The following is a 72,089-nucleotide window of genomic DNA, read 5'->3' as shown; positions in this document are numbered from 1 at the left end:
GCCTTGATCTTGCCTCATGCTAATATATCCGTCTCATCTCTGGTTGCTTTCATACAGAGGCGCCGTCGATGTAACGTCACTTCAGGTGCACACTGTATTGTGGATCAGAATCGCTAGAATGGCATGCTGATTACAACACTAAAATTCTCTGCCGGATGTAGTAGACATCCGGGTATTTTTAAGCAAACTAAATCTGACCACAAGAATTGGGACATCCTAAATATTTTTTCTACCACACTAAAGAGCAGAAAATATGGGTATTGGAACGTAGCCATAATTAAATATTAGGGCCGGTCGAGAACGTTGTGTAATGTGGCTCCAGGCTTCACTCTCAATATGAGCAGCAGCGGCTGTGAACATTCACTTTGATCCAGTCCACTGAATACTTTTCATAGCCCGTAGCCATTTTCTAGATGTTTCAACTTATGCTGATCTACATAAATAGATAAATCCAAACTGATCAGGTTGTTAAATTGTTGATGTCAACTTCATTTTTTCCTGTATATCAAATGAATTAAAAAGTCAGGGCTGAAAGTCTTCATGAGCCTTGAAAAAAAAAACTTTTGCGAACACTGACGCTCTGGGCTATGCTGACTTACCTGTCTGAAAGGGGAGCAATGAATAATTTGATCACATTTTTCATTTCGCTCGAGTGCTGAACAAACAGGAATCTGTGATTAACAGTTTTAATTAGGTTTCTAACTTGACAAATTCTTACAGCCTCGCAACGTGTCTAAGATGAATAAATCACTGGCCCAGGTTCATCAAGCTGCCTCCTAAGTGAATGTGCCACGAGATTACTTTGTGGTTCCACAAAGTGTGAGCCAGCCAAGGCCGAGTGTGTTTAACTAATCCTCTTCCCACCACATGTCAGGTGGAGGGAGGTTTATGTCCACTCAATAAGCCAACCACCCCGCTCAGGTATTGGGCCTCATGCTCTTTCACTTGTTTCTTCTTTGACTCGTGAAAGCTGGATGTCAAAACTGAGCCGATGCCAGTAGTGGTTAGTCTCACAGCATGTCCAATGTCTGCATAGGTGAGTTATCAGGGCACGGTTAAAATAATGGCAACATTTGGGGAGTTTAATTTACAGTAGGCTACATTGGAAATAACTATCCAATCAACTCGAACTGATCAAATATTGATCAAGAAGCCCCGTTTATCCTCCAAAAAACAAGACGAAAAAGAACTACCTATGTTAATAATGTCCGACGGCACTGTAATTTAAAAAAAAAACACTACTCTCTGAAAGTGTGTCCCTCAATTTTAAAAGTTTCTCATCAAGATTAAGGTATTAAACTAGTTAAATGACTAACTGAACATCTCCAACAAAATGCTCCATGAATAACTTTATCTCCCTTGATCCCTAGTGTATCAACTGTAAATGTATTGCTTCAAAAAAGTATCGCTCTGTAATTTTGTTCTAGCAGTTTGGTTTGAGTTGTAAATGGAGATACGCATCATCCCTCAACCCGCCCTGATGCCAAATTTAAACATCAGTAATGTGCACTGGTGTCTGAAATTCCTTTGTGAAATGTGGAATTTTAAATCTTGATTATATGCATCATAACTATTGTAATCAGACAACCCCAGCTTCGCCTCGTTATTAATTGTCCAGAGCGTAATGATTTACCGTAGTCCTGCAGAATAATTATTAATTTTCTGCTTGATTATACCTGTGGGCGGCAACAACACTGTTCTGCATAGGAGCATCTGCTAAATGAAAAAGTAGTCTCCTCATGAAATGGTGTCCTTGGAGAAACAACAACTCATTTTTGCTTTAATCAAACATATGTTAAAGGGCTGTTGATTAAGGTTACTGTAGCATAAAATGTGCAATAACGTTACATTATCTGATGATTTTTATTTGTTCATACTCGTAATGGAATGGATGAAAAACCTCATTGTGCTTGCATTTACGTCCAAGTAACTGTTGTCTGCAATTCCTTTTGTAAGCTTTATCTTGGCAAAGGAATTCAGTGCTGAACCCCCTGAAACTGCACTCGCACTGCAACAGAAACGTGCAGCCCTTGTATATCACACCTGTGTGTGACACTGTGTGGTTTACATTCCAAAGGAACAGCGGAGAGTGACAGGAGTGTGTGTACAATACAATCTGCTCTCCGCCGGGCAAGTCTGGCTTCGTCTTTAGCCGCAAACAGCAGGCCAAGTTCAAACTCCACTTCAAGAGGGCGCGGGGATCTAAACACCGAGAGGAATGCACAGGTGCAGGCACTTCGGCAACAGACAATCCTGAGCCAACACTTGATCAATTTGACACTTTGCAGGGTAGATGCCAATGACAAGTTCCTGTGGTATTGTGATTGGGGCCCCATGCAACACAGAAACAAGACCACTGAGCTGTTGGTAGTTGTTTGGTTGTTTTTTTCCACCTCCGGTCTTGCAGTATCATGTCCAACTAAATCCCCCCCTACACTCTCCTGCTCATTTACAGCATCACATTTGATGATTGTGTAATAACACTCAGACTCTGATGAGCTTGGCATGGGTATCCGGTGGCATATTAATCTATCCATGTAAATTAATCAATGCTAGATCACATGCTGTTGCTCTTAACTGCAGGCTTTCTACTTACCTTCACTGATATAAGCTGACATGTTTTACCAGGGATCACCTTCCTGTAGCATATAGCAGATTGCATGTATGTTAACATTAGTAAATATACGTGTTGTTACCGTACGTTTGGAATACTCTGTGCTAAACAGTCTTCACTGATGGAGGTTGCAGCTGGATTAATCACAAGAGATGTCACTGTCACTTAAAAGGAAATTTCCCCAGGACTTTCATTTACTAAATTAGATTAAATATCCAATTAAATAGCTTCAATCATAAAATTAGAAAGGTAGGACGTGATGGAGTGTTTTAATGATACTGATTAGGGATGTTGCTTAACATCAAAGCGGTCTCATCCTAAATTACATGTGTGTTCATTTAGAATAGAAACGCATCTGACACACTGCAATGCTGAGGGGATGAAGACAGCGCCGTGTTTCACCCCATGTCCTCTCCGGCCACTAAGAGGGACAGGCAGATTCATTAACAGACCTTTGCGGCCGATGAAGACAGGTGGCAATAATCCTGACAAGAGACAGATCTGAAGCCTCTCATACAAAACCAATTCCAACCGCACTCCATTTTTCAAAAGCTCATCAGGGTGAAGAACGAGAGAGTTGAACCCGCGTGGCTGCGGAATTTGTTTCTCTCTGATTGCCCTGTCAGGATATCTTATCCGATGGCAGATGACCAAAACCCCGCCCTTCACAGACGGACTCTCTCTCTCTCTCTCTCTCTCTCTCTCTCTCTCTCTCACTCTCTCTCTCTCTCTCTCTCTCTCTCTCTCTCTCTCTCTCTCTCTCTGACTCACAGTTTCACACAATGCATTCTCTGTCTGTCCTTCCCCGCTCACACACACTCATGCAAACATCCTCTAACACTTGTCTTACACTTCCCCACAAGGATGCACGCAAATAAAATTGTCCTTTCACCAAGTTTTAGTTGGTACCACTGTCCAGTTTTCCATTCTCAGACCACACAAATGCAGTTCACAGTCACATGGACAGATTTACCTCTTGAATTTATATTTTCATTTAAAACAGAGTTGGGCAGGAGCAGGCTTCTCATTTCTCTCTTGTTGACATTTCATTTTGCAAGCTGAAATAACTAATATTGCTGAAAGCTAGCTGTAGCTAGCTAACATATTGAGTTATTTCAACAATTAGAATAAAGCTAAATTGACCCACACCAAAAAAACTAAGGGCACACTCACTAGGACCAGTTTACCCGCACCATGCCGAAGCACGACTGTCCCCATTCCCTATTCCCCACTGGCCTGCACTCACACTGCTCCAGGGCAAAACGGGCCTGAGCACTGTTACCTCTTATTATGTCCGTCGATGGGAGTGTTAGTCTTACAATGCACACAACTTAAACATATAGAGAAATCTAAGGATTTGCTAAGATTGCTACGATAGAGCAATCACTGTTTGGTAGAGGGGTAAAGAAAATGGTTAAAGCCATGAACTTTTTCCTTCTTTTATCTGCGATTTAAACTTATTTATACTGCACAGTTTTGCTGGTCTATACTTCATCAATATAGTGCTGCCTCAAAAACATTTCAATGAACTCCAACAATGTGCTGCAACACTAACTTAATTGTTTCCATGGAGGACATTGATTGTGACTGTTTATCTTGGTTATTGTCTTAGGTACAATGAGGTTATTTATCCCGACAGAATGGACCCCCCACTTGGTTTGCTGCGAAACAATCAGCAGCACATTAGAGTAACGCTGCTATCCATTGGCAATCAGTACATAATAATGCGCTGCACTTTGCATTAATGTGATTGAGCGTGTCTGCTTTAGGGGGATACACATGTAACATTCTTTTCCCCACTCCAGCTATAAGGCTCCTCCAGAGAGCCTCAGTGGTCGATGAGAGGTTCCAGCCTGACTGTCCAAACAGCGCTCCCTCAGGGACCTTCATTATCAAGCGGTCCCAAGACACAACGCTCACTGAGCATGGAGAGTAGGGAGTGAAGAAAAGTTTTCTCTCTTTTTTTAAAAGGGGGGGACGTATAATGGGAAATTAATTTCCTGGAGATTAATGTACATGGTAAATATTTTAGTGTGAGTACTTATCTGGCTAAAAAGTCAGAGGATGGACACCTCCTCACTCCCTTCCCCCTCTGTGTGTGTGTGTGTGTGTGTGTGTGTGTGTGTGTGTGTGTGTGTGTGTGTGTGTGTGTGTGTGTGTGTGTGTGTGTGTGTGTGTGTGTGTGTGTGTGTGTGTGTGTGTGTGTGTGTGTGTGTGTGTGTGTGTGTGTGTGTGTGTGTGTGTGTGTGTGTGTGTGTGTGTGTTGAAACAGTTTAGATGCATCAGGAGACTAATGAGAAGAGATTCCATGCTGCCTGGTGGCTCTCATCAATCACCTTTCTCCTTCAGAGGTGTGTGGCAGCCTGGGGAAGGGCCAGTGGGGTCGGAGTGGGGGAGGGGGGGAGCATCAGGCTTTTAATCTCAATAAGTTAATAGACTTTCTTGTCCGTTCCTGCTAAGTAGAACTTCATCCCTAGCTGTTAGCAAACAAGCAGCATGAGCCGCTTGGCATTTCAACGTTACACAGTTCATTTATGTTGCAACTGGATCAAAGACAACAACCTAAAGTGTGCTGATACACAGATTACAGCTAATTTAAGATTACTAAATACTAGTTCATGATAATAAAAAAAGGAGAGGCTTCATTTAAATGCTGGCCATGTATCGGTGGTGATGGCAACTTTTTCAGCTGTAGACAGAATCTTACGCTGCTTTACTTGGTCGAAGGCTTTTGGTGTTTCTTTCTAAGGTGATTTAACATCACGTCTGTGGACAAGTCAAGTGTTAAAGCTTTAAGATACATAACTTGCACTGCATTGTTTTTTCATCTAGTTTGAAAAAGAAAAAAGCTCCTGCAGCGCTCACAACCAGACGTGAACTCACAGACGCGGTTTCGTCTCTCATGTCCAATGAAAATAAAGACAACGGGAAAATTCATATTTTTAGAGTCAACTTGAGCATGAATTGAAATTTGGTTGTTGATTCGCCTTGATTGTTCACATGCGTAGCTTAGATATTTATCCTCAATGGTTAATTTCAGTGTTGCAGTAGTGATGATTTGCATCTATGACAAAAACACACACAATGAGATAATCAAGAAAGTGAAGCTACTAACGTTAGCATGCTTGGCTATCAATATTTCCTAGATGCATACTAGGCTCAGGCTCTGGATGATCCCACTGTCAAGCAGAGTACAAGAGTGATGGTACCAGCTTTGTCTTGTTCTTTAACAGATTCTGGGAAGTTTACCTGAAGGTTTGAAACTTTCATTCCCCATTCCAGCACTTAGTTAGCATCATATAATGTACTGTATTTAACTATCACAATAATGTTCAAACAAGCTGAAAACATCAATTAGGAAGCTAGTTACAGTTGATATAATCTACTACGGATGTATTTCCTGCTGGAAGACAGATGTGATTTCTGTTGGCAGAAGTGACGGCCACTCGCTAAAAATATGAGAAGCCTGCTCTTGTCTACTTCTGCCTGAAATCAATCAAACATTGTTTTCAAAATTATGCTTGATTCCAAGCTTGCTAGCCGTAGCCAAAGTAACAAAAGAATGACATTGAACGTTACAATAGCATTCATCTCACTGTGGCGTTCCGTATCATTCGTTTCCTCAGTGTTACATCTGAAAACATTTCACTGAAACTTTGATGTTGATATCCCTGTCTAATGATACAGAATATCAGAGATAATTTTTACATCTATTTCAATGGCAGGTCAAACATGTCTGACCGTGACTGTATAAAGATAATAATATTGTATCTGTGCCTTTGTCCCGTATGCTGTGCCAGTGTGACAGCTTTGGTTAATTCATTATCCCTGTGCTGGACAACGTGTTGTGGTTATACAGCAGGAGGGAGAGGGGGGGTTAATGTGGAAAATATCTAGAAAATGTATTTGGGTTGACTGTCCTGCTATTAATAATGATTGTGTTTGGATAAATAGTGCCCTACTTTCGGAATCTGCGGATCTAAATATTCCCAATAGGCTACCTCCCCCCTGTATTGATTGATTGGTATAGTGTTTAAAGGTCATAGTCATAAAACATCCCCATGTAATTAACCGACTGTGATTTTTAACCAGTGGTTAATGTATTGTGTGTTGACTGAATTCAGTTATAGATTGCTTCTCTCTCATCTAGTGTTTGTATGACCACGTGGTATTTGAATTTAAGATTATGTGCAGAGAAAAACAGTGAGACAGTGTTCCTCACCAGCTATCAAGGAAGAGATTTACTATTGTGTTTTGCTTTTCTTCTGAAGCCACCAATATACTAAAAAAACCTGCATACACCATCAGAAATAAGGGTACAGTAAGTCCTCCAAGGTAAAATCTACACTAATGTATGATTGGACCTAAATTCATCTTTTTGTATCAGCCAAAAAGGTACATATATTATTCTAGAGCAGTGAAAGGTTTATATTTGTAAACAGTATGTATAGAAGTATTTCTTCTCAAATGTACTCAAATATCTAAACTGTTTACAATTTTCTTCCATTAACATTTGAACCTGTGTTGAGTACCCTTGAAGTAAAAAAAAAGGTTTGGTAGTAGATGTGTGGATATGAAAGACAAGGGTACAAATAAGTACACCATACTGAGGGTGCTGCCTCAGTGGCAAACCGCTATACACCTCAAGATACAATAATGTGCTTTATTTTCGAAGAGTGTACAGTCCATGCAGAGTCAGATGGAGGCAAAACACGTCTCGATATTACTTTTTCCAGCTTCTTCACAGATAGTTAATTTGGTTGAAGGAATACAATAAACATATTGAGCTGCTTTTAATCTGAATCAAACTGGCTTGGCCTTGATATGACTAAAAGCTGAGGTCCCACTGATGGATGGGACGCTAAGAGCTGAGCTGCATGTATTTAAATGTGCCTTTTCAGTATTGTGACCAAAATGTGTTCAATTGATTTCAGTCGCCCAAACCATGGAGGGATAGTTCAGTATTTTTTGAAGTGGGGTTGTATGAGGTACTTATGCATAGTATGGCGATTATGCTCAGCCCAGTCATTTAATGAGTTTGGGCGAGATGTCGCTGTAGCAGAATTCAGCAGCAAACCGCTCAGTTGCCCAGTATATAGATGCTTACCTCAAAAATAAATATCTGTTAAATTGTACTCTAAATACAACCTCATACAACCACACTTCAAAAATACTGAATTATCCCTGACTAGGACTGATCAGCACCTTTTAGAAACCATTTTAATAGCTTGTGTTATTATGTTCCATTTCTTTATATCTAAACACAGCCTTCCCTTCCCTCTGTTGTTACCTTGGGAGTTGAGGCTATTCATATTTCCTCTCCGTTTAAAAACACATGTTTGGGTTTTTTGAAGATTTTTATCTGAATGTCATGTCTTTACAAGCTTACAATCTTCTCTCGGTCTTTCTCTGCACCAGCAGAGATAAAGAGGAAAGTGGTTATCATAATGAAACCAAAGGCAATTAGATGTTTCAATTCAACATAAGCTTCTTAAATGTGCTGAATGTAATAATGCATTTGACGAAATTCTAATTTCAAATGCAATCATTTCTGAATTATTAGTTGCCATGTTCCAAGTTAATTGAAAAAGATTTTTAGAATGTAATGAACTGACTTTGAACTTCATCTACTGCAGCTCTGGCTTGTGAAAAAGAAACGAGCCAGCATGTTTAAAACATTTGGGGGAGAAAACTGCTTTGCTGACTTGCATGGCTACAATTGCTCAAACCCACTTAAAGCCACTACGAGTAACATTTAAATATATTTTAAACAGCCTCATGTTTCCTCTGATAATCATGAATGACCTTTAACAACAAACGAGACCATCAGTGCAAAGAAAGACGTTTTTATATAGTTTTTATTACTGCATTTGGTCTGGTCGCACGCCCAGTCCGATTTTCGGTTTGCGCGTGCATGCTCTATGGTCACATATTTGTATTGGTCGCAGACTTCAGTGTAGCGCAGCAACGCGATTTGAGAAGCCTATCCTTCCAGGCGAGGGAAAAGGAGCGGGAGCCTTGTTTGAGACAGTTATTTGTCGTCATAATGACTGATAACGGGGCTGAACCATCAAAGAAAAAAAAGAAAATGCAATGAAGAAGAGCTTAAAGGGAGAGTGATAGACGGGCGGGAAGAGGGCGATGCCAAGCAACGTGTACACAATCTCACGGGAGCGAACTAGACTGCAGTGTTTACTCCTAAATGAATGAGCAGTAGCCTACTCAAACAAAGTTTACTTTGCTTCACCAGCATCAGATGAACATTATTCATCTGAAATAGTCATTATTTACAACAACATAAACACATTACCTCATCGTGATCCATACTAACTGCCGTCTCTCGTTCACTTTCGCTTTCTGTGAGGACACGGAATCTTTCAGCTCCGTGCGAGTTGTTAGTGAACCTGCATCAACTGATTGCAACCAGGTGTGTGTGGCACTGACTGGCATTAGTTGATGCAGAGTCACTAACCACTCTCACGGAGCCGAAAAGAGTCCGGTGGCCTCACGGACATGCACTATATTGCATTATAAAGGGGCCGTCAACAGACAAAGTTACTCGTAGTGGCTTTAATCAGGACGACAGGATGGAATGTGATGCTAACACAGGATTTACAAATGACTTATCTGACAATCCTTGCTTTGCGTTCATACAGAGAGGGTGTAATCTACACACTTAAAAAGGTGTTTGGTTTTCATTTGGCCGCAGCGCTGTGCCACCTTGAGAAGGAAGAAAATCGCCCACAAACGAACCCGATATGAGTGGAAACCACAAGCCAGTAATTCAATCAGAGCGACTCAAATCAAAGGAGGCAAAAGTTCAGGGTTTCTGAATGCAATGAAATGTATCAGTTCCTTTAGAACCCTATTGACATAGCTCACTTGGTGGAGGAGCAAGCCTAGACAGAAAGGGCTGAGTAATGAAGATGGATGCGTTCTGTTATCAGGCAGCCACTTACTGGGGGCCTGATGTAACCTTAAACATGGAGGATAGCTCGGTTGCACAAAGAATCTAATTAATGAATAGCAGCCATGAAAGAGGACAAGGCAAGTGTGCATTTGCAGATGAATTCCAGACTCTAATCAAAGTGTGTTTGGAGTGCTTTGGTTTTGTCTCCGGAGCGTGGCCATGTTTTGGCAAAGATTAAAGGCGACGTTTGCATGTTGGCTTGATGACTGCATGCATGTCTTAAGTGTTTTTATGCATGTTAGCCTGTGTCAGTATTTATGATGTTGTTGTTTCATATGTGTTTAAGTGTTTTATCCCGTTTTCTAAAGTGCCAAGCCAGAGGTGGTAAAAAAAAGAAAAAAAAAGAACTGGATGTATAGAACAGATGTGATTGCATTATTGAGTTCATTCCCAACAATAGTGTTTTGTTCACTCTCCATTATGGGGTTGTTTTGAAGCTGGAAACACACTACACGCAATATTGAACCCATGACCACTAGACTGGCAGGGAATTATTTAATATCGGAAAATCCATGTGATCCCTGTTTGTCGATTAGAACACATATTTAAGCACAGTGTGATATTCCTGTATAGTTGGCCCAGTAAGACATGTAACTATGCCAAATATTTTCATGGTAGGTAAAGATTTTTAGCAAGAACAAGAGTCTGATTACCTGCAGACCTGCAGATTGCTGTTCACATCTCCTTTTTCTTCAACGATTCAAATAGATCAGATGTGCTGCATTCGTTTCAGCCAGCCGGACATGCACTCAACCAGTCAGAGCTCTGTAGGTAGTACTAAGGATGGATCAGTCTCCTACTAAGTCTTCTACATAGCTACGTATAGCTACATCCATTGAAAGCAGCGTCAAAGTATCAGTACGCCAATCCAAGGTTAGATTAAGACACGCTCCTACTCACTTTTAAAATGTATTGATGAAGGGATAGGGCACAAAATGAACACAATGCTACATGCTATGCGTAGGTGAGCCTCTGGACGTGGCTGGTCATGACGGCAGCGTTGCTCCTGCTGGCTCTGGTGCCGTATAGTGGTTCACTGCCTGATGAGCGCCTTCATAGACCCTCCTCCTCCCTGCACCTTTAAAGTGGCCACGGCCTCTTTCGGTCTGCGCACAGAGAGTTCCTGCTCATCAAGTGAGTTTTTAGATTTTTTTTCTACAGTGTGTAATATAATATATGAAACCCCTCGTATTTTTTATTTATTTGCAGTGCCCTTGGTTTGCTGCCAAACACAGTATAAGAATATTAACGATTAAAATGATAATCACGGTCTCTCTCCACTCCTGCTTGTTTTTCTGGTCATAGAAGTGTCCCCCCCCCCCCCCCCCCCACACACACACACAACCCCTCTACCCCTCCCTCTCTTGTTTTCACTTAGTTCTCTTTTTCCCATTTTGATATTGCTAATTGGAAGGATGCCTGCGGTACTGTAAACCATTAGTAAATGAACAGTCTGTTTTTATCAACATCTAGCTTGTAAATAATGCATTAGATTTCTGGCATAAACAATATCCACTCTATGATTAGAAAGCAACATTTGGTTTGGACTGTAATCAGATTACAAATGCAGGTTATGTAATCTGCCATTGCCCCAAAGCAGGAACTCAAAATAACTCACTGGATCACTAAGAGACTATGTTTTTTTTTTTTAAAGGAGAACTCATAGTGGTAAAAGTATGTTTGAATATATCCACATGTTTACTGACTGGCTGTAATCAACTGAAGGCTGGGATTTAGACACACTCCCTCTGCTTAGTAGAATTCATTGTAAAATGTGATGTTGGTAGTAGAAGTGATGTAACTCTCTAATCACCCTCAACTGCTTTTCGTGCCAGTAGCTAAATTTAAAAAAAAAACTTTGTGTTCTACATCTGTCCCTCCTCCAGTGTTTGTCTTAACTAAAAGAAGAGAGGCTGTTTGTAATTATCTCAACAAGGCTCGTAACTTTCTTTTCCCCCCCCCTCCTGTAAAACTGCCTTTGCGAGGAATGTAGCCGGTGAACTTGTAATTAATAAATATAGCTGCGCTGTTAATGTGCTCCTGCATCATTATGTTGTTGAAGCCCTTATCCACGCTAGTAATGAGCAGTAATTTTACAACGGGAATTGGTTTTGTTTACAACACATTCAGCAGCCTCAGACGAGCTTGGTTTTGTTGGCCGATCTCGCGCTGCAGGTATTTTCTCATCGTTTGAGTTGAAAGAGGTTCGGATGTGTTGTGGTGCTAGCAGTTCTACTTTTTTATAAAAAAAATTTTTTAAATTTGTGGGCATCATTCAAAATAACTTATGCTCACAGATACATTGTTTTTAAGCTTCAATACCCAAATTGTTAAATAAATACATTTTTATTAACTACAATTTATCAGATTATAGGTACTGTATGTATGGAATAGAAATAGCTTCACATTTCTCAAAAAAGTTAATTGTTTTAATGTAAGTAATCAACTGGCAAAGATGATATCTATAGGTTGGGCTGCCCCCTAGTCGACCACATGTTAGTCCACCATAAAGGTCATTGGTCGGACCAGATTTCATTGATCGCTTTGTCGCAGGAAAAATAAATGAACAAAAACACTAATGGAGAAATTCCAAAAATACAAAAAAAATCAACTATAATGAACTGTGCCTTGTCAAAATAAAAACACAACCTATATGGCTCGACCATGTGGGAATGTAATTTGAAAGGACAGACACAGGAAGTGGCTGGCCACACTCAGCAACCATCCACTTGAGTTAAGCTTTGCGGACCGCACTCGCAAGGTTCTGATCAAAAACCTTACAGCTGATGATGATGATGATGATGATGCACGGCATGACAAGTCACGCACCACAGTCATTGTCTCTAGTTACAATATGTATTAAGCCTATTTATATCTATTTATTAATAACTGGTCCACCCTGAAGATCAGGTACGTTATAGGTTTCATACTCACTTCCCGGCACGTTTACGCCTGTGAGGAACAGCTGAGCTGAGGCACTGACTTTGTTAAAAAGACTAAAATACTAATATCTATAGTTTGTTATCCTGATCGCCCGCACCAACCCGCAAAACGTTGAAGAAAACCTGCGCCGCAAACAACTGTAACATGCCGGTCCCGCAGGCCTCCACATTATACGGGCAAGAAAAGAGAGAGTTAAAAAGAGAGAACACGCACACGCTGACAATACTAAGAACGATTTGTCTACTAATGGACCTAAATGACTACCACTGGTCCACCAGGAAAATTCTTAGTCTGGGGAAGCCCTATCTACAAGTAATTAATGTACCCTATTCACCTGGAGTGTCTGGCCTTAAAGCCACTACGAGTAACTTGGTCCCTTGGCGCCCCCTTTGGACAAAATCGGTAGTATTTTTACGACGCCAGCTGTCGTGAAGCTGTTTTCTAGCTCGTGCCGGGCGTGCAAGATTCAAATAATCAGGAAGCAATATGGTGCATGTCCGTGTGTTGAAAGTGTGAGGGCACCGGACTCTTTGCGGCTCCGTGAGAGTGGTTAGTGACACAGCATCAACTAATGCCAGTAAGTGCTACACACACCTGATTGCAATGAGTTGATGCAGTGTCACCGAAGTACTCTAACGGAGCTGAAAGAATCCGTGTCCTCACAGAAAGCGAATGAACGAGAGACGGCAGTTAGTATGGATCACGATGAGGTAATGTGTTTATGTTGTTGTAAATAATGACTATTTCAGATGAATAAGGGTCGACTCATCTGATGATGGTGAGGCAAAGTAAACTTTGTTTTAGTAGGCTACCGCTCATTCAGAGTAAACACTGCAGTTCGCTCCCGTGAAATTGTGTATACGTTGCTTGGCAACGCCCTCCCGCTCGTCTACCACTCTCCCTTTTAGCTTTTCTTCATTGCATTTTATTTTTTTTCTTTGATGGTTCAGCCCCGTTATCAGTCATTATGACGACAAATAACTGTCTCAAACAAGGCTCCCGCTCCCCTTCCCTCACCTGGAGGGATAGGCTTCTCAAATCGCGTTGTTGCGTCACACTGAAATCTGCGACCAATACGGATATGTGACCAAAGAGCCTGCACGAGCGAACCGAAAATCGGACTGGGTGTGTGACCAGACCAAACGCAGTAATACAAACTATATAAAAACGTCTTTCTTTGCACTGATGGTCTCGTTTGCTGTTAAAGGTAATTTATGATTATCAAAGGAAACATGAGGCTGTTTAAAAGATATTTAAATGTTACTCGGAGCTGCTTTAACATGCAACACTTGACGTAAGAGGTATTCCATTGCATCAAACAGGTTTTCTGTCAACTGATGCTTACATTAATACTGCTTCAATAGGAAGGTTGGTGGGTGCCCTCATTAGGATGAGAGGGTGTGGCAGACCCGTGGCCCATGGTGCTTGTACTGCCTGGGACATGCCAGTGTCCTGCTGCCCTCTGTCAGGGTGCATCAGTCACTCTTCACCCTGAGGGAGGGAGTCCTCTCACCCGTCACACAGCCTAGGATGGGCCTTCACAGGGATGGGACAAAGATAAGCAAGTTAACAGTTGGGACTGACCTTTTCTTGTGTTGGATCCATGCGGTGTCCTCCCCTGCTTATTTACACTGACTCTTGAGATGGTAACATGAAACGATGCCAGTTTATTGGCAGGGGGCTGCAGAATATTGCCACCCTTCCAGTGACTGAACCTCTGTGTCATTTTACCTGTCGTCAGTTGTCATGTCTGCAACACTTCAGACGAAAATTCAGTTTGCAAGGACAGCAATTAAATAATCACATTGTGTCAGTATTGGCCAGTTCTGAATGTATTTGATGAATTATATTGGTTGAGAAAGTGATGGTCATTTTGTCCACTAGTGCAATGGGTTTAAAAAAGAAAATGTATCTTTCTTTAAAAGATAAGATTAGCAATATTCTTTATCTTTTCTTATTGTCAAAAAATCTCATGCAGAGATGAAAATCAACAATGACTTGGTCCTAACAGTAAAAATTGTCTGTGTAGCCAATTACTCTTTGCCGTGGACTTCCATTGTTACAAAATTCCCAAAACTACTAAAAACATGAATGAGCCACGCTGTTGGACTGTTCCTTCATTACCATGAACACACACACACACTTTTTTTTTATTTAGTTTCGAACTCACATACATTGTGACCCATTTTAGGCAACTGACATTGTGCTCTGACGAGGGCTTCAGGTATTTTTTCAACATTAAGAAAAATATTGAATAATGTACAACTGTAGCATGAGTCTTCAGCCAAAGAAAAATCAGTAGTCCTGCAGAAATACGTGATCACAGCTGCTTTGGTTTCATGTAAAAGGAGACCCACTGAACATTATATGTCAAAGCTAAATGGGAAAAAGAACTGAGTGAAGACATCCCGGACGACATGTGGTTTAATATGTGGAAAATACACCAGACAACTACACAGTCTCATGGATGGAGAGAATTCACTTGGAAAAACCAAATCCGTTTCTTTATAACGCCCAAGATTTCTAGCAGACAAATGAACACTCAACAACCCTGCTGGAGACTGTGCAACAGTGTGGATCCAAACCATACACATGTGTTTTGGAGCTGCAGTAAAATTCAACCTTACTGGGATCATATCCATGCTGTGCTATGTGAGGTACTGGGATACAAAATCCCCCGAACTTGTCTTGTCCTATACCTTGGACATATAGAAGGATCGGTGCACAAAGGAGACCAATATTTGACTAAGATTCTTCTTGCTGCAGCAAAAAAGGCCATCACAAAGAACTGGCTCCAGCCTGTTGCACCCGTTTACAGACAATGGCTCAGCATTATCTGTGATATTCAAACAATGGAGAGACTAACATATAGATTAAAAACTAAGGAAGACTCATTTTCTAAAGGCTGGGATAAATGGTTGCTTTACATATCAAAAAATGAAGAAATGTAAAATATTGTTTGTATGTAATGTGAATTGCCCCCCAACAGGCACTGTTCCTCTTTAATTTCCCCACTTTATATCTTTCTCTCTAACTTTCTCTCTCTTTGACCATACTCTACATAAAACCAATAAAAGAAAGTTAAAAAAAAAAAAGGAGACCCACTGGAATTGTTTTGTGCTCAACACTGTATCATTTCATTCTTCTTCACAGAATACTTACGGAAGCCGTTTCAAAAATACCCTCCTCATTTAGTAAAATCCAAATCCATTACACACCGGCTTCCTTTCAAAAGAATTTCCAACCTCCAAAATGTCTGCATCTTCTTGCCCTCTTCCGTAAGCTGCAGGTCTCTTATTGGACACATTCACAAAGTCACATGACATTTGTCAGGCTTGAACTGCTCTTCACGAGGCTGTCATACAATATGCGCCATCTCCTTCCTTTACTGTCACGAGGCGAGAGTCGGGGGGGGGGGGGGGGGGGGGGGCTGCGACAGGGCCCTGACCACGCTGCTCTGCACACTGTGAATTCTTATACTGTATGCCATTGCCTGGAGGTTAGAAAACTCTCATTATGCCGTGTTAGATTTATTAAAATAGATTATGGAAATGTTAATTAAGTCATTAATTACATTATTTAAGCAGCATTGACAGATAAGGGTGTGTGTGTGTGTGTGTGTGTGTGTGTGTGTGTGTGTGTGTGTGTGTGTGTGTGTGTGTGTGTGTGTACGAGGGGGGGTGTCAAGCTCCCTGGGTGGTTTAAAAGGATGTGATTGGTGACAAGGGACACTGTGGAGATGTCGTCTAACCGCTAGCGCTGACATGATACAAAGTGGCCTACACTGCTCTCTCACCTCACGCTACTGTCTACAGCGCTTTGTAGAGCCGCCTGAGGATGAGCAACTCATCGTACTTTAGCAGATACAAGTGTACACAGGGGTTCTAATGTGCTTTTTATGGGCTGGAGCAGCGATACATAAGTCAAAGCCTCTGGAAACCTGCTTTAAAATAGTTTAAAAAAATATGATATCAAAGTTGAGTTTCTCAATAAGCTTCATCAATATTATAAAAAAAACAAAGTTTTATGACAGGAATTTGTGGGCGTGGCCGTATCAAACAAACAGTATCCATGGCAACAGTGGACTTGACTTATATATGGACTTGACTTATATAGCGCTTTCTAGCCGATTTTCTCAGCCCCAAAGCGCTTTACATATCTTACCACATTCACCCATTCACACACACACTCATACACCGATGGTAGAAGCTGCCATGCAAGGCGCTCTCTGAACCATCGGGAGCAATTTGGGGTTCAGTGTCTTGCTCAGGGACACTTCGACATGTGGCGGGGAGACGGGGGATCGAACCTCCGACCCTGCACTCCAGAGGCGATCTCCCTACCGACTTCGCCACTGCCGCCCAGTAATTTGTTTATAGAACGTTTGTGCAGAGAACTGCCGTGATTGGTTCAAAATACTTATTGTGTCATAAGAACCAAGGCATAGCCCACCTCCTCTAAACCCAAATTTCTGTATTAAAGTTGATGACAACTTAAAGCTTAAATGACAATATCTTTAATGTGGACTGATGGATATAACCCTTACCCTCTTTTCAGATGCTTGGTATCATGCAACTAACTCCCTAAATGACATAGGATTGTGTGGGTTCAGGTTAACAGGGGCATAAGGAGAATTTGTGAACATAACACAACATACACATTTCTTATTATTGGTTTACATTGTCCTTTGTAGGCCCAGGGATCAAGCTTTTTTCTGGGACATTTGAGCCGAGGCCTCAAACCATATTTCCAAGACGTTCTAAGAGGGAAACACAGCAGCAACAATTGTGAGATGAATTACCTAGGAGTCGATACTATGGACTCTCTTATCTGTTGACAGTTTAGTTACCACGAAGCACAAGAAATGTGTTTTCCAATTCTCTGAGAATTGAGCTTTTCGCCGTGCCATCAAAGCTATATTAAGGGAGGGAGAATTGCTCTGATCACACTTGATAAGACCAAATGATAGATGTGGTAAACAAGCAGAACGCTTCAATTCTGATCCGAGCCATTGATTTGCCTCAGCAGCCAATTACCGTGTGGACTGAGGTTATGCGTTCAGTCGATCTGCTTGGAGAGGGATTTCTTGTTTGCTGTTTAGTGTATTATTTGTAGCGAACAGTTCCTAAAAAAAATGTAAACGTGGTTGGATTAAAATGTTAACTGTTATAGTGGGGAAAGTACAGGTAATGAGCGACAGTCTTGATTCCTCCTCCGTCAGGTTGCCAGGCAGTAACAGAAGGCGTACGTCTTGAAATCAAGTGGCCACTGATTGTAGCAAATGATACGGTATGGGGATGTCCAAGCACCTCGGGGTCAAGCTATCATGATTAGCTCCTACCTCATGAAGCTAATGAACCAACTGATTGCTGTGGTGGTGAATATGCACAGACATGAAGTATCACATTATAGACTCAAATGTGCATATTATTTCCTGGAAGATTTCTAGTGTTGTGTCCTAGCATGTGTACGAGTCTCCTACATACTCTAAAGACTCTGTTAACAGGAGGGGAGGGATTTAACAATGAGATCAGGACTGTGTTATTATCCTTACAAAGTTTCTTTTTGAGTTTTGAGTCAAGTGTGCATGTAGCTAATGGGAAGAGTAGCTGAAGAGGACAGGGACCAGGTTTGAACATAGTCAAGTGGACCAACGCAAAGTCAATGTGATGAAGAGAATGGATGTGTCAGCTTTGTCTGAACCACATACTGAAAGATTATATAGAATACAGGCTGAGTGTACTAAATCCTCTGGGGGTGGTATGATATGTTTCAAACCCGCCATTGAAGACATCACATCAGTTTATACATCAGCGTGGGAATTATGAGATCTTTGCACTTTTGAAAACCTATTTTCCCAAGTGTCAGATATTCTTGTTTACCCCCTTTTACACTCTCACTTCATTCAGCGGGTATAGTAATAATAGTCTCACACGTTGTTGCAAATTGATCGTGGTGGATGCTAATGCACGCAGCCCGCATGAGATGTGTTCAGTGCTCAAGAGAGAGAGAGAGAGAGAGAGAGCGAGAAAGAGAAAGGCTGAAATCACTCTCTTTTCCTTAATGATGTCCACACACAGAGACAATGGGGCGCCGCTCTGATTAGTGTCACCTGTCCTTGTGCATCTCATCAGCTCCATTCTAAGGGCTCCAGCTCCCAGGGCTTCTGCTGGCTAATTGAACAGCCTGTGAAGTGGTGACGAGCACGGGGGCGAGAGCAGGCTGTCCCCGACGCTTGCTTTAGAAAATGAGACCCAAAGCTTTACCAGTGAGACGCCAATGTAGATTGATTAAAGCCTCACTGTAAAACCCCAATCCACATAATCCTATCTAACTATGTCATTTGGAGGGGGGAGTTAGTTGCATGATAGTAAAGCATCTGAAAAGAGTTAGGGCCGTATGTATCAATCCAAATGAAAGATATTGTCATTTGACTTCGATTAACTTTTTACAGAAATGAGGGGGGTTAGATGAGGCGGGGTTATATGGTCTTAGCACAAAGACATGGAAACGGGACGTAAATAGCAGTTTACAATGTTGGCCAGGCCTACTACTAGCACCTCTATAGGGTTCCCTCATTAACACTCGTTAGTTTACCATTGCCATAACCAGAGTGTGAAATCTGTTTTGTGGAGGGGGAGGGGATTAGGGGGCGAATACCTGTGAATATGAAACCGTTCCTTCAAGGTTAGGGAAGCTAGAACATTTGGAGTAAGGACAAGGCTGGCATTATTCTCAATTTGTTTTGTATTGTCAAAAAATCCCATGAAAGAGAAGATACTGCTGCTGTCATAGCCTATTCGTTTCCGGGGGTTAATATTTCCAAGAGCTAACCCTAACCCTAGATACATATGCTGTAGATATGATAAAGATGAAACTCATAAAACATAAGACAAGCACAGGAAGGCTTAACTGCACCAATGTTAAGGGCCAGTAAGAGTGTAGAATGGGATAGACTTTGCCGCATCATATTCCGAACCTCACATACAGTTTAGAAAGAGGAAGCGATATCTGTTAGTCACTCCAAAGTTAAGCCACTGGCCCGGACACACTTCAGGCACATGTCCTTGAAGACTGATCCCCCCCTTATTAAAAGGAATCTTAAGAAGGTTATTCCAGTACTTGTTGAACACGTGCCCAGTGCCTCAATCATGGAAACTCTCAATCATTAAGCCTGTGTTCAAAAGGCCAAAAGTGAGTGATTTCCGGCCGATAATCATCACTTTGGTCCTTTTTATTTTATTTGTTTAAACCTTGGAGAGACAGCCATCTGTGAAACTCTAGGAAATACAGTGAAAAAGACAAGATGGTGAAGTTCAGGATAGATCTATAGTATACAGTCCAATATACATGTAAAAAAGGTTGTGTGTGCAGTATGCAACACATCACAGTGCTAACGTGAACAATACATACCTCCACATACTCATGCCACAGCCGTTTGACCCTATCTGAATTCCGCACAAAAGTCACTGGATAAAGTTGTTTCATTTGAACCTGCTGTCTCTTCAGTCAGGATTCGTACCTGTGTCTACTGAGAGATCTGATGGACATTATTGAAAATAGTATGGTAATGTTGGCTTGAATTTCTCTGAGCATTGAGCCCGATAGCTAGCCTGGAAATCCAGACCCTGATATCTTGAACGATAGAGGGTCTGGCCACGATCAATAGTAATTTCCAACTCACTACTTGTGCATTTCAAATGCCACTGCACGCAGTTGGATAGCACTACAACCAATCAGAGCGATGCATAAGGTGACGTATTAAAGGTCACATATTATGCTAAATGCACTTTTTAAATGTGTTCTAACATATCCATGGGTCCACGGTGTGCCTAGAGACTGCCAAAATATTTAAAAAAATAACAATCTCTCCTTTTCTTACTCTCCCCCTTTCTGAAACCCCCACCCTTCCCCCCCAATATACTCCAGTCAGAATTCTCCTCGTTTCTGACCTCAAAAACTGGAAAGCCAGAAGCTTCCACTGTGCAGCCCACACCCCTATTTCTTATTGGTCCACGACCATATAATATGGTGTATAATAGAACCGAAAAGTGTATAATATGGGAGCTTTAAGCCCCGTTCGTTTAGCGAACAGCTGTTAAACTGTTAGATTAAACTTTTGCTGTGGTCGGTCGGCCAAACAGAACATTCCACTTACTTGCTAATGAAAGATTTGAGTGCTGTCTTCCAAATCGTAAAGGTTCGAGGCCAAAGCAGTCTGAAACTCACACAACATATCCGCAGCCATCTTTGATGTTTACTATCACGGCTTCCACGTCGCATGCACGTCACTGTCGTCATCCAGTTACGTCCGCCCCAGAGCACCATATAAAGGGCTCTGGTGCGCCCATATTAGATAGAACCAATTGAAACGTGAGTCGGGATTTCTCGACTTTTTGAAAAAGCTTCAATGGAGTGTCCAGACCAACAGGCGCAGCAAATTTAATTTGCCAGCGCCTAGTGGCAGGTCTGGGAATGCCAGGCTACCTGATAGCATTATTGGCCAAAACCATGTTTATGATATCTCTCTCTCGCTCTCTCTCTCCCCCACCTCTCTCTCTCTCTCTCTCTCTCTCTCTCTCCCTTGTTATTGCGTGAATACTGGTCCACTTCTTCCTAGTCATCCTGGACCATCAATTCTATGTAGAAAACAATACATGTAACCTACTGCAAGATGTCACTTTTTTTTTTACCTGTTTCCTTGTCGAAATGTCCCTATGACAGATGCCACTGTATACCTGCTAAGATTTGGCTAAACTCTTAGACGGACTACAGTAGACGTAACGGCCTTGCTCCGTGCAAGGCCGTTACGTCTACTGTAGAAACATGGCGGCCTCAGCGCCTAGCTCCTATGTAGATATACTGTAAAATGCTCATTTAGAGGTAAAACATTTTTTACTTTGATTTTCAAGCGATTATTCTTATTCTTTATTCTTCCGGACAATTACACATAATACATCATTTTCTCATTGCATATTCATACATATTACTTTGTGTTATCGCCCGAAGGGAAGCAGGAGAAGCCAAAGGCTTATCGGGTCCCGCCCCCACTGCCATAAGATTCAGATACACAGATAAACAGCTACTAATATACACTATACACTATACACTATATATACTAAAATACACTAATTAAACATACTTATACATTATATTACTACCAAGTCTGTTCTGGAAAAACGCCTATCAATTCTACACACTGTGACTTAAAATGCATGATGTGCACGAAATAAATGAACTGCTGTGAAAGTTATCCATAGGTAAAATAAACATTTTTGTATTGAATAATTGAGATGTGTTACTGTAAACAATTATTCAAAAAGTTTATATAGACAAACAAACAAACAAATAAAAGTCAACTGTGGGGCTGGCCTCTATCAGATGTTTACATTGAATCATTTTCAGGACTATTTGCATTCAACTGAAGGGAAATACAGTCTACCAAGTCAATGTTTCTTTAATTGAATGAACATTGCCAGCTGTAATGCAGGGCTGTGACTCTCGGCTGCTCAGGCCTTTTTCTATGGACAGAATAGAATAGAAAGAAGTGCAGCAGTACTATCTGCTAAATGCCACGACAACAGGACTGCACAAGGCTTCCCAGTGTCCCCGTGCCTATTATATGGTTCCAGGGGGCTTAATGTGTACGTGTGGGGGCCAGATGGACACTTTTCATTGGTGTATGAGTGTGGATTATTCTGCCAACTACATCTGGGGCTACCACATGGTACAGCAGACTGTGGTAAGAGAGGCAGGTGGGCGCGTGGGGAGGAGGGCACCCCTCTAGTGGGCTCTCTCTCTCTCTCTTACATCTACAGCAGGGCAGAGAAAGGGCAGAGCGAAAAGGTTACCAGCCAATCCTGCAAAACCAATTCTCTCCTCTGAATCCTTAGCAGACGTCACTGTGTCTGGAAAAAGCAATAGCTGACATGTTTCCAGGTGTCAGGTGTGAATATAGTGTTGTTTTACATATCTGCTTTTGTCGCAAACGTTTTTTTTCTCCCATATTCACACATTGGGAACAATTCACAGGGGAAGTGTCTTTGTAATGGGGACAAGAAGAGCCAGGGATTGGGGGCCACCACTCCTATGATTGATGTTTTTTCCACCTGAGCTACAGCTGCACATAATACGAATAGAGCACCATCATCTGCATAGTATCACATTATGTTCCGATCCTTTGTTGTCAGCGTTGATCAAAACGAAAATGGGTGAAACGATCAAATCATATGATAACATTAAGTAACACTGTATGGCATGAGAAAAACAATGGTGTTAAGAAAATGTATGTAAATTTATGTAGTCAATCAACAGAAATTCATGTATAGTAATAACTAATTTAATACTATAAGAGGATGGACATCTGACTGGGGTTTTTGACACAGATTTTAAGTAAGGTGGAGGTGGAGAAAGAGAGAGGGTTGTTTTTTCTCATACGTTGGAACTCTCTAGAAACACTGGGGACCCATATTAAAGTTGAAAAAACACGAGAAGTGACTTTTTTCGAATAATAGGTGACCTTTAAAGTGATCATCAGTTTATCATTGGAGTACACTGACCAACATTGCCTTCGAATGGATGAAAACCAAACTGAGAATACCTTTGAGGCAGAAATGAATATGCATCTATTACATTTCCGTTACATTTAAATTGATTTAGTACTGAGAAAACCATAGACTTACATGATTGTTTTCACAATGTCAGTAAGAGTTTTTATTTTTAAACGTATTAACGCCCTACACTCATTTAAGGTTGAACTCAAGCCAAGGCCTTTGTATAATCAAAGTCCACCTCATAACGAGTGTCCAGCTCCATCAGGAGAGATGATGCTCTTAGAACCAGTTGAACATAACCCGCGGCACTATAGACCACATGTGAAGATATTTGCTTTGAAGCACCAACACACGCATTTGAATCAGAGTGCCAAATGTCCTAGCTAGTGAGTGACAGGGGATCCGCTTTAGAGTTGGCTACCTGTTGAGGAGGATTAAACAAAATACAGATGGTGTGTTTACATATTAAACAAACAAAGGCCATCTCTGAGGACAAAAAAAGAATACTTTTGGCAGGAGGGGTTGCATTTAAAAAGAGCCGGTGTGTTAGAAGTCACCTATCACATTACCACTATCTGATTTTAAAGAGTAGCCTATTTAGCCTGTGTAAAGTATAATCAGGATAATTTACTAAAGTAACAGTGTTACTGTATTAATGTAGGAGTCAATTGTGCAGTTTTAGGTTTTATTTTGGAATATTTGGTTTATATTATTTTGGGTGTTGACATGCCACAAGGCCCCAGTATTGTGCTGGTTATGAGTACAATCACTGTAATCAGGTTAAATAGACACAGATGGGCACTTTTTGTTGTTTTTAGGAACCTAGAGGAACACAAGTTCTTACCGCAAACACAGTAGGAAAACACAGGGTTATATTTGTACATTAACAAAAGGAAACGACAACAATCAACGACAGCGGCCGGCAGAGCAAGAAGTCATCAAGAAAATATGAAAGTAGTCTATGTGTGCGTTATGAACAATCTAGCGTTCCAAGCTTTACAGTGACTTGGTATTAGGCCATTTCAGTCACAACAAAAAGTAAGAACTTGTTCTCAAAAAGGACTTATAAGTGAGGACATTATTGGATTGTTTGTTTGATTCGGCAATCAATGGTTGGACGCCGCCGAGCAGAAAGAAGACATTGACATCGGTGGGTGTATATTTTTTCACTCTTTAATCTCTACCTGAAATATTGGAACTGTGTTAGGCTGCATAAGATCTGCAAGTTAAAGACTAAAACATTTTGATGTTTGAGCCGCTATGGCGTTTTGTTTTGTCACATGCTTGTGTTCACATGTGACGTAAACTAACGTGTTCAAATGGACGAGTAGTCACTTTTTGCAGTTAGTGCGCGACATGGCTCTGAGGAGGTTCTCTGTGCATGCGTTACCGCAGAAGTATAAACAGGGCTTTAGTGGTCCTTTAGTACTCTGTTCCCTGGCTGGAGATAAGAAGTCATGAATGATGTTGATGATAGAATCACATGGAGAATGACCCTGAGATCACCTCTGTAGGACCGAGGCTGCTGCCCTATCCCAGCGTGGATTCTGGCTTGTCAACAGAACTGAGAACGCGCCCTGACCCCACACTACTTGAATAAATTAAATGAATTAGCAGCTGCCCTGTGCAAGCTGGCAGGATGCAGGGTGGCATGAGCACGCCATTACAACAATGATAAGGAGATCTGCATGGCCCTTGTGTTAAAGGAATTACACATCGCATCCAGAGCCTTTAAGAGAGCCTGACAGTTTTGCGCACACTGGCAAGTTAGTATGACATGAGAATGTGTGCGCCCGCAGAACGGCTCGCCTGCTGCTGCTTGGCCCGAGTCAAGTCAAGTGGAGGGCACTGAGCGGTTGGAGGGCACAAGAGAGAAGAGTGTGGAGTCTTATTGTGATGCAAATGGACACAGTATTGTGCTTGGACAACCTTTAATACCTCCCCCTTTTGAGCAGATAACATCACAAGATGCACAGTAACACAGTACGATGTCCTCAGAGGTTATATTTAAAGCGATACGACATCAAACCCTGACATTGCAGTAAAGTGCTCAAAGCCTGTCCCAACTGATTTTGTCTCAAGCGTTGATAAAAAAAAATAGAGATGAAGGACAGAATGCTGCTTTTGGATCCTAGCCGATATATATAAGGGAACGTCCTCTATTTACATAATATTATGTATATTGTATTCAGCTCCATTCAAATTTTTGGAATGTTAAACTGAATTGAAGTGTTCATTGCGCGAACGCAGGGATAAGTGCTGTCGTGTAGCTTAAACGCCAAGACACGTGGCAAGGTGTTTCCGATAACTTTGTCTTCTTACCTGTAATCTGATGCTGCTGTTTAGAGGAGGGATCGGCCCCTCACTTCCCCCGGGGCTTGATTTATGATTGAGGACGTGTTAATAAAAATATCCAAACAATCTGGAGCTCTGGCGGGGAAGATACCGGTCAGCTGCGTACATCATGTTAGACAGGGAAGCGGCCTGCGCGCTGATATTATGCTCATATGGATGCCCCGCTGCCCCTGTCTCTTGAATAGAATATGCAGCTGTTGTTTAGTTTTTGGGAAGGGTCGGTGGGGGTAGCACTACTCACACACAAGGTGACATTTACTCAAACATGTGCTCCTCCCTCCATAGCCCGATAGGCAAAACGTCTTCACGTCATGGTTCCATAAGGGACTAGGAATGGATTTTTCCTTCCAAAAAAAGTATTTTTAATTTGGACATGTACTATTACCTAGTAGCAATGGATGGACATGTTAACACCCTCTTTTTGAAATCTGCTTTAATTAAAGGATGCATATTCAACCTCTCTGGTGGGGAGACACATTCCAAATACTTCATTTAATGCCTTCCATGACTGGATGAAAAGATATAGTGCTGTGTTCACTGCTCGCACAGAATTTCTTTCCCCGGCCACTTGCTTTTTGATGGATTTATATGGAGTATGGGCGTAGACGCAGAGTCATTTAATATGTGTTGAAAGCTGCTGCATGGACGTAGCCTGTAATACTCACTCAGTTCCACTCTCAATATCATCTTAGTGATTTTTCTGCCTTCATGTCTCGTCCGAAAAAAAAATACAAAATTCTCACAGAGTGCACTTATTGAAGAAGAAAAGGGTTGTGAAACATGGAATCCACTCATTGATGCTGTTGTCATGGAGCACACAGCAAACTGATGTTGACAAAGTGTCACGCTGTGTGTTGCATCGGAGATGTTTTTAGTTTTTCGATGTCTGTCTTCCAATTGGTAAATCAAGCAAAGTGTTGTACTCATTTGCTTGTCTTAATACACCAGATAATTCATTTCAGCAACATTGCCGTCCACATTTCTGGATACATGCTCATGAAACATGAACAGACTTAAAACTAGCATTTTTTACCGGAAGCATATTTTTTGGATAGGTTCAGTCTTCTTAGTATCTTTTTGCACACAGTGATTGAGTGTGTTGGCCTCTGATCTACACTCATTAACCGTACCTGATCGCTAAGGCTTGGACACAGATGGAGAGTGGATTCTCTGAACGTGCTACACAGGTTGTGTGGGCACTGTTTTTAATGGCAGGTTTTTTTTAATCAGCCTTGGATTTTAGGCCACTCACTTTTTTTTTTTTTATTACGGGGTTGAATCCACAAATCTTCCAAAGCGTACTTCTCCAGTGGGTTGGTTTGATGAGTATTTGTTTTAGCATGGTTGGCTCGTTTCTTCCATTTTGTGTCAGCGAGTATCTAACTGGCAACGTGAAATGCAATTGATCAATGTACTGGAGTGCAACATGCAGCGTGTTGCACTGATACAGGTACACTGACAATATTTTGCAGTTCATTTACATTTTGAATAATATATATAATTGCGTACTTCTTCCACATTCACACAAAGATATTGACATTTTAAGTGAAATCTCTACCAGACTATGTAGACCACTCCATGTGAGTTGCTAATAAAGGTGGAGTCAGAGATTCTGGAGAGCGATTGTTAAAATCAGTGAATATCTCTGCACGATCCGCTACCCGTCTGTACTTGTGCGCGTGCTGAAAACAAAATCCACCCGTTAAAACACAGCGTAGGCTCTGTAAATGGGGCATGTTGCTATATCTACAGTCGGACCCCTTTGTTAAGATACCCTTCGTTTACATACCAGTTTACAGAGCCTATAGGCTGTATATTAACGCAGAAATTGTTTTCAGCGTGCACACAGACAGGTAGAATAGAATAGAATACTTTATCGTCAGTATACAATGTACAACGAGATAGTAGCAGATCGTGAGGAGATATTCACTGATTTTGACAACAAGCGTTCCCCAGAATCACTGACTCCACCTTTAATCCTTTATTGCACAATGAAAGTGTGCAGCAGGTCCGACATGAAACCGACAGGTCAGACTGTAACATCTGCTGGATATTAACAATGATTGACAGCTTTACTATTCACCTTTATTCAAATGTGTTTTCTTTGCTTGCTTTTAAAGCCTTAACATCTGCCTATCATGTTTCTGTCTGGTGTCATCATTACCAACAGGAATAATAATGAACACAATTATGGAAATAATTCTGTTTTAATTAAGTTTGGAAAGTTGTGATTGCCGATTGGTTAAACTTTAGCTGATGATTTGTTTTTTCCCAATTAGAGGGCAATAGAGCACATAGTATCACGATCATATCAGTAGCCGTGAAACTTGTCTCACAATCTACTATCATGAAAACACAAGCTCTGAGCTAGCTAAGGTTAGCGCTGTTTTTTTTTATGTCACACACACACACACACACACATACAGTCGTGGTTGGGTATCACTGTCTGCCCATGGTGCAGGAACAACATGCCTTCAAGATACATTTCACCCATCCATGAGCTGTTGCACCCTGACACTGGCAAAGTTAGACTTGTGTAAATGTCAAGAGAGATGCGCCCTCCTTTTGTTCGCCGCCGAATGTTGCCGGCAGCTCATTTCCTCCAGGAACGCATTAACAAAGCAGTTAATTCTCTCATTAATTAAAAAGGAATCACAATTCAGTGAACACTTCAAATTAATCTATTGAGATTTGCTCTCACACACACAACGCTCACATTCTAGTTCCTTTTGTCTCATCAAAGAAATTTGCAGCTCCAGAGGCATGTTTTTATTGTTTTTCATGTGGTTTACGTCAGTCTGGTCCGTTAGCGAAGCGTGTCACCAACACTGCCACGTTTACAGGTTTGCTTCCAAAGGGATCCAACCATGCAATAAACGAATACACTCATAGTATTAGCAAGGCGCTAACACATGAGGAGTTCTGATTAAAAAAAACAACACCTTAAAGACAGTATTTGAAGCTGTGAATTCTCTAAAACTGATTTTAAAAGCAATTCATGAAATGTATTTGCTGCTGTTGTAGTATAAATGTTCATACATTAAAGCTATAAAGTGTAACTTTTTTCATACGACGTAATGTTGATTACATTCAGCTCGCCAAAAATATTCCTGTATACTTCATTATGGCAGCGTTTACAAACTAGTGTCGCCCGCCCTGACACTGGCGCAGGAGTTCAAGAAGCGCCCAAGAAATGTTTCAGTTGTTGATTCTAATGCTAAGAAAAAACCTGGACGTACAGCAGAAGGTATAAAATCCATGCACGATTGACGAAGGCTTACTTCATTGTAGATATGCAGACAGTGTTGTTGTAATTACTCAGAATTTCTCATGGGGACTACAGAAGTTACACACTATAGCTTTAACCCTCATCCTTACCGACAGGGGTCATTTTGACCCCAGAGATAAACATCTTGTCATATCTGGTCATTTATTCTATCATCCCAATGTTTTAATGACTTTTCAATCAATTTATTCCTCATGGCTAATTATTGTTTTCTGATTCTCTTCTCATTTCAGCTTTTTTTAAATAATAATGATCTAAAAAGTATTGGGATCATTTTGACCCCAGTCAATTCCGCCTATGCAGTTTTGATAAATAGAACTATTTATTGAGTTCTATTTTATCATTCAAAGTATCACACACCAACAGGGAGAGTAGGGGGGGGGCTCTCTCAGTCATTTTGAAGTTGGCTCTAAAACTCTAAAACACTGATATTTCCATAGAACACTGAAATCCCCCTAAAACACTCCCATTCCATTTGTCTCATTGAGCATATCAACTTTAACTCTCCTAAAATGATAATAATCTGTTGTTTATATCTTAAATGACGTTATTTACATAACTAATAATGTTTATAGAAGACAATTATTAATGTGTTATCTTCTGTGATGGTGGTTTCTTCCAGTATTTTTAGTAGTCCATGTAAAATACCTTGGTAGGATGAGGTTTAAAGACATTGTGTGAAGCTGTGAACACTTTAAAACTGTTAACAGTTCATTAAAGGGATCTGCTCATTGTGTATAGTTGTAATGTTCCCATATTAAATAGGGTGTCCTTTGGAGTTGTGAGATCGTGTGAAATTGATGTAAATGCCATGTATTCCCCCCTCATTCTACATTGAGTAAAATAATGCAGCTAAATGGTTTGATAGCACTATAGCTAAATGTTTAATTTGGACATTGGCCACACTGAGCTGTTTATCTCCTCAGTCACTGGGGTTGGGTTATAAATACTCTGTGCCCGGCGTCTTCACAGTATGGAATTACTTGGAGGGTGATAAGGTGCTAATTAGCAACTGTTAGCAGTCGTAAAAAAATATCTATATAAAAAAATAAATAGAATGAAGCACATCACGCTGTTGCCACGCCGATGATCCTTTTTCCTCCGCACAAGGCCTGAGAGATGTCCCTTATTAACACTGTGTACGAGACACACACACACACACACACACACACACACACACACACACACACACACACACACACACACACACACACACACACTTCTTTCTTCCAGGCAAGCCAGGTCTGACAAATTAAGGCCGCGGAGTCATTAGATTAAGATAAGAACTTATCTTTTTTGCTCTGAGACAGACTTTTATCTATTGTATTTTTCTTCTCTCCCATCTCTTTAACCCCCCCCCACACACACACACACACACACACACATACACACACACACACTCATTCACTATGGGAGAGATAGTTAAAGTAATTGGGATGTTATGTGACCAGAAAGGCCAGATACGTTTTTTAACCCTGTCATGGATTAACCTCTCATGTCTGAGGTAGGTCACGGGAGGTGCAGTGGGGAGACATGTTAAGACTCATTTAAAGGGAGAATATTGATGTACTATTATAGGTGGAAGAGCGCTTGTTTTATCCACAGGTACATGTGCCAGGAGGTTGTGGAGATGACTTCTGTATGCTGTCAGGGCTTATTAAAGTGTAAAGTGTATGTTTGGGTTCATGGGTACATCATTTAGAAAAAAAAAACTTCAACCAGATTTCATCGCGTGGCTCCTGAAAGCCATTTTAAAACGACCTTTTAAGAGTTAATCGCAGTCTTCGCTCTGTTCAACAAAAAAACGTGCGGAAAAATTCTGAATCTCTCTCGTAATATAATACACAACAGGATAAATCAGCTCCACGAAAACATCACATTTTAATTACAAATCGCCATCGGAAGCTTCGTCTTTGTCTAAAAGCTGTGTATATATTTGACCCAATATCTGATATTTCTGTATGTTTTTTTCTTCCATGTTATTAATATCTTAGGATCACGTCCCCCTCCCGAGTAGCATGATGTGTATCTCATCAAAGCGGAACATATGAAAAAAACACCTGAATTAAATGAGTGGGAGCCCTTATAGAAGCAGTGCAGTGCATTTCTATGATGCCACTGTTTACTATCCTTTGTTTTAAAGGTCATCGCACCACCTCCTTGATATCTAGACATTCCTTTTGAAGCGCTAATTGTGTCTTACATTTCTGACCACTTTGTCAGACAACTCCGCACTAGAAGCCGAGAATTCAGAGGCGTGTTGAGTTTCTTGTTTACTCGCCATCAAGATAACAAGGGGGCGAGGCTGGGAAATAACGAAGGCCGCGTTAAGGCTGATGGACCAAAACACAATATTTTCCATTTTAATGGTGTTTTAAGCGTGAAAGCCGGAGGAGAGAGAGAGAGAGAGAGCCTGAAAAATGGAACTAAAGGATCTGATTCAGTGGCAACCAAATGGCAAGGGTAGCTGTTGGGCACGATGACATTCCTTTGATGTGAGCCATAACTAGCTTCAAGCTCAGCGCATCACGGCTGCATCCTGACTGATGTGGGCCACTTTGGCTCGTGCGCCCAACTGTACCTTTAATTTCAAATTCCTCTAATGTCTCAGATGGGCTGACATTAAAAGGCTTCGGGGTCATTAGTGTATTGTAACGTTCGCCCACAAACTGCGTGAGCTGGACTGTCATCCCTCGGAATGTTGTCATATTCATCAATGCTCCTGCATAATATGATGAGATACTATTTACATATCCAAATCAAAAATGTTGCCAGAGGAGAGAGCAATGAATTATTGAAAAGCTGACAGAATCAAAAGAGCGGCTTTTTCTAACTCTTCTTATAGTTTGTTGTCTGCTCCGAATGAAAGTCCCCCTATGCCCAGTAAACACAATTAACTCAATTTTAGAGACATCGCGGGCTGTTTTGTTTTTGAGAGAACACGCGTGACACAAAGGCCACAGCATCTTCTGTCACCAAAGTGAAAAATGGAGGTTTTGCTCTTGATGTAGTTCTTCCCCAGTAGGCCGTAACAAGCGTGTGAGAGGGGCAGTGGTGGTATAGCCACAGGAAAGACACGTACAGGCTGCCTCTGTGTGTGTGTGTGTGTGTGTGTGTGTGTGTGTGTGTGTGTGTGTGTGTGTGTGTGTGTGTGTGTGTGTGTGTGTGTGTGTGTGTGTGTGTGTGTGTGTGTGTGTGTGTGTGTGTGTGTGTGTGTGTGTGTGTGTGTGTGTGTGTGTGTGTGTGTGTGTGTGTGTGTGTGTGTGTTCATCAGGCTGCTTGTGTGCTTAGCAGGCTCTGAATAATACAAAGTGCATCATATTGATCATTGACATCGAGCGTTAAGACTTGCCCTCTGATTTAATTGCATAAACAGTGCGGTGTGCTAACAAGTAAGTGGACGCAGCACTTCAAATTGTTGTGCACATTGATTGCAGGTAGCACAGTGTCTTTACTGCTGTTTTGCTCGCGTATTATCCTATTAACAGAAATGCATTCAGGAGGGGCCTTCACATGCGTTGCCTGTGTGATTCACACACTGTGATTATGCACACTCTGCATTATGAGAAATATGTAATAATTACCGGTGTAAATTAGCATTATGCATGTTTTTTAATCAAGCCGGCCTGATACATTATGAACTTTGCTTGTTGTCGTGGCACTGCAAACTAGAAACTTTTGGAATTTGCCGTAATTAATTAATTTTATGCACTTTCCCTTTAGGGATCATTAAAATTTCATCTTTGTCTTATCCTCTTAATCATAATCTTAGAAAATCAGTTTGAATATGTTGTAGCCTAACATACTTTTACCACTCGTGCAGTAAACTGTCTATTTCTAACTGTCTCAGTAAATATATAAGAATATAAGGTCAAATGAAGCCTTTTGCTGACTTGGGCAGTGTCTCACACATCAGACAAGCGTTCAAACAGAGCCATCATGGTCCATAATGAGGTTTGTTTAAGCACACTGCCCCGGTATGTACAGTCCATTCTATGCAGAGGCAGAGGGGACAGTGGGGAGGAGGAAATGCAGACAGATACATTTTTACTGCATCTTCCCCGTCCCCAGTGTCATCCCCTTAAGCTGCCAAGTGAGTGTAGGGGGGTGAATTCATGAGGGTCTTCTGTAATAGGCTGGCACACACACAGGCACAGCCCGTGGAACCTTACAGGCTGCTGAAGCTGGTCTTGGCATAGCTGTTGGCAGCTATGTGGTTATGTGCTCTCTCTCTCTCTCTCACACTACACATTCTTTCTGAAAAAAATGTAAAAAAAGTTTTAACTAGCTGGTCCTAGCGCTCCTTTCTAAATGAGGAAGCCCTTGGCATAAATAGATCTACATGTTCATTTGGTATATTAAGAGAGACACACAGTTAAAGGGTGTTCATTACAATTGTAAATTTCTGCCCTCAGGCCCTTAGCCCAGGCGCTAGATTACATGAGGTCTGTGCTCGCGGACAGCGCCTGGCATCTGATTGAGGGTCCAGTGCCGCTAATTAATTTCATTAGAAAGTGAAGTCATCTTCTAGCAGGAATTAATATTTGGAGCGTCATGTTGCTCATTTATTTCCAGATTTAATTAGAAGAGAAGAAATGTTGCTCGGGCAAGAGGACTTTTTAATTATCAGCTTGGATAAATTTGAAAATGTTGACGCCTAAGGGTTGAGTTAATTAAAACCTGCATTATTTTAACTTTAATTGGCTTCCATCTTTGTTTTTCTTCACCATATGGTCATGTCCTGTAGTCACATTTAGTTCATTAAGCTAATTAAGCTAATCATTTTAATTACTCAAGACAATGTGATTGGATAGAGGATGACTACAAGTTTACAGCCAAGTACTTGTTTTTCATTAAGTTGAAGGGACAGAGTTATTTCTGATTGCGGTTGGCAAGCATAGAAGAGTAGTCTGAGAATGAGACAGCCACTGAGATATGAAGTCTAATTGCATTCCTTGATAATATTTTAACAAAAACAAAATCTTGTCACCGTGCAGCACAACTCTTTTCGAGGGGATATGCTCAACTTCACCGTCTTAAAGCTATAGTGCATGAATTTTTCATATAAAAGATTGTCAGTTACATTCAAGCCATCGCCAGTGTGAATGTCGATAGTTAGCCTGCTATCGGTGTATGAATGTGTGTGTGAATGGTAACGTGGGAAAGGAAAACAGGTCTCCCTTGCAAAAGAGTCTCCGGTCTCAATGGGATTCACCTGTATAAATAAAGGTTAAAAAAAAAAAAAAAAAAAAAACGAGTTTACACAAAATTGCTAAAGCCCAACAGCTCCTCACATCTCTCTCTGTATTTCTCAGTATGGCAGCATTTACCTACTGATACACTGGCGCAGCAGCTCAGAAAAATCCCAAGAAGCGCCCAAGAAGTGAATCAGTTGTTGATTCTACTGCTAAGACAAAAACCTGGACGTACAGCAGAAGATATCAAATCCATGCCGAAGGCTAACCTCATTTAGATGCACCAACAGTGTTGTTGTAATTCCTCGGAGAAGAGAAGTTACGCACTATCTTTAAGGCTATCTGCTCATATATGCGGATGTGTAACTCTTGTTCTCCATTACATTATATAAGGTCTGCACTTACTCCAGTTCAGAGAGGATCAACGTCAGAATGGATGCTCTGTTTACTAGCAGGAGAAACAATAACAGATATCATGATCCACAGATAAAGTCATAGTTGGACATACATACATCCCTCCTCATAAACAACAAGAGTAGAACACATGTGAAGACTTGTTTCCTTTTGACCGCCGCATGCGGGCTACCAAATTGAATTGTAATTGTGTAATAGTCCCTTAGCCTATAGTGATGCTGCCCTTCCCCTCCATGACCCCTTCATGGCAGGAGGGCTGGGGCTGTGTGTGTGTGTGTGGGTCTATGTGAGCCCATAGCAGCTGTGCATCAGTCTGGACACAAGCTGGGCCCATCCACAAGCCATCAGGCCCTAGTTGACAGATGCAGAGGCTAAAACCCAGTAATGAAATAATACTGGAAGACATCATGTCCGTGGTTTCCATCATTGTTAAAAGATTTTTGGTACCCCCACTTAGGTAATTTGTTTCCATGTATAATCCTATTGCGCACTATTAAATTAAACCAACTGGTCATTTCAGTTTGGAGCCTATAAATAAAACGGGTTGCTGTGTGTGTGTGGGGGGGGGGGGGGGCAGTATGTGGGACGTCTCATCTGATTAGAGGGGAAGCACTTAATAATTTGAACAGAAAAAGGTGACCTTCAGTGTCAGGTGACCTCAGTGGTCTGCCACACATATGGCCCAGTAATATTACTAATGTCCACTCCTAATGTATTTTTTTACAAATCCTGATCCAGGGCCACTCTCCGCAAATTGTTTTGGGCAAATGTTGATGTGTGGTGGAGACGGCAAAGAGTGCTATGTTTCCAGCTGTTTACATGGTCCAGAGCAGTGATGTGGTGGACGCACTGGTCAAGAGAGATGATTGGCCCTCTGCTTACATTGGAACGAGGCTGGTTAGTGATCTGTTTGTGTGTGTGTGTGTGTGTGTGTGTGTGTGTGTGTGTGTGTGTGTGTGTGTGTGTGTGTGTGTGTGTGTGTGTGTGTGTGTGTGTGTGTGTGTGTGTGTGCGTGCGCGTCTGTCTGTCTGTGTGTGTGTGTGTGTGTGTGTGTGTGTGTGTGTGTGTGTGTCTGTGTGTGTGTGTGTGTGTGCGTGTGTGCGCTCAGGTTTAGAACACTGCCGGAGCAGAGAAGCCCTCAGCCTCCTCGTATTTGCACTAGAAACTTAGACTGCAATATGAGAGCAGAGTTACTCACCACGTCCCCACCAGGCATTCTTTAGTTCTATAGTAATGTTTCTGTCACCACCTGCCTGTCTCTCCCTGCAGCTGCTCATCTGATGTGCTGCTAGTAGCCTACTGTACATACTCATCTTATTTTTGATCTGATCTGCTGCTAGTAGCCTACTATACATACTCATCTTATTTTCGGGAAACTTTGGTCAAAGGTAATAAATAAATCCTTCAATCAATAATTGATGTTAAAGTGGTTAATAAAGCAGCATATGAGTCATTTGGTTCAGGAGGTTAGAATAGAAACTGGCATAGCCTGTCTGATGATTTCCAGTGCTTTTGCACTAAAGTAAATGAATTGTATTTGGAGCACACCCCAGGAATTTTAATCTGTGTGCATTTAATGTAAAGCAAATGTCTTGAGCTGAGTATAAAACTGTAAGATTCTCAATGTTCAGTCTCTTATTTGCTCTCAAGTAGACACTTGCCAAGTGAAGAAGAAAAGAAGTTTGGCCCTTTGGCTAAAAAGACCAGCGTATTAGTATTGTAAGTATTTCTGGCCACTGCCAGCAAGGTAGCTAACATGCTAGCTTGTGGCTATGATTATAAATGCTAAAGGTGCCAATGTTTAGTAGAGTGGATGCTTGTCACATTAAGAGGGAAATGCTGCTATGTTTGTCCCTTAGGTAGGTTAAAATCATCTGCGTTTTTGCATTGTTAGCATTATTTGCCATGCATCGCGGCCTAGCGTGCTAGCTCGGGGCTAGGATTATAATAGTGTCCCTTGAGGGCCCTTGAGTTGAGGAGCCACTATAGAACATTTCCCTTTTGCATTGTTGTTTTGCTTTCACTGTAATACACACTATCTTTGCTTTTACATGAAGAAAATAAACAGCTAATAGTGTGCAGCTGTTAGCTTTACTGTGCCTCTTAGATGTGTAGACAGTTTTTACAGACAGTTACTTGGGTTATGGTCATATCTTATTTACCATCTTATAAAACATTCAAATGCTATATCAGCCATACACACAGCTTTACTATGAAAAATGCAGACTTCATTGACATGTGGGCAGACATTCAACTTGCTGCAATTGGCTCCTTTTATGGTGTCAGTTTGTGTAATAAGTGACACCAGACACAAGGAAACAATGTGAACTTTGTCATTAGCTGAGTTGACTATGGTGATGTCTGCTTTGCCATTTCGCCACAAGTTTGTTGTCGCTTCTTTCACTTTTCTTTTTGTCTCTGAATACCAAGGAGGAAGAGGTCGCTTTTCCCATTTTGGTTTTACCCACATGGCATTGCATGTCCATATCACATATAACACATTATAGTCTTGTGTCTGAAATCTCTATGGAGCCCCCCGTGCACTTCTTGCACATTAGATGTCTTTTTCCTCGTAATGTACTGAATCCACCGCCAAACTGTAATCACAATAGCCTACACAAATGAACACATCACACTCCATATAAATGAAATACAAATGTATGTATGTAGAAAACTGACTCACTTTATTCATGACTCTTTATCTCTACAGGTAGAGTTTAAAACTTGTCCCATCTTTTGTCCGTAAATAACTGTAAAGCATTAGGTGCCTCTGTGAAACTTAAAATTACTTTAGTTCCCAACTCACATCAAGCGAGGGAACCCAAACAGCCATATGAAGGGAACGCAAAAAACATATTGCGAGGTATTTTGCCAATTTATGCACCTAGGAATGTCAAACATAATCATCCAAATTATACAACGGCTTCCCGCAAAATTGTGATCATCGATAAGGTGTTCATTTAAGTTCTCTTTACGAAAAAATAAAATGCTGGTTGTCAAAAAAAAAATTGCAAGTTTCCTTTCAACTCTAATTTCGTTTCATCATTGCGACCTAATCATCTGTTTGGCCCAGTGTCCAGTATATAAGCCCCTTCACCGGCCAAGGAGAGCTCAGAGAGAAGCAGCTTAATAGACTGAGATGAAAGGAGGGAGTTATGGAAGCCTGGACCAGTGGAGAGCGAGAGCATCTGCTCAAAGGCCACCTCCCCACGCCCGGATCAACCATCTCCAAGAAAAAGCATGGAGCCTCCATCTTCCACACACTAATTCCATGTGCCCCCGCCGCCGCCACACGCAGGCTAATTAAGGCCATGCATTTATTTATGACCGAGCTCATTAAGCAGAGAAAAAGATGGTCGCCGCTCTGAAAACACATTAGTCCCAGAGGAAAGTGCCTGTGAAGTCGCTCCCCTCAGGCTGTTTCAGGTCAGAAGATTCTGAATCTTTGTGACATATGAAGAAACAGCAAACTGTAATGCCTTTACAAGAAAACAAAAAAAAAACACGAGTTGTGAGGCGATGGAGTGATGGTTCGGGACATTCTTCGGGGGGTGATATTTGAAGCTGCTTGAACTGGTCCCATAATTACATGGATAGGTCATTGACCGGAGGATGAACAGAAATTTGCTTTGCATTTCTTTGTGTCCGGGTATTCGTGAGATCTGTTTGTTATTTCGATTTATGATTTTCTTCCTTTAATATAACATGACAACTTTAGAGAAATTAAACGACACGTTGGGCAAAAACAACAATGATTAATGGACCAATTCTACTGGGATGAACAAATAAATGCCCCTACCCTCAAACAGGCCCAACCACTTATATATATATATACATATATCTGCACTGCCTAAAGTCCTAACATACACTTAAATACCACAGTTATATATAACTGTGGTATTTAAGGGTTTTCTAGAACATTAGGCAGGGCAGAGCAATGAAATCAAAGTCGGAGGATATCCTTCAGGTATATTTTCTTTGCCTAGAGTGCTTGTCTTTCTCTCTGTCTGTGTGTGTGTGTGTGTGTGTGTGTGTGTGTGTGTGTGTGTGTGTGTGTGTGTGTGTGTGTGTGTGTGTGTGTGTGTGTGTGTGTGTGTGTGTGTGTGTGTGTGTGTGTGTGTGTGTGTGTGTGTGTGTGTGTGTGTGTGTGTGTGTGTGTGTGTGTGTGTGTGTGTGTGTGTGTGTGTGTGTGTGTGTGTGTGTGTGTGTGTGTGTGTGTGTGTGTGTGTGTGTGTGTGTGTGTGTGTGTAAAGGGCATTGACAGAAAGATCATAAGCAGATCCTACTCCCTTCCTTGCAATTGCAGGGATAATGCCAAATCACACAGTCCTTTGCTGAGATAACTGGCAACTTGATTTAGGGCTCTTTAATGGCTCCAACTTGTTTTTACTTGAAATGTTAAGTTTCTCATCTAAACTGTGAAAAAGTTGTATGTTGCATGTCAGTATTTTAGCTTCCCCAGAACATACAGTGTGTTCCAAATTATTATGCAAATGATATTTTTCTCAGATTTTCCTAAATAGTCGATGCAAATGACAGTCAGTATAATTTAAGTCATCAACCGTTAAAGTATGATTCACATTTTATTGAACAAACCTCCCAATGATAACAGTATTTTTTTTCAAAAATAAAAAACTCAAAATGCACTGTTCCCAATTATTATGCACAACAGAGTTCCAAAACATTGTATAGGTTGTGAAGAACTAAAAATGGCCATTTGTTGAATTTGCAGAATGTGGAGGTCATATTTAGTGAAATCAAAAGCTATTTCAATCAAAAACATCTTAACAGGCCAAGTTACATGTTAACATTGGACCCCTTCTTTGATATCACCTTCACAATTCTTGCATCCATTGAACTTGTGAGTTTTTGGAGAGTTTCTGCTTGAATGTCTTTGCAGGATGTCAGAATAGCCTCCCATAGCTGCTGTTTTGATGTGAACTGCCTCCCAACTTCCATAGATGTTTTGCTTGAGAATGCTCCAAAGGTTCTCGATAGGGTTGAGGTCAGGGGAAGATGGGGGCCACACTATGAGGTTCTCTCCTTTTATGCCCATAGCAGCCAATGACACAGAGGTATTCTTTGCTGCATGAGATGGTGCATTGTCATGCATGAAGATGATTTTACTACGGAAGGCACAGTTCTTCCTTTTGTACCACGGAAGAAAGTGGTCAGTCAGAAACTCTACATACTTTGCAGAGGTCATTTTTTACACCGTCAGGGACCCTAAAGGGGCCTACCAGCTCTCTCCCCATGATTCCGGCCCAAAACATGACTCCACCACCTCCTTGCTGACGTCGCAGCCTTGTTGGGACATGGTGGCCATTCACCAACCATCCACTCCATCCATCCGACCATCCAGGGTTGCACGGCACTCATCAGTAAACAAGATTGTTTGAAAATTAGTCTTCATTTATTTCTGAGCCCACTGCAACCATTTCTGCTTGTGATCATTGTTTAGAGGTGGCAGAATAATAGGTTTATGCACAGCTGCAAACCTCTGGAGGATCCTACACCTTGAAGTTTGCGGGACTCCAGCGGCACCAGCGGCTTCAAATACCTGTCTGCTGCTCTGTAACGGCATTTTAGCAGCTGCTCTCTTTATCCGATGAATTTGTCTGGCAGAAACCTTCCTCATTATGCCTTTATCTGCACAAACCCGTCTGTGTTCTGAATCAGCCACAAATCTCTTCACAGTACGATGATCACGCTTCAGTTTCTTTGAAATATCTATTGATTTCATACCTTGTCCAAGGTATTGCACTATTTGACGCTTTTCGGCAGCAGAGAGATCCTTTTTCTTTCCCATAGTGCTTGAAACCTGTGGCCTTCTTAATAGTGTGGAACGTCCTTCTTAAGTAGTTTTTCCTTTGATTGGGCTCACATGGCAAACTAATTATCACAGGTGTATGAGATTGATTCCAATGATCCAAAGTGTCCTGAGACACAATATCATACATACGTTTTATTGAAAAACAAAAAATTAAATGTTTATGACACTTCAATCCAATTTGCATAATAATTTGGAACACAGTGTATTTCCCCCGGAGCATGTGTTTCTCAGCAGCAGCAGTAGCTCCAATAACCTGTTCTTGTGCCTAACCATCTAGTTAAAGTTTATGTATATTCTTAAAGGGGAAGTGTGCCAAATTGACCTAATTATCCCAACAAACTGTGGGCCGTCCAGTTGCTTTGTGGGTAATGTATGCACCAGGTTACACTATTCATCAAGTGCTAGATCTGCACAACTATTTCAGTCTCATCTAATGTCAGGCAGTTGTGAAGCATTATTTGTCATGTTTAATATTTCAACTTTTAAAAAAGGGAATCGGAGCACAGCAAGAGAAAGGCAATATTTTAAATGTTAAGTATAAATTATAGATTGAGTCAGCAATTCTGGAGAATGTTGGAATCACTTTTTAGTAAAAAAAATCAGTGAATACCTCCTCATGATCCGCCACCTGTCCATACTCTGTGTGCTCTGAAAAACTGGTATGTAAACAAAGGAGGCCCACATTTGCTGATTGTTATCACATTCAGTAATCAATACATGAAGTTCCTTTTTGTATTTACATCCCTACTTTTTATTTTAGTTCTGTATATGTTGTATATTGTTAGCACAGTATTTGTGAAGAAAGGAAGAATGGTTCGATCATTATAGTGTGCTTGGGAGCACAGAGGGGCTCAAATCAATCCACAGGATACCCGCTCGGCGCTTGCTTTCTGGATGGCTGATAAACAACAGCATTTGGTGACCTTTTGGTGTTCTTACGAGGGATTGAACCCCCTGCTCCGAGCCGCATCATGCTGGTGGCTCCAGCACACACGGAGAACTGACGTGCACAGTGGAACTCAGATGGGACTTTTTCTTTCAGCGGGGACTGCAGAACGCCTGCTCAAAGAGAACTACATTATCTCACGTTTGTCGGATTCACCTTCGGATTCACCGGACATTGCTAGACCCTGGCTCTGGCAGTTTGGTTCCGTGTGCAGGAGGCTATTGTGTGTGTGTGTGTGTGTGTGTGTGTGTGTGTGTGTGTGTGTGTGTGTGTGTGTGTGTGTGTGTGAGACAGAAAGAGAGGAGTTGGGGAGGGAGGGGCGGGAACTCTTCACTCTCTGTGTAAGATGCTTTCAACAGCAGGCAAACTGGTTCTGCACTTACTGTGAGAGGAAGCTCTGAGTGTTTAGAGTACTCAGCCCACTTAATGCATTATTATTGTTACTACATTCTTGAGGAGAATGGGGGAAAAATGGAACAAGGAATGCTTTTCAAGAGTCAAACCAGTAAAAGGTTTGACGTGTGTGTGTGTGTGTGTGTGTGTGTGTGTGTGTGTGTGTGTGTGTGTGTGTGTGTGTGTGCGTGTTTGTGTGCGCGCACGTGTGTGTGTAAGCAACATGAGTGTTGACTGTCTCATTCCTTTTGTATTTATGCTCATTTTTTTCAATAAGTCCCATAAAAGCAGTCTGAGCCTATGCAGATGTCCGATTCGCGATATTCTCTAGTGAAATAAACATTCATGTCAAAAGGAGAAAGAGTGGCTCCTATTCCTTTTTGTGTGTTTATTTTTTCAGTGGAAAAGGATGATGCAGTTGCTTTATTATAAAGCGATTACATTTTCTTCTATCTTATAATGGATGTTCCTGATGTCATTATGATACGGAGGTTCTGTTAAAGAAACCAAAGAAAGGACAAACTTTTGTATAGAGTATCGGAGAGAAAAAATGTCCTCTGTGTAAATGTGAAAAGATTCATTTATTAGTAGATTTTTATTTTCAAGTTGCCGTAGCATATGTAAACAACTTCTTGTGGGTGAATGTGGCTGTAAGGAGATAAGAGTCCTGAGGGCTGGAGGTGCTTTGTTTCTCCTGTTGCATTGCGAGTGCATTTCCACCGCGAAGGACGTCTGAGCGTAAAGTGAGCCTATACTTTTCGTCGGGAGCAGAAGCCTTTTAACAGTAAAAAGCAAAAGCTTGAACAGTGCTCCCTGCAACAGAGTTCACAGCGAACATAATGGAGAGGATAGAGTTACCTTCTACTTTAGCCCAAACAACACTGCCAATAATTGCTGCACCAATATTTGCATGTCCCTCTCTGTGTTATTGAACACCCTGCTAAGTAACTGAGCACCCCCCCCCCCCCCCACCCCCATGGACCAGGCACTATTTTAAGTTGTTTGCTGATTCTGCGCTAGGCTGAAACAAGACAATTATGAGCCACATTTCACACCATTAGGGTGTTTTGAGAGGCGTTAGGTTTCATTGAAATATTGGATTCTGTCCTACTTAATACAATGCTCGTATACCAGTATCTATTGATAGTCTAGGCTAGACATGATGACTGATGTTACCTTTCTGGAAGTAAGCCTAAAATACATGCTTCATTGTTTGATAGGGTAGAGACATGTAGTGGACCCCTCCTGTTTTAGGCCAGTCAGTAGTATATTCCTTTTATATCGTTATGTGTTGACCTGCAATCATTAAAATGTGGTAAAACTGAAGTGCGGTGATGAGATGCATCTCTTGCCCAAGTTTAGTCAAAACCTGATGAATGGTTTATGAGATACAAATGAACAAAGGAACAGACAAAACCCCTTGGACCTAATCAGTGTAATTACAGAATTGTTGGAACGCAATGGTGAGATGCATCATTTTCACAGGATTTGGCAAAATCTGACTAAGACTGGCCAAGAAAACAGATGGACGGATGAGCTACTGAAGGAACAAACAAGGAAATGAAAGTTGAATGACGGTATATGGAAGAAGTACTAAGAAATGCCCGGAAATGGCTCATACAGCATGTATTTATTTTAGCTACATTCTGTAAGGAAACGTGAAATAAGAAGAACTGAAAAAAGAATCACCCCCGTTAGGCTGCAGCTTTGTAAGAGAAACTCAGCTAAGCTAAATGCTAGCTTTCTTGAAAGGCCTATTTTCTTTATCTTTGGAGAGAAAGACGCAAACTACATTTCATATATCATTTTTACAACATACGTTTTGTGTTTTTTCTGACCTTTGCTAACTGGTTAGAAGTGGGCGGTTCTGAGTTGGAAACAGCTGATGTCATATTTCCATCCACCAATTGGGGATTAGCAACATATATATTTAAAGGAGACAAGGTGGTGGGCTTGTTACTAATGTTTTACATTGGGATATGGTAAGTGGTAGAAGTAATGGTCAAAGTACAAATGAGAGAATAAGCACCATTTGTGGTGATGTGCCCAGCTTCTGTTCCACTACCAGATTTGTTTCTGTATGTAAATGTTCCTAATGGATAGACTTCATGATAGAAAGCAGGAAAATATTGTATTTAACACAATGGCTTAATACTCAATAGAGGCCTTTTGTATGCTGAATACGGAAGCACTGTATTACAAGGCCTGTGTTACACGACAAGAACAACCCCAACAAGTTGTTCAATAAATACATCTAGAAAATGTGCCGACGCTATTATCATGAAGGAGTTATGAATAATGTTTTCTACCACAGTAAACAAAAAGAGAGATGATGAGTTTGGCAGATTTCCGAATGAAGAAACAAAGCGGTGTGCACACGATAGCGTCTACGCTTCCATAAACGTCTCCCACTCACAGCCAGATTAACGATAATCAAAAACTTGTGTCAGTTTGAAGATATAAACTAATTACAAAATAAATGCAAGGTGACTAATCATAAGTAATCCAGTTGCGGTGCATTGGCAGACTCCCCGGTGAGGAAAGGAAGGAGCTGCAGTCGAGGCAAAGTGATTTCCCTCAGGCAGACATGCCATTTAAAGTGTGCTCCATTGTTGTGGGTGGGATCCATTAGCCCTCACCCTGGTTTGCCACATCAAAGCATCCTTCTCACATATGGATTATGTGTAAATAGAGTTGTTGTTTTTTTTATAATATTTTCAGTGAGTCTAGAACCTATTTGACCCGTTCAATAAGTTCATTTTGAAAAGGGAGACGTATGAATGTGTGTGTGCGTCACACGACGCACAGCTTATTTATATGTATGTGTGCATGCGGCTGTGTGTGTGTGTGTGTGTGAGTGTGCGCGCATGTGTGTGTGTGTGTGTGTGTGTGTGTGTTTGTGTGTATGTGAGTAAACAGCTTAATGGAAGCAAGCGGATTTCATAATGGAAAAGGCCAACGTTAGTGTAGCACGAAATAGTGTTGCTATGATGTGGATTACTGAGGTCACTTAAAAGCAAAATCAAACCCAAAATCAACTTAAAGGATAATTCATTTTAAAAAATCGGACACTCTAAAGGCTTCTATGGCCCGCGAGTCCTTCAATAAGCAGGTGAAAGTGGTATGCATGAGTGGTTCTCTGGTGACCACCACCCAAACATCAACCATGGATGACAAGTGTAAATGTAATGTCTAATTTACTTTCTACTGCTAAAAGACCTTGTAATCAAATGCATGTTAAGCTAAGTGAGGGTGATTTTCAAGCCTTTCACAGTCATCTGATTATTAATGCTGACTCCATTTTGATGATGTTTACATAGATAGACTATACCCCAAAATTCCAGTTTTAAGTGGTTCATAAAACCTTCGGCCAAAGCTCCATTTAAATGTCACAGGAAAATACAGAATAATCCCCTGAGATTGTTTTTTTTTTTTTTTGGCAATCCGTCCATATTGCTTTGCGCATTTGCGATTCAGCTCTAGGAGTGAGATTCTGATGTTCACTTTGACACGAGCACTCATTTCCTTTTTGAGTATCTTATAGTAGAGAGTAAGGCCAAACAGAAAATTCTATTTCTGACAGTCAATGCTCCTTTTGTCTGTGTGAACTCATCTACTTTAGACTGGTGATGTTCCTACTGTGTCTCATGTCAAAATGTCTACAAGTCCTGTCTGGTTCCTTCTTACCACGAGTTCAGTGTCAACCTTAACTGTAGAAATATGTGTAGGATTCATGCTCATTCTCAAGTTCAAAATTGTAATTTGGGTTTCTACTAGAAACTGTTTTCATGGTGTAGTGTCCTCAAAAAAACTCACTTCACAGTGCCAATGCTGAATCTCCTCTTTTCAGCCTCTGTCTGAAACGCTGAGAGCCTGTCTCTTTACGCCTTCCAAAAAGCCCAGTCTGCTCTGCTTGGCCCTGAATCTAACGGCCAGATAGATTCAGGGGTATTTAGGGGTGTGCTTATTACAGGCGGAGTTATTAAGTTTGTTGATGAGAGGGTGTGGCTACTCCCCTTATGACATCATAAGGCAGGGAAATCTGCCTGGGGTTTTTGAACACAGGTTTTCAGAAGGGTGGAGTAAAAGAGAGGGTTGTTTTGTATACGTTGGTAGTCTCTAGATGCACCTGGTCCCAATATTAATGTTGGAAAACAAACTATTTTTAAGTGCATTTTGCATTATAGGTGACCTTTTAAGAGTTGCAAGATTTCTGTAACATATAAACTCAATTTGGCCTATTTTCCACTTGTTTTGTGCTGATGTCTTATATGAAGGTGTTATCCTTTACAGCAGCATTGTTTCATGAGGGACCCAGACTCCACAGATAAGCGGCATCACAAGGTTCCTCCTTCAGACCTATTAGGGTTTGCAAGGACTTCAAACACCAATTTCTTCTGCAAATAGCCCATTCAATTTGTGTCTGCCAGAGAGAGACACCTCTCTCCCACTCCGCAGTAATTGAATCTTCAAAAGGGACATTTTCCTCTCTTCTGGTCAGGTATTAGAGTGATGAATAGCAAACGGTCATTTAAACAGAGAGACGAGGATACATGTTTATCAGTTATATTCAGTTAGCCGCTCATCATGCGCCTCGATGATTGCTAGGCTGGAAATTGAACGCCAGCACTGCAGGATCTTCAATGGAGGTTTTTCATTGCTAAGACAGACTAGTCATGCACTAAATGTCAGGCTTTTGCATGAAAGATACATTCTTTGGGATATTGACTAATTCTGTAATTCAGACATAAAGACGCAACTCAAATGCTAAACTGTTTAAAAACAAGGGGCCTCAAGACGACGTCATTACAATGCTAAGTGATGTAGAATTCCTAGCACTAATAATTACAAAAATGTAACCAGTCCCCTTGAGTTAACTGTAAGACTGAGCCTGTATTCTGACGCTTTACAATGAATTTAAGAAGGCTTTGAAATCTTCAATATTTTTATTATTTAAATACACCTTACTGGAGCAAATGTCTCGGAAAATATCACAAATAAATTTCTCTTTCATTCAGCATTTATATGTTGGTGAAGATCTCTACATTAATGACTAGGAGCACATGTCTTCAGTTTGCCATGGGTCCAGGTTTGTCAAAGGGAGGAGACTGGGGCTGAGTGCTGAGGGTCAGATGTACTGTAGCCACGCCTGGACAACGACATTTACATGCATACTGTACATACATGGTAGTTTTTACAAATACATCAAGAGTGTTCATGATTTGTTTTTCCACAAAAAGCCACAGATTATTCTTTTTTTTAAAACCCCATTTCTTATATATACCACCAAATGAAAAGAAACAAAAACACATTCCCTTTGACAACACTTCAAATATAGAAAGTGGAAACACCATGTTGTTGGGAAATGAGGATAGAAAAAGGAAGAAAATAAAAATGAAAAAAGGTCCCAGTTTCCCCCCCAAATGTCTTTAAACAAATATGCAGAGTTGAAAAGCCTGCATCTTCTTTAACCTCGTAAAGTCTTTTTGCTCTTTGCCGCACTTCAGTCTCAACATTCTCTTGTGTGTAATTTCATTTTCTTTTCCTCAGAGTCCCCTTGGATGTTTCAATCGGCCCTCCTCTTGTTTATTCCAAGGTCGTGGAGTCCTCAACGTCCCGGTTAAGGTGCGTTAAGTGCAAAGTTTTCCAGACAGATTTTTGGGGAGAAAAAAAGCCAAGGTTGAAGGCTGAACATTGGGGCGTGGGTTGCAGAAATAAAAAGTCAGGTTACTGTTGCGATGTGTAGAGAATTCCTTGCGGGCAAAAAGGGGCCTGGGAGCACTGCTGATCCACGCTGTCTCCGGTGACAATGAGTTAAGGGCTAGAATGAAGGCACACATCCTGCTTCCTGCACGGCTCCCGTCTAACACACCTGAATAGTGAGACATGGAAAAGAAAAAACATTACAAAAAGAAAAAGAAAATAAATGTAGACTGACGAGCATCAGTTCACAAAAAAATGCCATGAATGTTTCACCCGGATAAATGTACTTTCTGCCAGCTCCAGTGTTTAATTTATTGATCAGCCAGGCTTTGAAAGCCATCTGGTGTCCCATTTACTTTGCATTAACTTAAAAGTGCATCCATGAAGCCATTCTCTTTGGTATAATTAGAACCGCGCTCCTACATAACTGCAGGAGGGGTTCAGGCCTGTGAAACGGGGAATTTCTTTCTCCTTTTATGATTCTATGGGCGATTTACTTTTCCCTTCATCCCTCACATCACTAGGAGGGCTTCAGTCTATTAGTAATTGCAAACTCCTACTTGGGGGCTAATTAAAGAGAGTGACGCTGGGAGGGTCTCACTCCCCTGGGTCAAAGCAGCTCTGTATGAGAGAGGTAATTTGTCTGTTCTGAACAAAGAGATTAGGAAGCAGCTGAGAAGAAAGCTAATAACTGAGCAGAAAATGTCCTGTGCCGTGAACGCAGACAACGGCAATTATGTTGCGGCAAAAAAATCGCACCGGAACAAAAAGACCGTCCGTGGATAAGTGTTGTAATGCGTACTAACTGTGACTGCTTCATTTTCTGTCTTTGTATATTCACTCTATGCTGTGCTGCTGGGTGAGGGTACATGAAGTATATTGATTGTGAGATCTGTTAACCTACTGTTTGTCTTTGTTATTTGTGGCCGTCCAAATTGTGTTTGAGCAAAATAAATGAGAATGTCTGTGTGATAAAGTGTTTCACTCAGCGACATCACCAAAGCATCCTGAGACTGTTCCCACTGAGCCGCGTGTCTCTGTTTATTTAATAATTCTCTCTCTGCTATAATTAAAGCACCAGGGCCAATATTCAGATTGCATTTTAGCATCAATAATTCAGCAGTTTTCACTACAATTGATGTTAGTGCATAAATAAACAATGAGGCCTCATATTTACTACACCAGCCGCGCTACAAGAGACGTCGGGCTGGGAGTTAGGACTTAAACAGACATTTAAAATTAAGCTAGATAATGCAATGGCTTTCAATTTATATGTGAGGAGCCCTAAGAGCTCTAAGAGCTGATTTGTAGAAGTGACAAGCCCTTAAAAGGCCTGTGACGTGGAGGGAGGGTGGAGGGGGGCTTAATGGAGTTCTACCTCTCCTCTACTCACAAAACCACTCAAGGTGAAATGCATGCTCCCAACAATATAATTCCTCTTTCAGTCAGACTGTGACACACTCCAAACACCTCCCATATCTCTCTCTGTGTGCTGTGTGTGCAGACAAGGTATCAATAAAGCTCCTTGTTGTGAGGCAGAAATGATTCTAATCGCCTTGGGGCAGAATGGAGCTATCCTGAAGAATGAACGTATCCTTGGTATATGATTAGGCCTTCTGTTTTGCTTTCACTGGAGCCATCAAGATGCAATCAGGGAAAGCCACGATGACAGCTTTCATGAAATACTGGCTGCTGCAGCTTGCTGTCTGTGTTCAACCCCGGGCCATGGATACATATTTTTGGCCTTGGGAGTAATAACTTAGCCCAGGTAATCCCAGTCTTGTTGATACAGTAGTCAAATGCAGTTTAAAACACTCGGTATTAATGGCAGCGATGTGCCATTCATTTTTCAGCACAATTGGAAGTCTGGCTCAGCACAGCAAAATGAGTCAAATGTGTAACTGCTCATAACAAACAAGAGTGTGAGGACAACAGAACAGAAAAAATAATTTTCACATGTTTTGTGCTGACAGTTAATACAGATCTTTCCTGGGAGCGTGTCCTCCAACAAGAATGATGGAAAAATCTATAGGGCTGTCTGAAAATAAAAATTCATCTCTGCTCTGTAAGATTTAATATCCAGCGCGTGCCTTGCAGTGAAGTTGAATCGACGACATCAATATAAACAGAGTGAAAAATGTTGGCGTGAAAATTACAGATGTTTTTCTTTTCCTGCTAATGACTCCTGCTGACTGATGGCAAGCCTTTAGCGACTTGTCCTTTACTGTGAAGTTATCAGCCCTCTGCTCCTTCATACTGTGAAATGAGAGCCCTTACCTTCTGGTCTGGCAGTAGTGGGTTGGTCTGCAGTGAACTCAAATGGCCGTTGATGAGTGCTGTGGGTCTGTCGTGTTCACAGAACAAGCTGCCGTTGATGTAGTGGAACCTGTCCCCGGGGACCAGCCGGTTCCGGCAGGTGGAACATGTGAAACACTGCAGGGGGAAAGGAGAACCCATCACAACCAAGGCAGCGCTCCAACCCACTTATTTAATAACACCTTGGAGCAAACAGACATGTATGCACAATGGAACATCAAATTAGGCTTTAAGTAGCTATGAGGAGCTTTCAGTTTTCTTTTCATTCTAGCGGCACCTTAAATAAATTTGTTTTGGAAGCAAGTGAAAAAGAGAGAGAGGTGGACCGCAGGAAGCACTGTGATGTAATGCATTTTTATGCAACTATGTCAGATTAATAATGGTAATATGACGATGGTGAAGCAAAGTCAACTTGGATTTAGTACCATTCGTTGTTTTGGCTGATGGTCTTGTTTGCTGTTTCAGGTCATTTATGATCATCATCAAAATGAAAGTGTTTCATAAACATTTAAAAGTTCCTTGTAGGAGGTTTTAGTCTGACCAACAGTCCAAAACACAAGATATTTATTTCACTGTCACATATCTAATATTAGCCGATTTCAATGGAGAAGCTGGAACAACGGAATGAATTTGACCATAAATCAAATATCAAAATAGATGCAGATTACATTGTTCTGCTGAAGTTGACTAGTTAATTGATTGTTTTAGCTCAGCAATTCAATGACTTTCCTAACTGTTTTAGCTGCTGCAGTACATAGCTTTTAAAGTTCAAAAAACTAACTTGTTTTGCTTTATTGTTTTGGTCATTTCATTTTTTAGGAATAAATGCCAAGAACCATCAGGATATACACACAATAGATTGGAAAATAAAGACAAACACTGTTAATGACAAGGCTATAAATCCTAAAATGTGAATGTAGCATTCTTAATGTAAAGTAGAAAGAGGGAATAGCTTTTACCTTGAGATGGAACACGTTGCCCTGTGCCCTCATCACCAGCTCACTGGCTGGAATGGACTGACCACAAGCGCTGCAAGCTCCACTGCTCCCGAATAATCTGAGGGACAAGGACAAGATCCAGTGTTACTATGGAACCACAGGGTCCACACACTTTTCTCTGTTTTAATATGTGACTGAATGAGAAATATATTCAGTACTAAGATCACTATTCCACAGCTCCATTTCTAGAGAAAAAAACACAAGGAAATAAAAAATCATCACAATATGGAGGTAAAAAGGACTCCTCCAGCACTGTGCTCTCCACAAGCATCTAGCAGTCAAACTGCATATTACTTTCTGTGCACATTTTTTGCAACCTAATAATAACCTGGAACATAAGCAATCAGGGCCTAAGAGGATTTGATTGTACATGCAGGCGGAGACATAGTGCTTTTGCCATTAGGACTCCAGTGAATGCTCTGTCAGTGCCGTGTTTCCATTAGAAAGCCCTAGCTACTCGGGGTGATATATAATGTGCATGGTTTAACCTTTTCAATCATGGTGTCAACACTTTAGATTTGCTTGTGCTCATCTCTTTGGTCCCTAACCTTCTCCCTCTCTCTCTCTCTCTCCCTCTGCCTCTTGATAATGAAATGCTTGCTCTGGCTTCCCCTTCTATCTTCCTTCTGAGTCCACAATTTAGATTACTTCATCTCGCTGAGCAGCAAACTGAATGAAATTTCGATTTGAGCAGAAAGTAATTTACTGGGATCTGGAGCCATTTGTCATCATATCTCACCGGGTGTTTGCTCTATCACTGCACTTTTCCTAAGCAATCAAATAAGAGCACGGCATCTGACATGCTCCAGGAGAAGGGGAGAGAGGGATGGAGAAGGGGATAGGGGGGTGTTTGTGTGTGTGTGGGGGGGGGGGAAGTGGTTTACATTGCTCTGTGCCAATCACAGCAAGTTGTTTTGGATTTTAAAGAATTAGCAAAAAAGATGAAACAACAAGAGGAAAGCATTGTTAGATTTGGACATTCTTGGGAGCAACGATGGAAGGTATTTAACTAATTCATGCCGAGCAACCACACGCTTCCATCATGCCGACCATAACCAAAGCAGTTGTTAGATGGATTGACGAACAAACAAAGCAGAGCTCTCTGCAAAGGAACACGGAAACTGGCTTTCAATAAGACAGCCTAGGCAGGAACACATTTCGCCTTGGCATCATTTGGAAAGGCTCCATCAAAACTCAATTTCAGAAACTAATTAACTGGAGACGGTCGTCACAACAATGCCAATTCTCTGCCTTCACTGGGACCAACACTGTGTATGGGCCTTGCTTTGGTAAGACTCTTATGCTCCTGCCATTTGTGGGGAAGCAAAAACTGCACTTTTGTCCCACAGTGTTCGTGTCCATCAAAGCCGTCTCCTTCTAAAATGAATACTTTAGAAAAATATGTTTCACGTGTTGGTTATGAATTTGATCCTCTGTGTCAATGCTTTTGTCAAGTGTGGAAACAAGACCTTTTCACCAGCAGACGCCTTCTCTACAGTTCACCACAGAGTGGAACTCATAGCAGGTTCATTATTTTACCACGGGATAGATCTTGATAGCATTTGATTTAAAAGAAGCGAGGCCTTTAGGTGCTCAATTATGTTGCTATATCAGTTTGAACTTGGGCTCTAATGGCGTGCTCTGCCGGTGACCTACAGCGCTGCGTTGATGTAGACACCCCAGGTCAGTATAATTAAGGCCATTGAGACTCTTTAATTGCAATGACACATCTGGTTCCAGCTTTTATTCTCTCCTTAAGAAATCCCTGGTTCATGCTATGTTTCTGGAGGAAGGCTGTATATCTTGATGTATCGCTTTTGTTACGCCCAACGTGTCTGATTCAATTAAAAAAAACAGACAAAAGAAAGAACACATTTGGAGCCGTCTGTTGTCTATAAAAGGCAGTGACTATTGGATTTAATTTCAGCACTGACTGCCAGGTGAAATATAGCGGCATGGCGTGCCGTGCTTCTGGGCTGTCTGGTAAATGCAGACCTCATTCAGCGAGGCCTTTGAGTGGGGTAAAATTACCCCACGACAATGATTTCTGCAACACAGTCCATTAAAAATGCCTCTCTACATCAGCAGCCAAAGCACCTTAAAAGCACTAGGCCATATTGATACTGAAGCGGGGCTTTGCATAATGGCAAGAGCTGCATTAGAGGAAAGGGTGGGGGGGCCGGGGTGGGGAGATTGCGAGGATGAGGCAGTGTGGTGTGCGTGGATATGTGCGTGTGTTTTGGGAAGAGGGGGATGGGGAGGTGTGTGTGTGGGTGGTGGTGGGGGATCAGCCAAATTACACTTGGTTAATTCAGAGTAACAGATCTGGCCCCAAGTGAATTGAAGGCCTTGAATTAATTCTGTTATGACAAATCAAGATAAACGTTTCCCCTAAATTGCATGCGATTTAATTAATTTCTGAGATCCCGTTTTTTTTCTCTCCCTGGCCCTAATAGTTCACATTCTCTTGCGCTGTCATAGTGCTTGAGTGGGCAGACTTCAAAGTGATATTAAATAACCCAACTATTAGATTTACCTCACACGTTCTATTGGAAAAGTGCCATTTAATTACCTAGGCTTATTCAATTAAGGGGAGACAGCCTTCTCCCTGAAATCCAGCAGCCACAAGTAAATTAATTCTCCCTCTACTAGCAGCCCGCAGAAATAATATCACCTCCAGCTTAAAACTAAACGATCCCCACAGCAAAAGCAACTTTGCCTTAAAGTTTGACAGTCAGGCTTTTGGTGACAGCGCTGCGTGATAAACCAGCGACGGTGCTTGTCCTGTGATGTTTGGGAATATTCCTACATGATTGATGGGAGATGGGTATCGTCCCAGGCCAGGCAAACACCCCATTATAGCCGGGATGTCATGAATTTCCTCCCCTGATCAATCACAGGAGCTTTTTTTTCCGTATCAGCTGTATTAATAGAAGTTCGGAGCTGCATAAAGCGGCTTAAAATGTATGTTGTATGGGCAGTTTGTCGATCTATTACAAAAATGAGTCTGCCCCTTTAAGAGGAAGGGGGGGGGGGCAGCAAATGGCCTTCGCAATAATCCCTCTTCTCTATCTGTCTTTCTCTCCTGCTCTCTCTCAAAAGCCAATTTGGTTAATTAAATGTTTTGTTTGCAGTGTGGCTCTCATTCATTTCGGACACGTCATTGGGAGCGGATACAAGCCAGGGACCAGATCTCATTAGATAAAACCCATCAGGACTAAAGGAAATGGAGGGGGACTATAATTAAAGCATTTAATTGTGTAGACTCACTGTCAGATGTTTTTTTTTTCTCTCCCCCGCTCCCATCTTTATCTGTATAGAGATCTCGTGCTTCCATAATATGCATTTTAGCTCTTGCACCAAGCATGCTCTCATCATTACAAGTGGAAAGGTGTATCCACATCCCCCCCGCCCCCCTCCCCTTCCAATTTTAATTACGTTATAGTCCCATTATGAATGAAGTACCCCATTGACTTCCTCATCCTTTTTATGAGTCGGGTGTGAGAGCACACAACCATTAGATTTTTAAATTAACTGCAGATTTAATAGCAGCGTTGCATGTCGACTGTTGTGTAGTTTCATTTTATAGATTAATAATGCAACAGAAATGATGTGTAGCCAATTCGTACACATGAATTAATATAACTTTTTACTTAAACATTTAACTTAAACCAGATCTTGGACAGAAAAGTGAACTGTGGTGTTGCGGAGTAAAAGTAAAAAAAGAGTTCATCAATAGGGCTAAAATCCAAACGGTTCTTGCACCACAGGCCGATTCAAGAGAGTATTTGAACTTTGAGTAAACTGTGCCTTGCGCCGTCACATCAGACAGCTCTACATTACCAGAAGAAGAGTGTCATGACTAAGCTCTGGTTGGGTGTCTGGCACACCTACTAGAATATTTAAAAAGCCTCTCTTTGCTAATTAAATTGTGCTTTTCTCTTCAACAAATAAGACCCAAAACATTTAAACCATAATCTGAGTTGACCATGAACAGCAGATAGGACAGGCTTGCAGATGGCCTGCAGAACAACTCTGGTGCTTTGTGCTTTCAACATGCCAGTGTGTTCCACCTATTTCATGGTAGACCAGGGAAACTTTCACCACGATAGTGGAATGGACACAATGATCTTTGTTCAAATGGAGAAACATGGTATACAGTTATACACCCCACCCGACAAGGAAAAGATCTTTAAATTCAGCCGTTTTTGTCAGTTTTCTAACTTGATGCACTATCGTTTTTTTAATATATTCCATGAGTTTTGAAAGCAAAGTTCCAACTTTCCAAACAATACTTCTCAATGCCTCTAATGTTAAATGAATTTTCTAACTTAGACTAACACTACCTAACAGCAACTTACTTCCAAAAATGACCTGCTGAAAAATTGAGTGCTCAAGGAAGGCATGCTTTACATATAGTCTCATTCTCACCTGATGTAGTCGTTTCTGCAGAGGATCATGCCGCTCTTTGTGTAGCACGACGTGCCGATTTCTCCCAGCTGGGCCTGGCAGCAGGAGCACTTGAGGCATCGGCTGTGCCAGTAGCTGTCCATGGTGTAGAGGAGGAACCGGTCTGCGATTTTACCCCCGCAGCCCGCACAGCGCTTCCAGGACAGAGAGCCCGTGCCCACCGGCGGTGGCTGGCTACTGCCTCCCGGATTCACCATGTTCCCTGAAAACACACACAAGACACCATTTTAAACGTTGGCTCCTTTTACTTGCAGACACCCAGTAGGTTGCTGGTCTTTGTATACAATCGGGTCAGGGCCTGGGAAGGGTCACGGTGCCAACATGGATCTCAATAGGATCATCTAGCCTATACCACAGACCACAAGTACATTTATCAAATGTCAAATATAAAATTCCAGCTTCTTAAACATCTTGTTGCATCAGCGGAGTCTTTGAAGGGCTGCACATCTAGCCAAAGCACAACAGCTGATCTCATAAAGTCTGATAAAGGGAACGGGTTCTGAGTCCTTAAGTCAACTAATCTGCCCTTGATCTCTGTCATCCCTGTGCTGTTGCTTCATTGCACCTCTCATGATGAATGTCTGTTAACGGATAACTCTGCAAGCAAATTACATCGCAACGTGGGCTATTGTTGAGCTGTCCGAAGAAAATCTAAAATGCAACAATACTTCACCACACAAGTAATTCTCATTCCTAGTGCAGTTTAAATAGCTGGGTGATTATTACAAGACACAAAATAATATTAGTAGTTCGGACAGAACTGGTTTCAAACTGCTTGGTTGATTGTTTACCAACACTTGATGCTTGCTGCTGGGCCTCTGACCTGAGCGACGAACACGATCCCACTTGCAACTAAAAACCAACATTTAACAACACCTTAACAGCACACATAGACCTAATATGGGCTACTACAGCAGACCTGCTGTAATGCTGCTAAGTGTTCTAATTTATTGCCATGCTGGCATTAGTTTCACCCAGCTAAATTAATGTGGGTTCTTTCAAATGTAATCCTCTCCAATTTGGCCAGGCAGGGCAGACTACACGGATAAAGCCAAATCTTTGTTGAAAGGCAGGTAGGCTAATTAGAGTTGGGGAGAGGGAGAGGGAGAGGGGAGGGGGGGGGGGGGGGGTTGGTGCACACACAGAAAAAGCATTCAGTAAGCCCATTAGCGATGGCTCTTAGGGACAAACCACAGCGTACCTTAGTGCTGATTAAATCTAAAAGGAGATGAATCAAAAGGGCCGACCTGAAAGTGACTCCTCCTGGATAAACAAGACGGACCATCGTCAAGTTTCATTCAGATAGGAGTTTCTTTTTTCCCCCTCTCTCTCTTTCTCCCCGGGCTGAGAGATGGAGGGGACGGGAGGGGAGGGGGGGTAAGGCTTTTAACTTAAATGGGCTAACTCAAGTAATTACACGGGCAGGCAATTTGGGCGCAGAGACCAAGTCATGGAAATAGAAGAGAGTGGGAGGGAGAAAAAAAATCAGGCAGCCATGTGCTAAAAGCTCCTCCGCTGCTTGCCTGCTGCTTTTAAATTGAAAGGGGGGTTATAAATGTGGCATTGTGTTATTATAGAATAGGCAGGGTAATAGTAAGGGGAGAAGGATATAGTCACAAGAATAGCAATGGATATCAAATGCCACGCTAACATTCTTAACAGAAAGACGAACCAGAAAACTCACACACACAAGTAGCCTACTAAACCGACGAGGCTAGTTTCCAGTGAAAACGAGCAATAATTAACATGGAAAAGAATAGAGCATAAACATGAACGAGTCACCATGCAACATAGCTGTAATATCGTCGAGTAACACCCACCTCGTCTGTCTCTTTTGAGAGTAATGGCTGTAAAGTTAGTGGCTTGTAGAAGGGTGAATATGTAGAAACAGGTAGAACAGTCCCAAAAAGTCGTACAGGTAGAACGCGGACAGAGTCTCGCGCGCGGTCGGCCTCGCTACCAGCTCCGCGCGGCGTGCGGACGTCAGCGAGGACTTGAGCTCGTTCACCCACTGGCAACAACCGGACAAGCGGAGGAGTGCCGAGCAAATGGAGTTATCAGATAGTATTTCCACTCGACGGTTCCCGTTCTACTGTTGCTGCTTTAGTGCTCTCTCTCTTTTTTCTTCTCGCTGGTACAAAAAGAGTCCATTGCAAGACGTAATTACGGGTCTATGCATGCCGTCATTCCCCCAGACCGAGAAGTGCGTGTTTTGGCAAATAAGTAACGAGGCTGTTGGGGAAGGCTGTAATTGACTGTTCTCCCGTTCTACTCTCTCTGTGGGTCCCGTTAGCTGCTCGCTTGCTCTACATGTGTCGCTGACAGGAAGAAATCTCCAGTAAAAACCCTCTTTAGCCGCGTGACGAAGGCGCCGCCACAGCCAATCGGCGCAGAGTCGATTGCGGAGGAATAACACATCCAGCCAATCAGAGGGAGGCATGATTGACTCAGACACGCAGTGAAGGATGGAAACGGAGCTGGACGGTGGAGGGATGGTCCGGAGAAGTGCGAAAGGATACGTCCAAGATATGAGAGTCAAATAGAGTAGGCACGCGCACACACACGCACACACACACACACACACACACGCACGCACACACACAGACACACAGACACACACACTTTAAAAAATTGACGTGGAGAGAGTAAGGTAAGGAAACCAAATATAGGCTAAGTCCTTTAGTGTGTGTCCTGTTTAATTAGGCTAGTTGCAAAAGGCATAATAAATCGGTTTGTCTGATATCTTTAATTATTTGACTACATATCACATAGGCCTATGTATTAAGGCTATATAACGAAAGTGGTTTGCTGTGATGATTCAATAGGCCTACAATACAAGTGATGGATGTCCCTTTGGACTGGTTGTATATAAAAGCAGGCTGAAAATGTTTCTAAACAGCCTACTAGCTGCATGGCAACATCCAATAAACCTTCATCTCACGTCTGACTTTAATTAGTTGACATTCAATGAGTAGGCCTACTTAGTTTACCGAGGGTGACACCATCCTCTGAGAAATATCCAGGCCTAATAGCTGCGTAGTGGCGCCATCGTCTGTCACTGAAAATAATCGCAGCAAGGGCTGCTGTCGTTTACAACCTCATTAAGCCTCGGGTCATTGGTTTCAACACTTATTAAGGCTAATCTGCAAGACCCTTTAATGTCGCCAGTTGTCTTACTGTTTTAGCCTTTGTGCCCATGTGTGACTTCAAAGACCAGATGAATTGGAAGCAATTGCAATAAAAAATAATGTGGTGCTGCTGACAGGTTTTCCAACATGATGTGGAAAGAGAGGGTATTCTTCCTCTTTTAAATCTAGTTTCAACCAAAGGACAGTCTGAAGTGCTGCAGTGTTATTGTAACGTTTAAAACAGGTGACGTGATGTCTTCACTTCAACTTGAAAAGGTGCTGCTATTGGAGAAAAGTTGCTCCGGAGGAAAGTTGTTTGAGATTCACCGTGTTGAGTGGTTTTACATGACAAAACAGCTTCATTATAAGATGGCCCGCGCTTCATTAGAAAGACATCAGATTTATAAAGATGATCTTTTTCTCCACTTTAATTGTTTAATTATTCCGGCAGCTCCGAGGAGATTGTGCTGCATCAAGTTGATTTCCCCTTTGGCAAAGCCCAATGCTACTCCACGTAGGTTTGAGCCCATTCTCTTGACACTCTCATCAAGCCCCTCACTCACTATAGAACAAAAAACCACAGAAGACGGCAAAGAATACCACACCACCAAGGAATGATTAATTGATATAAATGATTAAAACAGAGGGAAATTAAGAAATGAATTTCAAAAGGAGGCCTCACAGGAAAAGCTTTGTTTGTTCCGGGCAGGTTTTTTTAATGAGCTTTTTATAACTAACTGGGCAATAGAAATGACTCTGCGTGTTCATTTACTAGAGCTCTTTTGCGAGAGAGAAAAAATATGGCTAGTTGAAGTGAGGAGGAGGTGGAGAGGTCGGAAGGGGAGGTTCCCATCAGAAATTGATCATCTCCCCTCTGTCCGCTGAGATCCTTCAGTCTGTTGGCACTTTCCAAGCAGCTGCATTATGAAGCAGACCAGATTGAAAAAGAAAAACCAGCCGCAAACAAACAATATGGCGGAACACTATTTCAATGTTTAAACAGGCAGAAGAGAGCGTCAGATGTGGCTCACAGTGTTGATACTCCCCACAGGGGTGATCTCACCCAGATGAAAAGGAGACCACGCCGCCTCATAATGAAGCTGCTTGTCCTGTGGGAAAAAGCAAGAGCGAGAGAGAGCCACATTCAACATGGTGGTTAACTTCAGCTTGGGATTCACTTTGTGTGATATTCTATTAACATGACACTGAGCCACAAAGAGGCCGGCGCTTTCAATCTGCAAGTTTACACACCACGGGCAATCTTCTAACCAAACAACGTGAACGTCACCATAACTTTCTCTCACTCCGTCAGCCGGCATTGGCCTGTTTACCACAGCAAAGCAAAGTGTGGCCTTGCTTCTGTTTGTGATAAAGCATCATACTCTCTTTACTGTGTGTGTTTGTGTGTGTGTGTGTGTGTGTGTGTGTGTGTGTGTGTGTGTGTGTGTGTGTGTGTGTGTGTGTGTGTGTGTGTGTGTGTGTGTGTGTGTGTGTGTGTGTGTGTGTGTGTGTGTGTGTGTGTGTGTGTGTGTGTGTGTGTGTGTGTGTGTGTGTGTGTGTGTGTGTGTGTGTGTGTGTGTGTGTGTGTGTGTGTGCGCTGTATTTTAGAGGGAATGGTATTCTGTTAGCTGAGCCAACTGATGAGGGAAGATTACAGTCCAGATTATCTTCAGATAGGGAGGACCCACTCCATGACTGAACAGAGGATGGCGGGCTCGGCAGAAAGATCTCCAAATGAAATCTTCTAAGTAACTGGCAACTTACCCTAAAAACACATTAGGAACACTTTCAACATTTTGGAAAAATACACTGGTTCACTTTCTTGCCTAGTTAGATGAGCAGATTGATACTATTGTACTCTTATATTGTACCTGTATGCCATATATGAAGTTAACCGAAGTTGATCTTATTTGACCATAAAGAATGGAAACAGGGGAAACAATTAGACCGGTCCTGTCTAAAAGTATAACAAAGTCCACCTACAAGCCCCACCAAAGCTCTCTTCTTAAGGCGAGACATTTCAGGTGAATAGTCTAACATTTTGAACTAACAGATTTTTTTCATTTTATAAATCCAAAATACTATGTACAGGTCTTAAAAATGCATTTTAAGTTTTAATGTCTTCAAGAAGAAAATGTATCATAAATCAGACAATTAGTATTATATGAACAAGTCCTTCTGTAATAACCTTCAGAATAATGCTAATGATTATGGAAGGTTTAGTTGATGTACAGTAAGTGCTTAAGAAGTTTTGTGTGCAGCATTATTTATTGGCCTGGTACATTAACTTCCTTTCGTCAAAGTGGAAAGCAAGCAGGATCTGGCCTAAAAATCCGAGACACAAACCCCCATAAAACCACAATGTTTTGATTTTACAGTGTGGTTATGAACGGATTAAACAAACAAGATAATAACATGCTAAACAGTGCGCTTTGGGGAATGGCTTGTAGGTATACTGTGTTTCCTTTAGACAGGCCAGCTGTTTCCGTCTGTTTCAGACTGTCATGCTATGATAAGCTAGCCATCTACTGATGGTAGCTTCATATTGACCAAATAAACATTATTTGTAGTTTTGTTCTGCTCATCTAACTGTGGTGAACCTGTCCAGAAAACTTCAAAAGCATTTTCCCAAGTGTTGCAGTAATTGTTCGAATCATTCTGCAACAATTAGACAAAGTCAATAACGAACATTTAAAACTGTGAAGATTTTTAAATGAAGATTTAAAAAATATATATATTGATAATTTGAAAAGGGGGGGAGACCAAGTTCAGTGCAATACATTGCAAATCAATACAATCCAGTTCATATGGATGACGTGCGATGTATAGTTGAAATGGCATGAAAATAAGCACATTCACAATGACTACATTAGTGTAATCAAACCCTTCAATCTGAGTGCATTGCTGTGTTGCTTTGCCTTGTTGTACTCCCTCCACTTCCCCATGTGGTTCCAGCTTGACTTGGGTAACCAAACAATCAAACAGCCACAGTTGTTATGCTCAGTATTTCCCTCTCAAAATATGCCTTATGTCATTTATTTGGTGTAATTGATTTTGTTTATTTATCGCTTGTAATTAGAAAGGGAACAAGTGGACTCAACAACTCAATACAAACCCCTGTATGTTACTGGGTTTCTTGAATTGTGGAGTTAGTGATTCTGGAGAACGCTTGTTGTCAAAACCACTTCTGTCAAAATCAGTGAATATCTCCTCACGATCTGCTACCCGTCAGTACTTTGTGTGCGCTGGTGTTAATACGCAGCCTAGGCTCTGTAAACTGGCATGTAAAAAAGGGTGCCCGTTTGCAGAGCCTAGGCTGTGTATAAACACTGGACTTTTTTTCTGCGCACACACATAGGGACATGTAGCGTATCGGGTGGAGATATTCATTTCATTCATCATTCAAATTCTCTCATCATATGAGAGTATCAGCCTGTCTGTATCAGTTTCTATTTGTTTGTTTTTTTGCAATTGGTGACATATTTAAATGGTATGTCACTTTCACAGCCTCATGATATATTCAAAAATGTGGGCCTATACCTTTAATTCCACAAAGGTTTTGTAATTTGATACCATTTAAAACAAATAGGGACCTTTGTTTACTCAAATAAGTTAACTTTAAGCTCATGTCTGTACAGGAAACATTTTGTGTAAAGCTATAGGGGAAGGTGGGGTGATTTGTGCAACTTTTTACTCAAAGTGATTTTAAAGTGAGGCCTTGACAGTTATGTCTCCAACTCAAATATGTACATATATTTCAGGATGTTGTGCATCCCTGGCAATAAAAACTTTGGATCTGGAATAAACTGTTTAAGAAATATAGCTTTCGGAAAAAAAGTTGTCTTGTCCCCACGTAGTGGGGTGATTTGTGCGTCATTGTGTCACAATGACAAAGTCACCATCATCATCTTTCTGGCCATCTGAACTCTCATCAGTGGTGTCGTTAAGTGGAATTGAGATGTCACTCTCTCCTGAGCTACTGTAGACTATCACTTTCTTTTGGTGACCAGCGTATACAGCCATGCCACTGGCACAACTCTCAGAAATGTACTTTGCACTAGTTGCTCCGTGCTTGTGGAACCAACTGCCACCTGACAAATGTGATTCCCCCTACATTTCTGCCTTTAAATCAAGGCTCAAAACCCATATGTACACCCTGGTGTTTCCTCCCCATTAACCTCTGCACTACTTACTTACCTCTGCACTACTATCTGTGTTTATGTGGATGTATGGGCTTTACGTCTTTTATTTTGGTTATTGTTATTTTACCTTCATTGTTTACCTACTGAATGCACTATGTACAGCACTTTGGACAGTGCAAACTGTCATAAATGTGCTTTTATAAATACATTTTACTTACTTACTTACTTATAACTCACCCAGGCCCTTGCGCACAAATCACCCCATCCCCAGAATTTTGGATAATAGGCATGATGCAGCAATTTAGGGTTGACATTGTGCTAACTATATAGACTCAAAGTGTAGCATACCAAAGCACTAAAACATGTGTCAAATGTTTTCAAACGTGTCTATAATTGTTCAGACACAATAATCAAAAAACCTTGATCATGGAAATTTTACTTTGAAAGGCAAAACACAGTTTTTTGAGCTTAAATGTGCTTATATCTTATTCCTTGTGTCTCCCTTCTTTACAGGATGAGTCAAATGGATGGCTCTTCTTAAATATGTGGTCACATTTCCAATTTCTTCCACGGTTTTCTAGAAACAAGGGGTTTTGCAACTGCCAAAATGCACAAATCACCCCACCTTCCCCTATAATAAACCCATCTATTCTGTCCATGGCATTTCCATTGAAATGTAATGGCAATAGTAGGTTGTTGATGGTTCACGGTGCACATCTTCAAACAAATCAACAACCAAAAAATTGACAGTAATTGAATGTGCACGACAGAGCCAGAAAAACATCTCGGCGCTGAGGAATGATGGAATTCACAATCTAAATGACAGTGAGGCAAAAAAAAAACCAGCCCTGCCTTTAAGTGCTTTAATCGTCGTATAATTGCCTCTACACACTTTTCCAGACGCTCTGCATGCGCACACGTACAAAACGCAAACAGAACACCATGTGTCGCCTCCAACAACACCGCTTTAATGAAATGTCGAGAATCCTTAATGAGTCCCAATGTCTCGTGATACATTCCATAATTATTCAAACCCCACGCAACTGGAGTGGGAAATTCATCAGTCAAAGCAAATTAGTTGGGATCCATTAGGGTTCAGCGTCTTGTAGGGACATTCACTTTATTAGATCCTTACACCCATTGCCGTAATTGGGAGCATATTTCATTTAGCTCTAGCCCTACTTTACTGAATGACTGCTCTTTCCCTTTTCTTTTTTTTTTCTTCTTTTTTTTTTAACAGCCATGTGCTCTGTATTGCATGCAGTGCATTCATTGGATGTTATACAAAGGTTTATACAGTGTGGGACATGATCTGGATGCTTTTGTAGGGGCTGTTTATTTCAGAGGCATGATGTCTTTATCTTCGCATATACTCACAATTTTGCTCATTTTGTCTTTCAATAAGTCACAGATTTAAAAATGTACCTGGTCCCGTTTTTTTATTGGTTCATCCTAAATCTTCAATTGAAAGAAGTGGTAAGAATCAGTGCCATCTTTATTCCTTTAATGTGGATTAAGAGCATGCAGACAATAATGAAAGAGGGGGTTTGTCTTGTTGTGAGGACTCTTGACTCACGCATGCAGCTCCTTGTTGATCGGTGGATCATTTCTTACTGATGATGGCTCCCACTCACAGATGTCTCTCTTGTTTGTCTAGCGGCTGCCTCTGGGTTTGCCTTGCCCTCACTCCTCTCTCTCTCTCTCTCTCTCTCTCTCTCTCTCTCTCTCTCTCTCCAGCTCTGACAACCTGCAGACATGTCAGATGAGCTGCATTCTTCCCACAGAGACACCAAGTCTCAGGCTTAAAATGAACAGGAAAAGCCCCTCTGTTTAAGAGTCCAGATCATGAGGAAACTGATGGTGGGGGCTATAAGTGGAACTCTACAGTGGAGTAAGTGGAGCTTCAGACAGACCAAGAATAAACGTGATGCATTCTTACTACAACTTTCATTTTTAATAGTCAGTGACTTGCATTCATTTTCAAATAAATGCCCTCTGACTCCCCTGCATGAACCAGTTTGAGCAGCATGGTGCTCCTATTGTTCTCTAATGATTTGAATTGTTTTGTGGGCATAAGATCATGGGTCCTTTTTTTATTGCAGCATTGGTTTGTTTGCTCACTTATTGTTTCAGGAAGAAAAACTTTTTGTGGCTCTGTAAATGATAACTGTGTGGTCTTTGAGCGGTGAAAGTGTCCACTGCAGTGTGGATGGTTGAGTCAATAACGTGTGTCTGTAACACACCAGAACCCATTTCCTACCGTCACGTTGACCATGGCCACAAGATTCCAACATTTCAACCAATCCACAATCTTTCCTTAACTTAACCAAGTAGTGTCGGCCTAAACTTAACAAACCATTATCAATGAACTTGCACTCTTTCATGCTTGTTCATGACATTATAATGGGAGAAGTCACAGGCCTTCATTACCAAACTAACTAAGCGCTACCTTCCACCTGTGATATTCACAACCGCACATCCCCATGATTCAGGGCCAATCGGAGCAGACTGGGCTTTTCGGAATGTGGGGCTTAAAGAGCCTATAAAGATTTTTTTTGGAAACTACACCACGAAAACAGATTCTATTATAAAGCCACATTACAATTCTGAACCCGAAAATGAGCCTAATATGTTATGTTGAGCACATCTATTACCAAGGACGAGCCACACAAAATGTTTTAATGAATGGTTTAACACACCTTTCTATTACAACTTAGTTTCTTTCCACAATTCAATAAAGAAAGCACATTACATTATACTGTATTATTAGGTATTTTAGAAATCTAGTGTGTCCTTGTGAGACAGTAATGTTGGCAGGCTCAGAATGTATATTTTTTAGTAAATCGATTGTAACGATTGCTTAAGAGCAAACTCCCTTTCATACTTGGGGACAATTGAAGGATTTTGGGAGCTATCAGAGGACACTGAATGTTGCACACAGAAGGCCCTTCACTGAGACCTTGGTGTAGCGTCTTAATCTCATTCTGCACACATCATGGCCATGTTTGTCCAAAAAAGCCTCCTCCGCTGTGGAGCTGACCTGATTGGAAGGCAATAAAAATCTGAGTCGAACAAAGGAAAGAAATAAGCTACATTCAAGCACGCACACACACACGCGCACACACACACACACACACAGAGAAAAATAGCACCCTTATCATCCCTGTTTCATTTAGAGTTGATTGCTGTCGGATTATAATGCAATCACCACGCTGTGTGAGCCGTAACTATGGGAACTGGTTTTAACTGTTTATCTTTGCCAGAGATCTTAATTTAAGTTTGAACACTCCGGATCACTTAGATGTGACAGACATGGGAAATTGACAAAATGTGGGGGGGGGGGGGGACAACAAAGAGAAGGGAGGGAGCTGGAGCTGTGGAAGAAAATGGAGAAACAGACACTTTCTTGTTCTTTCTCTCGCATTTTCATATGCAATTTAATTTGTCTTTCAGAGCGAAAATCAATTTATGATGACAATCCACAGGGCAGCAATCAAAGCAGCCCAGTTCCTTTGCCATGGGAAAGTTTTCTGCCGAAGAATGCCACTAATCTTGGCAAAATGAATCATTCACACTTTATTTGGACATCTGTGTGTAGCCCCCCCCCCCTCCTCCCCCCTCCCCTCACCCTCCACCACTTTCATTCATTTGTGACAGTTTTATTACAAGTTGTGCAGGTGGCTGCAGGCTCAGGATACCAGAGTAATGCTGCATGGAGATGGTCCAACATGTTGATGAGCTTTATAATAGAGTTTCCTCCATGTGGTATGACTGTCACTATATGCTTACAACACTCTCAACTAGCATACTATCAAGACCCAAAAAGGCACACTTGACAAATAAAAAAACAAGCTAAGTTTCTCTTGTGCTATACAGGATGGCTACCACTATGCTGCAGTCTACTCGACAAAGATTTTTGACTCGGAGGTGTGAATAAACCCCGATTAAAGGCTCTGAGGCTACGACTTTGCGTAAAGCCTGAACTAACTCCATCCTAAATACAGGAAATTGCACATGCTGCCACGGTGTAGTTTGAGGACTCAGCATATAAGCAGCTTTATTGCCTTTCTGGCATTCCAAGAATTTCTACAAACATCTACAACTTCTATTTGGAAAATTTGCTGGAAAAGAAAAGTGATATTATAGCATTTAATCTATTGGTCTTTTTCCATTTACTTTCAAGACTAAGCGTCAGTACTTATGGTACAGGTGTTGCTTCATTTAAAGCTGCACTGGTCAATATTGTCCTAGTCACAAAGGATCACATGTATTTGTGTAAAGTGGTTGCTCTTATCAACCCTGTTTCCAGACGCAGCTGATGAAGCTCTGAAGTCCAACTGAAAGCAAATTGCATATTTCTGTCTGCTACACCTTTCATATGTTATATGTTATGGATTTAATGATTGCACCCCCATTTATTAATGAGAGTATCGCAAACGACCTGTCTGGGTAGATGGAGACATTATTACAAAGCAGCCAATCAAGCCTTTGCCAAAATCAGTAACCTCTGTGTCAAGAGTCTTCGGTCACTCTGGGACAGACAGCAGCCTGCTACGCTAGGCAAGAGTATCAGTTAGTCACCTAAGCCATCACATACATTCAGGGAACTGCTAATGCTAATGTTTGCAGGCTAGATAGCTAATTAAACATCTAAACGTTTACCTGCACATGTCTGTTTGGCCCAGTTAGATGCTGATGTGGTCCTTACTCATCCATACCACAAACCACCAATGTCTGCACATGAAGGCTACACCAGTTGATTGACTTTGTCTCTGCTTCCCTGCAGTGTAACACCGGCAATCTGGCAGCCTGCCAGCAGCTGTCAATCAAACACAGCCAGTTCAGATGAAAAAAATCATTTCTTATATATCCCCAAATACCTTTTTTTTATTTACAACAAGTGGCAACACTTCACAATAAGGGGACAAGATTTACCTGTTAGTTAATGCATATTTTATGCTATTAACGGTTAGTTAATGCTCATTAAGCATTACGTAACTGTTGTTTAGGAGAAATATAGAGGTTGCAAACACACATGGTTTAGTCGAATTAAACACCTAAATGTACATTTTGGAACTTTTGATTTATACGAAAGTATGAAAGAACATCTATGATGGAAGCAAATATAGGAAAAACTCAACATTTTAAAATGTTTTTACCTGCCGTGTCTCGTCTTAAAACTTCCTTTTTAAAAGGGATAACTAAGTGTGTGATGTCTGCATACTGTATCCATGAATATTACCTAAAACATCTCTATATTTCTCAGGTTTTTGCTCTAATGTAATATAACACTTTACCACGAGCGAATAACAAGGACAGTGTCAGCCCTGCAGTGAATTCTCAACGTCCCCCAGCCTCTTGAGCCTGTTGTTGGCGTCTCTCCTTGATCTTAAGTCTAAAGGATATACTTTCTAAATTTCTCTCTAAACCCATAATCAACAAAGGGAACATATTGGCTGTTTTAATAAAAAAAAGCAAGAATTTGTAATAAGAGATGTGACACGCTAAAACCTTGGCCTAGCACTATTCTGAACCCCTCAACACGTCCTCTTACCCGACTGTGTAGTGCACTGTGTTTTTTTGCCAGAACACAAGCCGACCGAATTGTGAGCTGAAATGTGAAATGGAAATAAGTTGAAGTGGCGAGGTCAGCGATCAATAGGAAGTTAATTAATGAAGAGTATGCAATGTGGTGAAAGAATGGATTTTCCGAAGGCCTGTGATTGTGTTCCACTCATTGAAATGTCACCAGCATTACAATCTGAAATCAAATCAGCCTACCTTTAATTCACCTTGGATTTTCCAATCCACTAAAGGACATAATTATATACAGTAGATGTACAGTATGACAATTTTATATACTTTGCCTACACCCACTCCCACTGACATATATTTTTAAATTTTATTATTAATATTTTGGACTCCAGTTGAATTGCGAATGAAGACATTTTTTATAATTGAAGTACATTGACAAGTCCCCAAACACATCACTTTCAGTCTATTGATTTATTAAATGCCTACTTCATTCATTACACTTATTACAAAATTATTTCCTAAAGATGTGATTTAACTGCAGGCTTTGAATAAAGATGTCATCTCCTATATCTATAGCATTCATTTTCCTTCCAGACATGTAAATAGCTTGGATCCAGATGATACTATAGCGCCAAGCACAGACTCTATTGTTGTGATAAATGCTAGAAAGTGCAAGATGAAGTGAGAATGGGCAGTGGGAGTGTCTACTAAAGTATATACGGTTAAAGCAATATGTTTAAACAGCGGAGAAGGGTCTGGCGTATTCATTAAGTGCTATGTTTAAGATAGAGCTATGCACACACACTGAACATAATGAAGTAGCCATTGTCATTGACCCAAACCATGCCTCGGAGAAAGATCCCTTTGAAAATGGCTTGAGTGTTCCTTTTTGTTCCCTGTTGAATGTAGAAAATGGCCGTGACATTGTTCGAGCTTTATATCAAAAGTTTGCGCGAGGAAAAAGTTGTGTGCTGCATGTGAAAAGAGAACAAGGATATAGAAATTAAGTTCTGATTACAATTACAGGCGTGACACTTAGCTGATTTCAAATCAAGCGAGGCCAAATTTCACAAAGCCTTTTTCCTTTCAGTGGTGGCAGCGGGCTCGCCAGATCCCTCCCCAATCAAAAGTTTGCTCTATATAATTTTACGCAATCAGATTTCTCCACAGTCATCCAGTGCAATCAGGTAATCAGAGGGGAGCATTAACAAGACAAATGGGGTTTAAAAAGTGGGTGCACTCTGTTTGCAGGAACTTCCTATGGAGAAGCCCCCTCCCCTTCTTGATTACTCCTATCACCCTCATACGGTGCAGCATCCCCGCTAAATAGCTTTCTGCCACAGCACAAGGCAGTATGTTCCAATGCCATGTGACTTTACATGTAAAAACCTGCACAGGTAAATTGTTACTCTTCAGGATATTTATGTCAAGTGATTAACTGCTCCAGCCAACAGTTTTCACCGAACCGGTCTTATTGTGTGCAGTAATGGCACTGCGGCCTCTTTCAGACCTTTCATTAGATGTGAAATTCTGCGATACAGATTGCACAGTCAGGGACTATTTAATGCCGGGATGCATTTTTACACTCCATGCATGCGGATGTAGTGTGAATCTTACTGGATTTGTGCTGACTGCTGTCTGTCTGTCTGTCTGTCTGTCTTTTCACCTTGGCTGATTGCATACAGTGTCACCTCCAAAAAGCTCCATGTACTGTACTATAACATCCTAGAATCACAGATACAAGCATTGGGATGCAGCAACTATTCTCAAATCCACCAGTTTGTGTGTTGTCATTTCTAGATCCTTAGCTATAGCTGACTATTTGCCAACTAAATAGGCATACATCTTCATCTTTGAGAAATGTCATAGGCGACATAAGAGTGATGTGTAAATTGGCTGCTATGTAACAATTGTACACCGCCAATCAATAGCAATCAACTATATGTCAACAGAGAGTCACATGCTGTAGGTATTTTAATTAGGCTCACATACAATGAGAAAAAGGACCCTCTCTGAGTTAGTATTCACTGTATGCAGTGTGCAAAACCGACTAACATTATCTCATCTTTTATTGTCATTTAATTAATATAGTGTATGTTTGTGAAATGCAATTTTCAATCTCCTCTTTTCATATTACCATTTTGAGTGTTTTTGGCAATACCTTACCAACTATTTTAACACTTAAATCTCAACAGAAGAAGACACTAACATTACTTATGTCAGTTCAGTTAGCATACAGGTAACCTGTGTCAATATAAAGTAACAAGTCATCTCTGTGTAACAAACAGTTTCGGTGGGGAAGCACCTTTTAATTTAGTTTTTTTGAAATGTGTTGCTGGCATCAAATTCAAAATAAGAATACTGTAGAGCTGTGGGAAAATAGACAAGCTCCCCCACCTGCTAGCTGTAGCTTCATATTTATTGTACAGACTAGATTCTGCTCTAGAAATTTCTCATCTTGCTCAAGAAAGCAAAAAGGCATATTTAACAAAATGGTGAACTATTCCTTTAACCACAGGGATCTGCTCATATTTGGCTATAAATGATTATGCATGACTGATATATTCTTATTGGAATCTGTGTCTTTCCTCCCCGACACTTAACTTCTGTCCCAGTTATAATGATTCAAGATTCAAGAGGTTTATTTGTCATATGCACAACAATTACAGCAGCAGTCAGTCACTGCCAATGAAATTCTTAATTCCCAGGCTCCTCTCAACAGTGCAATATAGAAGAAGAAAATGTATAATAGAAACACACTCCAGTGAAGAGAGCAACACCTGAGACACAAATAAACACAAATGCAGTGCAATGACACACAGTACAGATTGTAGAGATAAGAGGTAACATAAATATAATGTAAATTTAGAATACAAAATAAAAATCAATTGTAGACGAGACAGAATACTGTACTATAATATAATAATGTTAAAAAAAAATTTATGTACAATGTCAATTATGAATTATGAGTGGTTAACATTCTAAATATGTGCAGCATGAACATTGAAATTGGTGGTATGAAACTGTCCTTGAGTCTGGTGGTGCGATCACGGATGCTGCAGTATGGGCAGCAGCTAAAACAGAGTGTTACTGGGGTGATGGGGTCTTTAGTAACCCGGTTGGGGTTTTTCTTCTTGCAGTGCTGGGTGTAGTAGAGCTTCTCCATGGAAGGGCAGCTCCGTCCTGGTGAAGGGGTAGCATGGGCAGTTTACATGTCTGGGTATAATCTACCACACTGACCTCTCCAGACTCTTATCCAATCCTTACTAGCATATTGTCTTGGCTCTGAAATAATTAGGGAAGACGTTGCGAGGATGACAAAAAGACAACAGGAAAATGAAATAGGTCCCTATCTCTTTCTCTCTCTCTCTCTCTCTCTCTCTCTCTCTCCCTCTCTCTTTTTCTGGGGCCCTGAGGGTCTTTGCGGCAATTCTAATTAAGCCCATCCAGAAACAGAGGAGCTGGATTGAGCCAGTTTTCTCATCTGGGTTTTCCTCCAAGAGCCTCTTTTGTCATGAACACACAGCCAATTACAAAGCTCAACAATGGAGTGGTGAAGTCTCATATGCCTCTCCACAAAGACCACACACTATGGACATCTCCAAATATCCATAAGCATGGAGTGACTTTGGGAAAACACTCTCACTGTCCTAAGACGTGCCATCAAATGTGCATTTGTTTTTAACGCTTGGACCAAATTGGTGGACATAAGACTTGAAGGTGGAGTCAGCAGTTTTGAAGAACGCTCTCAAAGTCACTTTTTGTCAAAATCAGTGAATATCTCTTTAAGATCTGCTACCCATCTGTACTATGTGTGTGCTGACTCCTCCTTTAAATCATACTAACAAAATATTGCCTTTTTTTCGTGCTGTGCTCCGACTCCCTTTTGGTTGCTATTACGCACGTGGACAGAAAGGTTTACAACAAGTGTTCTCCAATATCGCTGACGCCACCTTCCTAAAAGAAAATTGCACGTTCAACTCCCTGTGGTATACAACCCAGAGTTATTTTATGTTTCCAGGGGAACACTACAGATCAAATAATAGTGTGTGTGTGTGTGTGTGTGTGTGTGTGTGTGTGTGTGTGTGTGTGTGTGTGTGTGTGTGTGTGTGTGTGTGTGTGTGTGTGTGTGTGTGTGTGTGTGTGTGTGTGTGTGTGTGTGTGTGTGTGTGTGTGTGTGTGTGTGTGTGTGTTCCACAAATTAAAATGAAATCATTTTCAGTTGTAAAATAAATCTGAACAACTCCCACTCACACATATCGAGACAAGCCAAAAGATAACCCCACTTGCTTATT

General features: G+C 41.3%; 1 protein-coding gene across 1 annotated transcript; it reads right to left on the bottom strand.

The window, feature by feature from the left end:
* Window positions 1-46,443: 46,443 nt before the first annotated feature.
* On the bottom strand, window positions 46,444-57,282 carry lmo4b (LIM domain only 4b). Its single transcript, XM_080033292.1, has 5 exons — window positions 56,810-57,282; window positions 54,951-55,191; window positions 50,481-50,577; window positions 49,483-49,638; window positions 46,444-47,374 (listed from the first exon to the last, which is right to left on the bottom strand). Exons 2-5 carry the CDS (start codon window positions 55,184-55,186, stop codon window positions 47,366-47,368), a joined length of 498 nt encoding a protein of 165 aa, XP_079889418.1. The 5' UTR covers window positions 55,187-55,191; window positions 56,810-57,282; the 3' UTR covers window positions 46,444-47,365.
* Window positions 57,283-72,089: the final 14,807 nt, after the last annotated feature.

Source organism: Ammodytes marinus, assembly GCF_949987685.1.
Source record: "Ammodytes marinus genome assembly, chromosome: 8".
NCBI classification, from domain to species: Eukaryota; Metazoa; Chordata; class Actinopteri; order Uranoscopiformes; family Ammodytidae; genus Ammodytes; species Ammodytes marinus.
Note: the sequence above shows the minus strand (reverse complement) of the source record. Positions and strands in the feature narration are given on the sequence as shown.

Excerpts from the sequence above, each read along its gene's own strand:
- lmo4b (XM_080033292.1), bottom strand. The coding sequence starts at position 55,186 with ATGGTGAATCCGGGAGGCAGTAGCCAGCCACCGCCGGTGGGCACGGGC. Across the intron at positions 50,578-54,950 it reads TGCAGAAACGACTACATCAG|ATTATTCGGGAGCAGTGGAG; the intron begins GTGAGAATGAGA and ends CTTGTCCCTCAG. Across the intron at positions 49,639-50,480 it reads GCAACGTGTTCCATCTCAAG|TGTTTCACATGTTCCACCTG; the intron begins GTAAAAGCTATT and ends TTCCCCCTGCAG.